Genomic DNA, 67,304 nt, shown 5'->3' with positions numbered 1-67,304 from the left:
TCACAACTGCATTGCAAGAAGTCAGAAGAAGGTGTTTATCGAGTCGTGACTGCATTCCAAGAAGTCAAAAGAAAATTGATGTACGAGGTTGAGATCATGCGGTGGCTTCTTGCCATGTTTGCGATGGGCATCTCTCTGGTCACAACAGAATGTCGGACTTGGTCAACCTTCGACAAGGTGTTAAGCTATTCTAGACTTCCAATCCGCACTTTAATCATAACTAAGGTAGTCTATTTTGATAACAGACTTCAAAATCAGTACTTTAACTTTTGTTAAGTTACTCTTCTTTGATAGCACGCTTCCAAAATTAGCGATAACCATCGTTAAGTTACATTGTTTTTAGGACAACCAAATCAGCAAAGAACACCAACAAGAAATATGTTGCAATTCCTTGGGGAACTAATCAAATGACAAGGAAAATAGCTTTGACCAGCCTGTAATCTAGGGATAAAAAAATGAGTAGAACAGCCTAAGTCGAATGAGATGAGAAACAGATTCATACATAGTAACATACTGCACTAATAGTCTCCGTTATTTATTTATATGCCCTCTAACCTACTCAACTAACATAAGATTCATACATAGTAACATACTGCACTATTAGTCTCCATTATTTATTTATATGCCCTCTAACCTCCTCAACTAACCTAATTACCATTCTAACTTTATCACTATTTACCATTGTACCATAATACATAATAGTAAAACAATTTTGTTAATATCTTTAATTACAAATCAATAACAATTGTATATAAACCTACATTTTAGGAAAAGATAGAAATAGCAACACGGTTAGGATGCCATACAGAAATCCACAATTTACATAAATGAGAAAATACACTAAGGAAGTTCACAAAGATAGATGAGCACAAAATAATAATACCTCCACTTCCTTTGAAGTAAACCCTGGATCCAAATTGAAAAGCATGACTAGTGTTCCAGTCTCATGTGCTTCCTTCATTCTATCTAACCAAGACTGAATTACAAAAATATAAAACATATTACCATATCAAACTACTCGAAGTGTTCATAATCTTAACATTGGCATACAAACTCCCCTAACGTACATGATAAACCTTATTCGACTGCAGATCATGGATTTTGAGCGATTTAAATGATACTGAAACGTTTCATTTTGCATGTGAAGAATAACCATAAGTAGTAATAAACAAATAACAAAAACTTGAACAAAACTAACAGTTATGGAGAACAATCTTTGCGAAAAAATGTGGTACCCACTAAAACATCTATAGGATATGTCAAATAGATTATTACCTACTAAGTGGAATGCGAAAATTTAAACATGACCTAAACTTTCACTAAGCTATAACAATAATATGCCCTTCACATTGTGGAAGGACCAAAAAAATGCAAAATTGTTTACCTATCACACTTATTTACTAGAAAGAATCCACCACACCTAAGCAATCCATCATTAACCCATGGCTTAAATGAAAATAGGGTTCCTTAAATGTGCATATTTACTAAAAAAGCCTGCATAAGCTTCTTATTTTCATAAAATGATATGATATCCTGCATAAGCTTCTTATGTTGGTGAAAAGAACACAACATGCAGCTCCAACAAAGAAATGTACAGATAACTAGAAATTTTTTATTGAACACCCAATAGTATTTCAAAATTTTGTGACAGAAGAAGGATAATGGAAAACCATATCATAGGGAAGTCAAACATAATTAAGCAAGTTATAATACAAAGCTACATACAAGAACATGAAAAGATAAAGGAAGAATTTACATACCTCTGGTTCATAGTGAAACCAATTTCTTCTCTCCTGCAATCAAGTTCAAATAAAAATGAAAGAGGGAAAATAAGTTAAACTTGTTAACTAAAGGTATATAACAAAAATGTATTTTTCCACAAAATTCACAAAGAGCTGAAGAAATTCTAGAAATTAAGATACCAATGTCACTCTTCTACCGACAGAACCCGTGGCAGGCATGAAGGGGTTTGACACACCAACAGAGTCTGGTTGATTAGTTGCTTTATCTTCGTTTAACAATTTAGACCAACCTTCATCCCTCGCCTTTTTGGAAGGCCTAACATCCATAGCACCAAAGTCTCCATCCAATTTTACCTCTTTATCTGCAACAGTTATAGGTGTGACTAGCTTACCTTTTCTATCAACATCTTGCCTTGAAGGTTGTCTTTTGGACATTGTCTTACTATTAGCAATGGTGATACCCGTTTCACTAGGATCCTTTTCGGATACAGAACTCATTTTAGTTGGTGATCCACTTATTCCTACATTTTCATCAAATGATTAGGCGGTTTATTCTCACCTCATCAGATAACTTTGAACAAAAATATGCAATTATCTCAGTACCTGCAAGAGTATCCTCCTTTTTTAAATTTATTTTAACACTATCACTATCATTGTTGTTTCTATTGAAAATAAATTCCACTGTGACAAAACAAGAAAACAATAAGCATATAAGGAATCCAATCAAAAAACAAAACTTGCTATGTAAAAATAATCAAGCTAAAGTTGTGAAGTGGATATTAATTTGTGTAAGCATATGTTCTCTACTCATTTTTAGGTCAGAAAGAAGATACAACCTGCAAGTTCAGAGACCTTGTCACCCATATCATTTGATATTTTATAGTTACCAACATCAAAAGTTCGATCAAATACATGGTCAGCAAATTTAAGTTCATCTTCAGTAGGTTGACGGTTTCTTTTGTCTTTTGAAATGCAAAGAAGATTACATTTCCCACAAATAGATTCCTGAGAAGAAGAAGGTGAAAACAATCCAATTTTAGTTTCATTCTTCCCAAAGAAGTATTAACAACACTAATTTCATCCGTCTATACAAAAAAAATAGTCATCTATAGATCATGTAATGCTTAGATATTCCTTTTCACATTGACTAGAACATTTTACAACAAACAAATTACTACTCTAGGATGATGTGGTAACATTCAAAAGAAAGGCATTCTTACCACGCAAAAACTGAAAACAATTCACAGTTTTTCAGTCTACAGAAAACAAGTTTTATCTTTCAGGTAGTTACAGCGATCAAGATATGAGCAGAAGACAACTATGTCAAGGTCCCAATAAAAAAATTGAAACAAAAGCTTGTCAGACATTCACCAAAATTAGCATATTAATTTTCCACCAAAATAAAATAGAAAACAGAGTAAAAGAATTATGGAGTACCATTGAGAAATTAGTAAGGAAAATAAAAGAAATGGACTATAAATCACATGTTAAGAGGAAGACTACACAACATATAACATGGATAATTGCATATGTATTCTCACTACCCCAAAATTGCCCCTACAGACAGTTGAATGCAACCCACATGCTGCATCCAAACAACATAAAACATACATGTTCAAAACACATAACAAAAATTGTTATTTAAAATTGAATTCAACGAGCATGAACCAAAAAACATTCTACATCAATGTACAATGATTTGCAATTGCTGAATGCGTGAAAGACCATGAAATAATGGGTGAGCAAGCATGCATAGAACTAGCACCAGAAGATAAACATTCGCATTAGCCTATCATTTATTCATATAAACATACAACAAATATATCACAAGATAATGCCCATCCAAAATAGATATGTGACAAAATAAAACAATGACTTGATGACAAAAATCATTAGTCAAAAAGATGAAATACATCAATCAAGTGCACGAAAGGAATCATAAACATGAACAACGGTATAATTAAATACATAGAGAACCTCAACTAAATGCAAAGATGGAGATTGTTACCAGGGTGCAAATATCAGTCACTCCAACACCTTTTCCCGATGCCAAGAAGATCTCATTTTGACGTACCTCTTCATCTCCAAGGTAGTGGCTAAATTCACAAGGGCGAAAGAACCAATGAACCTTCACCCTCTTTGACTTATCTGGTAACTCCCATATCTTAACAAGCTTGCCAATATATGGCTCAATATCTTCCTTGTCTTGTAGATATACACAATCATATCGAGAATAATCAATACCGTCATACGTAAACGATTCATAGAAACTAATCCCTTTACCACTCTTTCCAAATGATGTTCTTTTACCCCACTTGAAGTCAAGATGCTCAATTTTCTGGGTCACTTCTATTTGGGACATAGCTTCTCCACTATGGAAAATACTTTGAAGTTTTTAGTTTGGGACCTGAAATTTACAATGTAGTAATAGCTCATTACAAAATAAATCAATAAATAAAAAATAAGCAGGATCCTGAAACATGGTTATGATGTATGCATCATTCAACCTCGTTTGATTAACATCGCAGTTCTGAAGCAGTAATACCTTCAAGAACCAGCACTGTCCCAATTGAATCGAAGAGCTCTTCCGAAACCAGAAGAAGCAGACGTCGGAATTGCTGCAGACGAAGACGAAATCGAAGTTAATGGAGGTCAGGTTGCCACCGCATTCGCCGTCGCCCGTGTCGCTGGAGCTCTTACCAGAGAATAAAGAAGCAAGGAATTTCCTAGAGGCCGACAAGGAAGAAGAAAACCCCCCTCAACTCTTTTGAGTAAAGAACCCTAATTAAGGATTTTAATTATTTATAGATCATTAGAATTTTCTCGATGTTTATAAATAATTAAGTATGCATGGACCTAACCTTCTAAATAATAAAAATATTAATTCAACATTTCACATAAATTCCATCGAACTCGGGGAAATCAAACTTTCGTGAAATCATAGGTGGAACGTTTTCTTGGTTGTGCACGGATTGACCCGAATAGTTTGGCATCTCATTACTATATAAATTTTGTAGTTGTTTTTCAATTGAACTCACCTTGGTCTTTATCTATTTTCGAACTTCTTATAAAGATGTCTCGTCATCGCGAGGAACGGCGACTCGGATAACAATTTATACTATCATCATAAGAGATGAGAGGAGAAGAGAAACGTCTCGCCAAAAAAGGCAAAGACAAAACTCACTAAACATAAAAAGAAAATGAGAAAACGGAAAATGAGTTATTTTTCTATCATTCAATATTCATAATAAAAAAATTTGAGTGAAAATAAAAAGTAGGGTTGGCAATTTAGGTAAGTATCAGGTTAGCAGGTTCGGGTTTACAAGTTAACGGGTTTAACAATTTTAACCTAAATCTGACATGTTTAATAATTCGGGTAAAAAATCTCTAACATAAACCTGACATGTTTATTTGTGTTTGACCTGAACCTGACCCTTTCGACTTGTTTGACCCGATTTACCTAACTCAACTCGAACCAAACTTGATGTAATTAATTCATATCTCTTTATTTCAAATTAAAATGACATCAATACAAAATAAAAATAAAGTTAAATCACAAATTCATTTATACAAAATTTTACAAAAGAAAATGAGTTAGTGACTAAAAAAATAACATAAAACTCAATAAAAGAAACTTGTAAACGGGTTATCGGTCTATTTTGGGTCATGTCAGGTCGACCCGATTTTGACCTGTTTATTAATCAGGTTAAACAGGTCGACCTGATTTTGATCCGATTAAAAAAAATACATGACTCTAACCTATTTTTTTCGTATTCGGGTCGTGTCTAAGACTGTCAACCTATTATAAAGCCTTCAAAGATTTTTAAGTTCACTAAGCTGTAATTTGCAAAAGTTATCCAAATGACCGGGAAAAAAGTTGAGGGACTCAAAGAAATAAAAGTGAAAAAACTGATTTAAAAGGAAAAATAAATTTAAATGAGTGAGTCCTCATCCTTCCAAGAAAAATAATTAAATAAACTGATTTTATATGCTTAGAATCAAATGATAAATCTAGCTTAATTTGTATTTGTAATGAAAACCTCATTCAAAATTACCAATTGAATAGGTTGCCTAAACTTTGTTAATTTTTAGGCAATAATATATTATTGTTTTGACATTAGTATCAAGAAGAACATTGGCAGTAACTTAGAAACCTTTTATAGTGGCTTATGTGAGTAGTTATTAGCTAAGAGTCAAACTTTAATAAATTAATATCACTCACTTAATCACTTTAATAATGAATTTGTGATATTTAAGTAGTATAATTTAACAATATATATATATATATATATAATTTATGACATCACTAATGATTGGTTATTGAGTTGGACATCCATATTAATTTGGATATTAATATCAGTGCAAATGAGTATCGGTAACTAGTTAGTCAATTAAAAAAAGAACGTACTTTGCACGAATTAAGTTAACATGTGCATCAAACAAAACTACAAAATAAAAATGGAAAAAGAGAAACTAAATCTTATACCTTTTTCGTTACAGAAAATAGTGGTTCGAACAAGCATCTCCAAATTTGTTTGTATTTTTAACGACCTAGTTAATATTTACAATATGAAACAATAATAGAAAATCAATTTATTTAATAATAAAAAATTAAAAAATTACCTCTCCAATAAAATTGTCTAAAATTAATGTTTCTCCATATAAAAGTTTAATTTAATATATAAAACATGTTTTAAATTTACATACAACTAACAACATATATATATATCCAAAATATGTGTACCTGTTTAGTAATTAGTGATTGACTTGGATCAAACACTTTTATAACCATGAAGTTGGACGATTTTTTCTTCAAGTTGTAATATATTATTTTAACTTGGAACACAAGTTTTCGTGATGACATGGATAATATCGATAATGGTAAATATTTATCATAATTCAGTTGTAATTGCAACAAATATGAAATAATTTAATTAACCAACTTAGTGACAACTCTATCAAAAAAAAGCACAAACAATGTAGCTCTTGATTCATCACCAACCTCAATCTCTAATTTGTATCTATAACTGGTAAAAATAATTGATGAGAAAGCAAAATATATGTGATAAGATATATCATTATAGTTGATTATTGATCAAATAGACAAAATATAGGTCCTGGGTTCGGACCTCTCAGTCTTTGGTTTGGGATTCTCGGTCCCGAGTTTGGACCTTTCGACCATAAGGTTAGACCTCTCGGTCTTAGAGTTCGGGATTCTTGGTTTCAGACTTGGATTCCTCGGTCCTAGGCTTGGACCTCTCGGTCTTGGATGTAAAAATCATCGGTCGAACCTCTCGGTCCTAGCTCAAGAATATCGGTTGAACCCCTCGGTCCTATTGAAATTCAAGTCTCGGTCCTATTGAAATTCAAGTCTCGGTCCTAGGTTTGAGTTTTCTCGGTCTTGGGCCTCAGCCCGGACCGAGGGTGTTCGGTCGGACCTCTCGTTCCTCAAGAACATTAAAGTTGTAGGTTTTGCAACTTTAATTTGAGCTCGGATTCTTTGATTGGAGGGCTTGGATAGCTTCAAAAAGCTCCTAAGAACAAGTTGATCATCATCTCAAGGTATCAATCGACCTGGATGATGATAAATTTGTTCAAAATAGTTTGTGATCAAAAATTGAGTTTTTGATTTTAAAGATGTTTTGAAGTGCAAGGAACTATCAAATAGGTTCCTTATACTACATATACTTGATTGGTACCAAAACATGAACACTCACTGTTCGTTTTGACCAAATCAATAACTCAAAATTTTCCTTTCTTTTGAAAATTTTGATTTTGATTAAACATGATAAGGATGGATCAAACATGATCCAAACAGTTACCCAACATCATTACAATTATGTTGGGAAGTTTTATGGGTTGTGATTCTACAATAACCCAAAAAACAGCTAACCCGATTTTTGGATTTTAAAAAATTCAAATTTGGGTTTTTGTTTTTAAGACCGATTGATTGGTTCTATCATATTCAGATAGTTTCTAAATGATACTTGAATTAATATTCATTCATAAAACACTATAAACAGCAAGCATACAAGCTTATGCAATTTTAAATATAAAAATTTCAAATTCAAATTGTAAATACGAATTAGAGGGTGATTGGAACTTTACCAGGGATTGGAGAACACTCCTTGATTTTTAAGGAAGCTTATGGGATGCTCAGATCCAAACTTTAAGGCTTCAAACAAAAAATTCAAAATTATTTAGCTTCAAGCTTTAATGACGAATTTTTGATTTTCTTCGATTTGAAGGTGGAGAGTGGGTTCCTTAGCTTCAAAATTATTTAGGGGGAGTATTTATAGTATCCCTAAGTCGGTTGATCCATCATAGTTGATCAAATTAGCCAAAATCTATTCATGACGTTTTGATTGTTCTTGGCTCAAGTGGCCGAAATAAGGATGAATCATCCCTATTCTTGTAGGAGAAATGATCACTATGGTAGGGTGATCATTTCACCTTTCAAATATACCATTTTGGTGGACTAAGTAAATAAGGTAGTTTATTTCTAAGTTCCATTTTTGGAAAATCATCATAGACGATTGTTCTTATCCTTTCGATGTCGCGTCGAGAAAGATGATCGTTAGTTGAAACGGTGCCGTTTTGAGGGAAAACGCGAACGCATAGCGTTCTATTTAGGTGTCGTTGCGTTTGAACGTTTTCGGCTAAAGACGTTGAGACACGCGTTAGTTGATCCCCTGCAGCTTGGTTGCACGCGTCTACGGTTGTAACGGGCTATGCGGGCGCGTCTAGGTCATTGAATGAGATCCCAGCGCTTGTATAATGGCGTAGTTTTTGGATGTAGCTTCTTCTCCCGATTTCAGTTGCACTCGATCGCGATTTTTTATTAAATCCTAAAGGTTTGTTTAAAATTGATTTTTCTTTCACCCTTTTGGGCTTTAATTTTGAATTTTTCAAATACATAAAATATTAAAATAAATATGGCAAACATTTTACCATTTTTTTATATATTTTTAGGGTTAAATAAATAATTGTTTTTACATGAAATAGATACAACAATTCATTCTAAATTATTTATTTTTGTCCCTTAATTTCTCTAAAATTCTTGTAAGATAAAATGAGTACAACATTTATCCCGAATATTTATTTTTGTTTTGGCCTTAACCCTTAATTAATTTTATTAACCAGTACAATAATTAATCTTAATTAATTGCTTTAAATGAGTTTTTGGCTATGAGGTTAATTATTTTGATTTTATTTATTTAAAAATAAATCAAAATAATTATTTTAATATTATAAATTGGAGTGTTGATTTTTAGTGTTGGCCGTCTCAACGCGTGCTAATCTAAAACCTGTACGGGCCAAATGAAAAAGTCTATGCTACAAAACTCTATTTCGGTTCCTCATCTCTAAGATAAGACAACATCCTAAAAAGATAGTATTTCTATCTACTTTTTATAAGATTCGAGAGGAAGATAAATCAAGGAGTTTAATAATATAACATTTGTAGAAAAAAATGTTTCTTAAAATAGTACATGGGTCGAGTTTACCATTCAAATCCTTCGTTGCGTCCCCTCCGTGTGGGGATCATTCAAAAGGATATTAAGACATGAGATCGACCAATTTCAGATCATACGAAAGGCCCTTAAAGATGAGGCATTCGAATGGATAAAAACATGTAATAAGAAAGATCCTTTCATAGAAATGAAAATCATTTTTTCTAAAACAGGGTAGGGACGAGAAAAAATACGTACAAATAAATTTAAGGCTACTCTGACAAATCTTCCCTCCTAGTCAAATGACTTTATTACAAGACAAACATATTACAGATGCGACCCTCATCGACAACGAATGCATCGATTTTACCACTCCATGAAGGGAAGGGGATGCATCTACAAACTGGATATTGAGAAAACTTTTGATCATATTAATTGAGATTTTCTTTTTCTTATCCTTGTAAAGATGGGTTTAGTAGATAAATAAAGGAATTGAATCAAGACTTGTATATCTGAAGATAAGTTCTTTGTTATCGTCAATGGCAAAGTCTACGGCTTCTTCCAAAGATCGAAGGACCTCATGCAGGCTTAAACTTTCTCCCTCTGTTCACTATTGTTATGGTAGCCCTTTACAAACTTTTTGAGAAGATAAGAATTGTAGGACTTTTCATGGGTTTAAACATTGGGACTTCTAGAAGACCTAGTTATTTATCTAAACTCTTTTTTATGATACTCTTTTGACTTTTAGAACTTAATGCAAATAATCTTATGACGCTTATAAAGATTTTGATTATTTTTGAAATTTGTTCCGGACTTAAGATTAATAGGGACAAGTTTGAGTTATTTTTCATTGGTGACATTCCTAACACTCACGCACTTTCTAGTATCATCGGTTTCAAAATCGGCCCCCTTCCTCAAAGTATTCTAGCTTCCCTCTTGGAGCCAAACCGAATTACAAGGACATATGGAATTCCGTTATTAAAAAGATAGAAACTGGGTTGTCTCTATTGAAGAGAAAAATTATGTTTAAGGGCAGCAAATTGGTTCTCATCAAGAACTCTCTTGTTAACATTTACACATATATGATGTCACTCTTTCTCATCCCTATCTCAATGACTAATATAATAGAATCTATTATGAAAAACTTTCTTTGAGATAATTCGAAGAATTCTCACCTAGTTAGATGTGACATTGTGAAGCATATCATCTCTGAGGGTTGCCTTGGAATAAAGGACCTCTTTCTTCAATATCCCCTCTCCTATGTAAATGCTGGTGTTGGTTCATCAATGAAAGTGATAGTGTTTGGAAGAACACACTAATTTCCATGAACGGCCTTTGCGACCATGAGTGGATGCTTCTTTTAGGGAGATTATACCGGGTAATAAGTCTATGAGGACGCATTATCAAATAGTGGGTAACTCTCTATCCCCTTTAAACCTTCTTGGTGGGTAAAGGTAAAAAAGTCAAATTTTGGAACGACCATTGACTCCCAACTAGAAAATTGGTTGTTTCTTCTAGGGATATCTTTGAGCTCACTAACAAAAAAAATTAGAGTAAATTAGAGTGGTGGACTACTTCAGACTCATCTCTAGAAATCTTGATTGAAATATCCTCTTTTAATGCAGACTCTCACACGAAAAAGAAGGAAGATTATCTTGACCTATTGACTCACTTGCACATGTTTGTAACCATTTAAACACGGATAACAAATTTATCCTGAAGGGATCTCCTAATTTTAAGGCTAACATCATCTATCATGCAATTTTTTAGGGTCCCAAAATCGTTTTCCTTGAAAAGATGTGTGGAAAACTAAGACCCCTACTAAGATATTTCATTTTGCTTGGGAAGGACTTCACGAGGGTCCTCACTATTGTTAAGCTTCAAAATAAAGGGATGCACATGGCTAGTAGGTATTGTATTTGTGAGAGGAGTGAGAAAATCATCGATCATATCCTTCTACACTACGTTCTTGCAAGAGACATGTGAACCCTCTTGTAAAGCTTGCTCAACATTCAATGGGATGTGTCTACCAAAGTTTATGAATTTTGGGAGAAATGAATTAGATGGGGAAAGAGAAATAATATTGTAGACGATTGAAAGTCCATCCCCTCATCTGGTTGTAGATGATATGGAAAAAATAAAAGAATATAAGAATTTTCCAAGAGAGGAATTATGGCATCGAAATAATAAAATGGTTTATGTTCCATGCGTTTACCTTCATTCAGAAGAAGGGTTTTTGTACAAGATGGTAATTTTTTGACCTTATTGGCATTTAGCCCCTAGTTTGGTCTTTTGCTTTGTTTTTTGTTTTCTTTTTTTCCATCCCTTATTTGTACAACTATTGAACGTTTTTTGCACTCCTTCTGTTTAATGAAAGTTGACATTAGAAAATTCAAAATAAAACAAAATTTGAACCAAGGGGGTCAAAGTGTGTCTTCTAAGGTTATTCTTCACGATAAAAAAGAATTTGGGATTTTGATTTAAAACAAGAAGCTATTATTGGCAAAAGAAAAATATATATAATCATGATACTGGTACTAACCAATCTATTTCTAAATTGTAGGATTTTGAAACTAATTCTGATAATGATACTTGCACAAACTATTGTGAAAACTGACAAATAAAAGAAAAAACAAGAAAAAGAACACGCCAAAGAATTTGATAACAGAGTTCGATCTAATATTACATATTTCTATGAGAACTAATGTTATCAATTAATAAGGAAGAATATATACAGATATCGGATGCATCAAATCGAAGGGAGAATAGTTTCTTTTATAGACTAAGAAACTTCCCCCACTCCCATTATCATCCGATATGGGATTCTAATTGTGCCAAAAAACAACAAATCTCCACATTAGCACAATATCCAATACAAATTTTCATCATTAAAAAATAGTTATTTAGTGCTTACAATTGGCGCTCTTCAGCCGACTGAAACACGCAAGATATTACTAAATCTGAATAATGTTTAAATTTAGTTTTTCCCATTTCTTTCATTTCGAACTCTTTAATCAATTGAGCTTTCAATTTATCAATTTCATATTTGGCTCGTTTATGCTATCTTCATATCAACAATGTACAAGAGTATATAGATATAAGACTAATCTTGTAATTTGCGCAAATACATAGAGGAATCAAATTTGCTTCTTATGTACTTGTGGTACATCATAAACTTGTCGAATCGTTTGTACCATTGTCTCGGCGATTACTTTGACCTGTACAATTATTTATTCAGCTTGCAAACCCAATTTTATTTATCAGTAAATTTGAATTCATTTGGTTAAGACATGTAGATTTCCTCATTCAAATGACTGTGTAGGAATGCGGTCTTCACATCCAGTTGAGCTAGCTCCAAATTCATCCACGCTATGAAGGCCAACAAAATTCTAATGGAAGAGTGTTTAACAACATGAGTAAATACCTCATTATAATTAACTCCTTCCTCATGTTATGTGCGTATCCTTTAACTACCAATCTTTCCTTGTAACGAACATAAATTATCGTAAAATTCTTCTTTCTTTTCAAAGATCCATTTACAACCAATAGAAATCTTCCTTTTTTATAGATGCGTTAACCTTCATGTTCATTCTTCTGAAGATAATACATCTCATCTTCCATAAAACCTTTCTATTTTCCATTTTTAGTATTTCAAATGGCATCTAAAAATGTGGATGAGACATCATATACAACTGGAAGTGCATAGGTTATCATGTCAACAAACTGAGGTGGTTTTTGAATAACACCTTTGTTATGTTCACAACAATTGATTCACTTTGTTGTGAAGGTTTTTAGGTCGGAACTTCTTCCTCATTTTACTTTTCTTCTATCGTCAAAGAGTCACTTGTAATTAAGTTTTTCTTTATCTATTTAAACTCCACATGTTGTGGAGTACAATTATTCTTGTCTAGTGTTACCTTATTCAACATTGAAGATTCGTCAAAAATAACATCTCTATTGATAATGGTTTTCTTTGCATCCAAACACTAGTGGCAATATCATTTAACTCCGGTATTATATCCCATAAAAAGATCATTATTTGATCATGAATCTAACTTTGATTCAACTACATAATAGTATGTTGTAGGACCAAAAATATGTAATAATCATAATCAGTTACAAGTTTTCCAGACCATGCCTCTAATGGAGTCTTGACACCAAGTACAGATGATGGTAGACAATTTATCGAATGTTGAGTATATGTCAAAGCCTTTTCCAAAAATTTATTGTTTAACCCAGCATTAGACAATATACAACAAACTTTATCCACTAATTTATTGTTCATATATTCCGATAGTTCATTCTACTGTGTTGTTTTTCTGACTCTGAAATGTCGAACTATGCCACAATTTTGACATAACTTCTAGAATGTATCATTTTTGTATTCTCCACCGTTATTAGTTTGGAGAATTTTGATCTTTATTCCCGTCTGCTTTTCAACTTGAGTTTTCCATTGTAAAAAAATCTCAGACACTTTAAATTTTTTCTTCATAGTAAACACTCATAGTCTTCTGGAAAAATCATCAACAAAAGTAAAAAAATAATGTCTACATCCAAGAGATGGGATCTTGGTAGGTCCCTAGACATCTTATTGCACATAGTCCAAAATATTCTTGGTGTTATGGATAGTAGTGTAAAATTTTACTCGCCGTTGTTTTTGAAGTAATTGTGTCCTTTAATTTAATGTGCAATGACTAAACTTGGGGTTAAACCTATAACTATTTAATCCGATTATTTTAGGAGTCGTAGTGCTTTGCTAGAAGCCAACTACGATTAATGGGGTTAAACCTATAACTATTATAATCAGGTCCTATTAGGTCACACACTTAGAGTTGACCGACTAGATAAACGAGAAAGATGGTTAATTATTAATAAATATTAGATATTATTAATAATAAGAAATATTATTTATTTGTGAAATAAAATAATATATAATTAATGGTTAATTATGGAGTTAAGATTGTGAAATAAAATAATATATAATTAATGGTTAATTATGGAGTTAAGATTGTGAAATAAAATAATATATAATTAATACATATTAGATATTATTAATAATAAGAAATATTATTTATTTGTGAAATAAAATAATATATAATTAATGGTTAATTATGGAATTTTATTTAATACAAAAGGATTCACTTATTTGCAAGAAAACGCAAGTGAATAGAGAGAGAATTGTTCCTCTTTTAAAAACGATTTTGCTATATTACGGTGAGAACTCCAAGAGGAAGAAATCATCTTTTAATCTAACAATTGGATTGCTTCCCCTTTGTCTTTTTCGTCCTAGCAGTCGAAAGTAAAGAGATCTAGTCGGGCTCGTGTGGACCAAGTAGAGGAGCAACACGTGGGGCTCTCGACTATTCATTACTACCAGATCTGATCCGGTTCACGCATCAAAGGTATATTTCTATAAACTATGTATCATGATTCTATCAATTATGCATGATCATATGATTAGATGTTTAGATTAGATCTATAAATTATTCCGCTGTGAACATCTAATTAACCAACAGTGGTATCAGAGCGCAAGGTTGCATATATTGAAAGGATCAATAAATTAACTGTTAATTTTGATGCGGATCTATATTGATGATATAATTTTACATAGATTAAGATGTAAAACTATATTTAAGAAAATAAAAGAAATATTTATTTTAATTGGATTATATAAATATTTGGATCAAATAAATATGATATATTTGTTTTCTAAAAGTTAGGAAATCCCACTTATTAAAGATTAATATTTTTCTAGTATGGCCCAGAAATACGATCTGAGCATCGTTATGTTTTCTTATAACACGGTCTACATATCGTTATGTATTTTGTAACTTATTTTGATAATTAGATTATTATAAATAATTATGTAATACAAATAAGAACCATGAAGTTCAAGGATGGAGATCCATGAAGGGTGCAAGCATGGAGACCAAAGAAGTTTAGTTCTTTATATATATATTTTTTTTGCATCTTAGGGGCCATACTAGGATCACAATTTTCATTGCATTGTTTTTATTTATAATAATTTTCATTAATAAATAAAAGACAATCAAAACTTAAGTTCTTAAAGAAAATTGGGGCAATGCCTTTCCGTGTCATGACCCATGAAGTTTATGGTTTTGATTGGATAGGTTTCGCAAAATCGAGGGTGTCTTTCCTCAACCTTAGGCTACTGAGGATGAATCTATACGGGGATTCATAAACCTTGATACGGTTGTACCCAACAAGAGACCAAAAGGCAAAGTTTTGGATCTTGAGGCATGATGATGAATCTTACATTGGATGTGGATCATCAACCAAGAATTATAAGAAGTTATAATTAGTAATTGTTACTTACCTTGAACACACAAGACATAAGGTAGTGCAAAAGTACGTTGGGGATTGTCTGTAATGGGATCTTGGAATCATTTTATTCATAGGGGACTATGAAAACTTGAATAAAATGTGCATTCACTTATTTTAAATTTTCAATTATAAGTATTTTGCAAATTTCAAAAACATAAACTGATTTGTATGTCATTTATATTCTATAGAATATGTCGAACGATAATTTGAAATTCTCTCTACGCTCAATTGTTGAGAAAAACAAGCTCAATGAAATGAACTTCCTTGATTGGGAAAGGAATCTGAGAATTATTCTCAGGTCTAAGGGACGTGAGGACGTCTTAACTACCCCTATCCCTACTGTGACCGGAACATCATCAGATGAGGATAAGACAACATCAACTCGGGTGAAAAATGAAGCATTACCTGTTACTTACCTCATGCTAGCTGCAATGGAGCCTGAATTGCAAAAGAGGTTTTTGCATTCTGATGCTTATACTATCATAACTGAACTGAAAACGTTGTTTCAGGATCAGGCAAGGATAAAGTTGGCCACTGATATTGTTCTTAGATCCTTACATGATGGTTTTGCACCATTTAGAATGTAATACCATATGAATGGTCTAAAGCATGATCTGAATGAGCTCCATAACATGCTTAAAAATGCTGAAGGCAATATTATTGATGACAAGAAGAAGGAAGTTCTAAATGTCAACAATGGGAAGGGGTTTAAGAAGGTGGCTAAGAAAAAGAACAATAACCAAGGGAAAGGCAAGCAAGTTGCCAAACCCAAGGATGGTGAGAAGCCAAAGATGACTGCTGATCATGATTGTTTTTACTGCAAGGCCAAGGGACACTGGAAAAGAAATTGTCCCAAGTACCTAGAAGAAAAGAAGAACGGGACTGTGAGTTCCACTTCATGTATTTATGTTATTGAGATTATGACAACCGATGTTCTCACATTAAATAATGGTCCTACTTGGGTATCAGATACTACATGTGGTGCTCACATTATTTCATATGTGCAGGGACTTAGAAATAAAAGACAAGTGAAGAAATGAGAGATAGACCTGCGCGTTGGAAATGGAGCAAGTGTTGCTGCACTTATCGTAGGAGATTTAAGTCTATCTTTACCTTCTGGTTTAATATTAGAACTGAATAATTGTTATTATGTTCCTTGCATTACTAAGAACCTTGTTTCGGTTGCTGTATTACATTCTGAAGGTTTTGAATTTAACATTAAAAATGGAAATATTTCTATTTTTAAGAATGATATTTTCTATGCGACTGCTCCAATGAGTAATGGACTCTTTGTATTGGATCTCAAATCAGAATTGTATAATATAAATAACAAAAGACAAAAATTAAATAGTTTGAGTTAGGCCTACCTATGACATTGTCGATTGGGTCACATTAGTGCGAATCGCATGAAGAAGATCCACAAAGACGGGCTTCTAAAAAACATAGATTTTGAATCCATTGATACATGTGAATCATGTCTGATGGGCAAGATGACAATGTCACCTTTCAAAGGAACGTTTGAAAGGGCTACTGAACTACTGGGCGTAATACATACTGATGTATGTGGTCCAATGAGCACTGAAGCTAGAGGTGGCTATAGATACTTCATCACATTTACTGATGACATGAGTAGATATGGGTATATTTACCTTATGTCACATAAATCAGAGTCCTTTGAAAAGTTCAAGGAATTTCAAAACGAAGTAGAGACTCAAAGTGGCAAGAAAATAAAAGCACTTCGATCTGATCGTGGTGGTGAGTACTTGAGCCGCGAATTTGATCATCATTTGAAAAACTGTGGGATAGTCACACAATTGTCTACCCCAGGAACACCTCAGCTAAATGGTGTGTCTGAAAGGAGAAACAGGACTTTGTTAGACATGGTCCGATCAATGATGAGTTTTGTTAATCTTCCGGTATCCTTCTGGGGATATGCCCTCACTACCGCTGTACTTACACTAAATTGGACTCCGTCAAGAACTGTAAACAAAACTCCATATGAGATATGGACTGGAAAGGTTCCAAAGTTGTCTTTTCTGAAAATATGGGGATGTGAAGCTTATGTAAAGCGTTTACAAACAGAGAAGCTTGCCCCAAAATCAGATAAATGCTTTTTTATAGGGTATCCAAAAGGAAGTTTTGGATATTACTTCTACAATCCAACTCAACAAAAGGTGTTTGTTGCAAGGGATAGTGTCTTTTTGGAAAGAGAGTTCCTTTCCAACAAGTCAAGTGGGAGAAATATTCATCTTGAAACAGTTCAAGATGATGAAGAGCAACAAACTCAACAACAAAATGACATGGATGATGTCGATGCAAAGATGATTACTTTTGAAGGCTTAGGGCCTCAGAACATCCAAGAACCAGAATAAGAGGATCTACAAACAGTTGTAGATCATGTTCCGGATTTAGTTGTTGAACAAGTTGAACCCACTCGTAGATCGGAAAGGCCAAGGGTACAACCAAGACGTTATGATGATTTCATCTTAAATGTAAGCCTTGATGTTCTTATGCTAGAACATAGTGAGCCTTCGACCTATAAGCAAGCAGTGACGAGTCAAGACTCCAATAAATGGCTTGACGCCATGAGGTCTGAAATGGATTCGATGTTTGAAAATCAAGTATGGGACTTGATAGATTTGCCAGATGGGGTAAAACCCATATGAAGCAAATGGATTTTCAAACTAAAAAATGACAAGGATGGAAATGCACCTGTTTACAAGACAAGACTAGTTGCCAAAGGTTTTAGACAAATTCATGGTATAGACTATGACGAGACATTTTCACCAGTTGTCATGATTAGATCCATTAGGATAATCCTAGCTATTGCTGTATATTATGACTATGAGATATGGCAAATGGATGTCAAAACTACTTTTCTAAATGGTTTTTTAGAAGAGGATGTGTACATGACACAACCTAAAGGTTTTGAAGATCCAAATCATGCTGGGAAGGTATGCAAGCTTAAGAAGTCCATTTATGGACTTAAGCAAGCATCCAGGAGTTGGAACTTTCGATTTGATGAAAAGATCAAAGAGTTTGAATTCATTAGATGCGAAGAGGATCCTTGTGTTTACAAGAAGTTTAGTGGGAGTAAGGCAGCCTTCTTAGTCTTGTATGTGGATGACATACTACTTATTGGGAATGACATTCCGATGCTAAAGTCCGTAAAAGAATGGCTGAAGAAATGTTTCTCAATGAAAGACTTAGGAAAGGCCGAGTACATACTTGGAATTAAGATCTATAGAGATAGATCTAAGAGGCTTCTTGGATTAAGTCAAGGAACTTATATTGATAAGATTCTTAATAGATTCAAGATGCAAGATTCCAAGAAGGAATTTTTACCCATTCAACAAGGTGTATATCTCAGCAAGACGCAGTGTCCTAAAACACCTGCTGAGCTTGAGAAGATGAACAAGATCCCATATGCTTCTGCTATAGGATCTATCATGTATGCCATGGTATGTACACGTCCAGATGTTGCATATGCTTTGAGCATGTGTAGCAGATACCAATCAAGTCCTGGAGAAGCACACTGGAGTGGAGCTAAGAATATCCTGAAGTACTTAAGAAGAACAAAGGATGATTTCTTAGTATATGGGGAGATGAAAAATTGATCGTACAAGGCTATACTGATGCAAGTTTTCAGACTGACCGAGATGGCTTTGAGTCTCAATCGGGTTATGTCTTTATCCTTAACGGAGGAGCTGTGAGCTGGAAGAGCTCCAAGCAAGGTACTATAGCAGATTCTACAACAGAGGCTGAGTACATTGCTGCTAGTGAAACAGCAAAGGAGGCCGTTTGGATGAGGAAGTTCCTAGATGAACTCAGTGTTGTTCCTAGCATTTCAATGCCTATCGACATCTATTGTGACAACAATGGTGGCATAGCTCAAGCAAAGGAACCGAGTTCGAGCTCCAAATCCAGACACGTTATGAGAAAGTATCACCTTATTCGACACATCATCACTATGGGTGATATTAGGATGTGTAAGGTGCATACTGATGACAACATTGCAGATCCATTAACCAAACCTATGCCTAGGCCCAAGCATGAGAGTCACACTAGGGCTAAGGGTCTCAAGCACATTGGAGAATGGCTTTGAGTTTGCTTTTATATTACATTATGTATTTATGAGTGTTAGACACCAGTTTTATGTTTGACTTGATGATTTTATGATATATGATATTTCATCCTTATTTATATTGTTTTTATCAATATTGAATAATATGTCCAAATAATTCATTATTAACAAATGGGATCACCTTAAGTGTTCTGGTGAATGAAACCCCATTAAGTGAAATGAAGTTTTGAATTATTAAAAGTCTATAGTTTGAAATCATCAAATGGACATAGATGATTTTATAAGTTACTATATTGTAAGCTGATTGATAGCGTCAGGTTTCATGGGCTATAAGGACATGGAGATGTCTAGTCAATTACATATATGTGTATGGATGATACATGTAAGACTGACCCACTTTAAGACTCTCCAAAAGAGATTGTAGAGTTTTAAGTTAAACCATGTTTAGTAGATTCCTCAGACATGAGTATGTTATGGCCTCACTTGATGATTGATATTTCTTTGACACTGTTAAACGCTTTCCGTAAAAGGGAGTTATAAAAGCAGTAGTTGGGATTGCTAAAAATTGAGTGGGAGCCATAGTCATACAAGAATGGAGAAGTCCTCCTACTTCATGTATACTGTGATAGATTGAATAGGAATGGTGTCTCGGCCACGTGAAGAGCGAGAACTGAAAATGCATGGCCATGCTCGGATGGATTAATATGAATCATCCGTTTAATTGACAGTTCAAACTCAGAGTTCAAGAAACATATTTGATAGAAAGATATTAATGTTACCATATCATCAAATAAGACATTAAGAGACAAAGGTATCTTATATTGCACATTTGTTTAAGGACAAATGGGAGATTGAAGGAATTGTGTCCTTTAATTTAATGTACAATCACTAAACTTGGATAGAACAAATTAACAAATATAATTTAATCCGATTATTTTAGGAGTCGTAGTGCTTTGATAGAAGCCAACTACGATTAATGGGGTTAAACCTATAACTATTATAATCGGGTCCTATGAGGTCACACACTTAGAGTTGACCGACTAGATAAACGAGAAAGATGGTTAATTATTAATACATATTAGATATTAATAATAATAAGAAATATTATTTATTTGTGAAATAAAATAATATATAATTAATGGTTAATTATGGAGTTAAGATTGTGAAATAAAATAATATATAATTAATGGTTAATTATGGAGTTAAGATTGTGAAATAAAATAATATATAATTAATACATATTAGATATTATTAATAATAAAAAATATTATTTATTTGTGAAATAAAATAATATATAATTAATGGTTAATTATTGAATTTTATTTAATACAAAAGGATTCACTTATTTGCAAGAAAACGCAAGTGAATAGAGAGAGAATTGTTCCTCTTTTAAAAACGGCTTTTGCTATATTACGGTGAGAACTCCAAGAGGAAGAAATCATGTTTTAATTTAGCAATTGGATTTCTTCCCCTTTGTCTTTTTCATCCTAGCAGTCGAAAGTAAAGAGATCTAGTCGGGCTCGTGTGGACCAAGTAGAGGAGCAACACGTGGGGCTCTCGACTATTCATTACTACCAGATCTGATCCGGTTCACGCATCAAAGGTATATTTCTATAAACTATGTATCATGATTCTATCAATTATGCATGATCATATGATTAGATGTTTAGATTAGATCTATAAATTATTCTGCTGCGAATATCTAATTAACCAACAGTTTTCCCATAACACATTGTTTACAAAAATCTAATTTAGAAACTTTTGTACCTTTCAACAATCCTTGTTTGACAAAAGTTTTCATAGATTTCTCACTGGCATGTCCCAATCGCATATGACATAGTTTTGTTGCCTCTAACTCCTTACTACTATCAGAAGTTGATACAAATGATGTTGTCCCATTAACTATACTACATTGATAGTAATACAAATTATTTCTTTTCTGATGCTTTCAACATCATTAGTGCTCTAAAGATTATTTTAAGAATTTCATTTTTCATTCTCACATATAGGCATTTTGACTCCAAATCCCCCCAAAGAAATGAGATTCTTTTTTATATTCGGTATGTACCGAACAACTCTAATAATTCTGCTGGATCCATCATTATTTCTCATCTTGATTGAACATATCCCTTTTATTTTAAATGTATTAAAATTTCTCATGCAAACAACTCCACCATCTAGAGTAAAGTCAAATAACCACTCTAGAATTGGTGACATTATGCGTTAGGATTTGATATTGCGTGTGACATCAATAAAGAAAATTCTGAATCTACATTACTTTTGTTTTTTATAACATTTGTATCTTCATATTTTTCTGTTTTCTCTTCAATTTTGGGCAGTTATTCTTCCAATGTCATTTTTTCATGATAAAAAGTACATTCATCTTTGACAATTCTATTTTTTGATATTCTTTCTCTCCCTTTTGAATTATTTTGTTGAAGATCCCTTGCCACCAATGCTTCATCTGTTATAACTATTTGTTTTTCCTTTTGTCATGTTTTCTCAATTCGTGACTATATAAAGTAGAATTTACAACATCAAGCGATACATCTCCCTTCCCATGAAGTAACATTGTTTCTAAATGTTCAAATTCATCAGGATTGGACGTTAACAACATCAAAGCCAAATCTTCATCCTTAAATTTACATCAAGATTTAAAAGATTTACTACTAATTGATTAAACTTAGTGATGTGTTTATTCATGGTGGTATGTGACTCATAATCAAACCAAAACAAACTTTTTTTCATAAGGAACTTAATTTGACCACTCTTCTTCATAAATTTGTCCTCCAATGCTTGTCATAATTTCTATGGAAAAGTTTTGTTCTTCACGGCATACATATTCTCTCTAAACAGGCACAATCAGTTTTTTCTGTAGGCCAATCGATTCATAATACTCCATTCTTTTTCTATATAATTTGGCATTTTGACTTCAATATCAACATCTAGACTCTATTGGAAAAGAATTCTAGAACATTACCTTACTACATGCCAAAATGTCTAGTACCGTCAAATATTTTCACCGCAAATTTTAAATTCGACATTGGGGTTCCTCATCCAGGATGACGAAGAAGTTGATGGTCCTTTTGAAGACTCAGTCGCCATGTCAAGGACAAACATTTGACTCTGATACCACTTGTTGTGGAAAACTGACAAATAAAAGAAAAACAAAAAGAAAGAACACGCTAAAGAATTTAATAACAGAGTTTGACCGAATATTATTTAGTCTTCGAGCACTAAGGCTATTAATTAATAAGGAAGAATAAATACAAGTATTGGGTGCATTAAATCAAAGAGAGAATAGTTTCTTTTATAGACTAAAAGACTTTCTCCACTCCCATCGTCTTCCGATGTGGGATTTTAATTATGACGAAAGTTTTTTTATTAACTAAGAAACTTCTCAACTTCCATCATCATTCGGTATGGGATTTTAATTGTGCTAAAAACAACACATACAACACTCTAGAAGAATCACAAATAGAAAATCAAAACATTTTTGAACCTTAGAGTGAAAACACACATTCTCAATAATAGAATGAGAATACTCAAACTTCTTTTTCACAAGATGAAAAATCATTTTTCACAAGATGAAACTTTTTTTTCACAAGATGAACAACTAAAAGTGTGAATAAAAAAAAACTACAAGCATGGTTTAATGACAATATAATAAGTTCAAATATTGATTCATCTATAAAGAATAAAAAACTATATACTCCTAACACTTTCTTTACACATTCAAATGCAAAAAAAAAATTTAACTAGAATTTTTAAGTAATGTTTTTACTATTAAAGAGCCTCAAACATACATAGAGGCTTCAAAACTTAATTATTGTTAACAAGTCATGAAATAGGAGTTAACCACTCTTTAATAAAATAAAATTGGATTTTAACTTCTCTTTTAGAGGGAAAAAAAGTCAACTAGATGCAGGTGGGTATTCAAACTGGAACCAGATAGGTCAGTAGCAAAGTATAAAGCTCGATTGGTGGTGAAAGGATACAACTAAAATAATGGAGTTGACTTTCATGATAGTTTTTCTCTGGTAGCCAAAATGATAATTGATTGTTTATTTCTTGTTTTAAGTGCGGCTAACAAATGGTTCTTATAACAATTTGATTGATTCAAATAACGTATTTTTCCACCAGTAACCTTAAAGAGGATGTTTGTATGATTCTTCTAGAAGGTTATACCGAACCTAAAATAGGTCAAATATGTAAGCTTAAAAAGAGTCTATGTGGTTTAAAACAAGCATCTATGAAGTGGAATTTAGAATTTTCAAATTGTCTTACAGATTATGGTTTCTTATAATCTGATCATGATAATTGCTTGTTCATAATTAAAATCAATGATTTTTTAGCTATGTTGGCGATATTATGATTGTAGAAGACAATTTATATCAAATTATTTGTGTGAAACATTAATACTTGACAAAATGTTCACAATTAAGGACCTATGAAATGCTAAGTATTTATTAGAATTATAAATATATCATATTGATGTTGGAATATATGTTAATCAACTGAAATATATTTTGGATATTTTGTTGATACATGATTAATAAGTTGTAAACCTATAGTAATTCCTATGACAAAAAGTTAAATTGAATGAGAAAAATAGTAGTGTGTTATCTGAACCCAAGACGACGTGTTGGGCTTTTGATTTATCTCAATTTTACACAATCTGACATTGATTTAGCATACAACAGCTAAGCCAATACATGAATCAACCCTTATAAATTCACTAGCATGCAGTCTTTTAGGTTCCGCGATACCTGAAAGGCACTCCCAATTTGGGGTTATTTTATCCTTGTGTATCTAACATTTTATTTGAGAGTTTTTCATACGTGGATTGGGATACATGTATTAATAGTCGACGATCAGTCACATGTTATATTATCAAATATGGTGATGCACTAATATCTTAAAAGATAAATAAACAATGAAATATCTCTCGATCCTCGACTGAAGTAGAATACTAAAGTATGGCCATAACAATTTGTGAGCTTAAATGAATTTCATTTTTACTACAAGACATTAACATCTTACTTACGTTACCAATTTCGTTGTGGTGTGATAATAAAGCGGTGATACATATTGCTGAAAATCTATTTTTTCATGAACATACAAAGAATCTACACATATACTATCATCTTGTACGTGCCATTTCAAACAAAATTTTATTCTTCCTCAACATGTGTATTTAAAGGTATAATAGGCTGATATTTTCACAAAACCAATGGATTTTGACAACTTTTATTTACTTTGAGACAAGATAAATCTTAGATATTTATATCTTAAGTAAGGATATCAAAATTATGTTAACTAAAATTATAAATTATATGTAAATTGGGAATGCCCAAATATATTGAGTTTGTAATTAGTTGTAAGTATGTTTACTAACTTTAGAGTTAAATGTAGGGGTGTTCACCGGTCTAGTTTTCGTATTATTCGAGTTCCTCGGTTCGGTTTCTTCGAATTATTTATTTTTTAGTCAATTTAAAAACCGAACCGAATTCGAATTTGATATTCGGTTCGAATTTCGAATAATTCGAAACGAGATTGCTTTTCTTTTTTTCTTTTATGGTTAAATATTTAATTCAAATTATTTTAATTCAAAACAAAATTTAAATTAAGATGTTGAACGACAAAGATAGATCTTGATTTCGAAATAGGTGTTAAATGACACATAGATAAATAAAGATTTAAGAGTTTTGACAAAGAAGAAGCGAAGAGATCGTGAGATTATATCGAACGAAGCTCAAAAATGTAGTTGAAGACTCTTTCATATGAGAATGAAGAATATATGCAGTTGAAGCTTGAAGGCTCTTTCATATGAGAATAAAGATGAAAGAGATAGGTGACAACTATGGAGATGAAAGAGAGAGGTGACGACATATAGAGAATATATATATGAGGTGGGCTGCTGAGAAATTAGGTTTAGAGAATAAAGATGAGGTGGGCGGTGGATAAGGAGGCTAGAGAGATTATTTAATTAGGTTAGAAAATAAAAATGGATTAGATTTAGAGAATATATATATATGAGGTGGGCGGCTGAGAAATTAGGTTTAAAGAATAAAGATTAGGTGGACTCTGAGAAATTAGGTTTAGAGAATGAATGAGAATTATTATATATAATGAATTATATAATATATAATAAAATAAATAAACTATTATATATTATATATAATAGATAATTATATATTATAATAAATTGTACATTATATATAATAAATAATAAAAAATGAATTCGGTTTGATTTTCAAGTTGAAACCCCAACTCGAAAACCAATTCAAAAACCGTATTTGAATTTGAATTGGTTTGAAATTTAATTCAAAAACCGAAAATGAAATTTAAATTTGGTTGGATATTCGGTTCAGACCAAATATTGAATATTCCTAGTTAAATGATATTTTTTTTAAGAATCTAAACACTATTTTAATAGTTAGTTAATAATATAAATATATATATATATATATATATATATATATATATATATATATATATATATATATATATATATATATATATATATATATATATATATATAGGTGGTACTCTAGGAGCCATCACTTTTTCTTTAATAGATTTCTCAACTCTATAAACCTAATCTTCAAACTTCTTTTAGATTTCTTGACTTTCAATCTTCTATAAGATTTCTTACCCTTACCCTTTTATAGATAAGAGTTCATTTTTTAAAATATAAAAACGACAAATATTGAATAAGATAAATAAAAGGGTGTTAAAACAAAGACATCCAACATTTTCCAAGGACTCAATATTCTCAACCATGATATATTTGTTTTGCTGAATTATTCAACTTGGTTTAAGTATTCTAAAAAGGGGAAATTTGAGCAAATGACCCTAAAAAATGCCTTAAATGCACCGGTGGTCAACACATAATTTTAATTGCGTTGGTGACCACTTTATATTTTTTTAAGGACAATACCCCCATCGCGTTACGTGATGGGTCTTCTCGTCACGCGATGGAAAAATGTTCTTTATATAAATACTCAATTTTTTTTAATTTCGTTATTTTCCTTTTTCTCTCTTCTCTCTCTACTCTGCACTCTCTCTTAGACGGCGACGACGACAACGACAGAACCCTAAACGAACACAACACATCATACCGATGGACGACCAAAACTCATTCTAATATCATGTGTTCCTCTTATTATTCATCATACGGATCGATTTATGTTCTTATTTCTATTATGTTCATCTTCAAACCTTAAACCATGAGGTTGTTCATCTTGTTCATATTGGTTGTTCATCTTGCCGATGATGATATTTGTAGATGATATTGGTTGTTCATCGGTTCCATTTTAGGGAAGATTCGTGTTCACGATGGGAATTCACGTCTAGCGAAGGGACTTCACATCTAGCGAAGAGACTTCATGTCTCGCGATGGGACTTCACGTCCGGACTTAGAATCTCTACTCGTTTCTTCATCACTATCTGCTAAGTTCACGTCTTTTTCTCCTACTTCTTTGTCTACTTTCACTTCACGAAAACTCGTTATGTATTCTAAGCCCGACTATTGTTTGTGCGATGGTCTCAAAGAGAAACTTCACATTGCTTTCACTCTATTATCACTTAATCCACTCCACGACGTTGATTTACAGGTCACCAAATCCTCCTCCTCTTTCATTTCGTAGGTTTATTTGTGTCTGCATCTCTGTTAAACTGTAAATTGATGATCTTTTCTCGTATGATGCTCTAGTTTATTGAATAGTTATGTGAATATTTGATCTAATTTCTTCTGGAAAAGTTTTATGATGTTGTTGACTAGTATTTGTTGAACATTTTTTCAGATTAAAGATATTACTTCTAATGTTGAGTAGGAGAAAGCTTACCAATATGAGATATCAGTATGATATCGAAGATGTTCAAGAGCATTGTAATAATCTATGTGAGCCCATCTTTACAGATTCTGAATTGATTGCATTCGATCTAATTTCTAATTTATGTTTTAATTTGTTCAATAACAGTTACCCAACAAAAATTGTTTCCTTGTACAAGAGATTTTGTCAACTTGATCGCAACGCCAAAAGATTTATATCTATAGATGAGTTCTTATCAGTTCTAGAATTCGCAATGAACCCATTTTCTCAGGTATGATCTATGTTGCACGGATACTCCAAAAAAAATGGAGTATCGGATATGCATACGATACAGATACGAATACGATACGGCGATACGCGTATCGGATACGGCAAAACACGTATCGTTGACTTTAGATAGGGGTGACCAATCCGATACAGTTTGGATACGGATCCGATACGTGTATCGGATACGTTTTGGGTAAAAGTTTAACAAAAAAAGTTGAAGTATAAAACTGAATAAAAAAAGAATTGAAGGGTATCAATATTAATCTTTTTTATCTCTTCTCTTCTCAGCCGCATCCTAAGTAAAACCTTAAGGGATAATATTTTATTATACCTCTCCACCTCCATTACTATTCTGCCTCCGTCAATCTATAACCGCCGCCTGCCACAGACGGGCGAGATCCGCCATCTTTGGTCAGGATCAAAGTCGTCTTCGATTGCCTAATCATCTTCTCATCTGTAAGGTACTTCCGTAATCTCTATCTATCTTCATTTAATACATATATTATATCAAATGTTGTAGATAGCTGTAATATATATATATATATATAATATGAATGATACCGTTGTAATCCTGTAATATATATATATATATATATATATATAATATGAATCATGAATACAACTGTGATACACTTGCTGAGTTGTTGTAGAGGGCAGATATTATATATTATTATAAATGACTATGTGTTTTGTTTTTGAATTGTAATGGATATTTATGAAAAATGAATATGAGTTTCTCTTTTTATTTATTTTAATATTAAATTTATATAAATATTATATATATATAAATTTTCGTATCCTAAACGTATTGCATCCTATATTTTCAAAAAAATTTGTTTCGCTGTATCCGTATCGTATCCAATACGATACCCGTACCCGTATCCGTGCAACATAGGGTATGATGCAGTAGCCCATGAATTTGATTTACATACATACTTTTTGATGATATTATTATATACAGAGGCTATGTTGCACGGATACTTAAAAAAATAGAGTATCGGATACGGATACGGATACGATACGGTGATACGCGTATCGAATACGGCAAAACACGTATTGTTAACTTTAAGTAGGGTTGACCAATCCGATACGGTTTGGATACGGCTCCGATACGTGTATCAGATACGTTTTGGGTAAAAGTTTAACAAAAAAAAGTTGAAGTATAAACTGAATAAAAAATAATAATTGAAGGGTATAAATATTAATCTTTTTTACCTCTTCTCTTCTCAGTCGCATCCTAAGTAAAACCTTAAGGGATAATATTTTATTTTAGCTCTCCACCTCCATTACTCTTCTGCCTTCGCCAATCTATAACCGTCGCCCGCCGCAGACGAACGAGATCCGCCATTTTCGATCAGGATCGAAGTCGTCTCGGATCGCCTAATCCTCTTCTCATATGTCGGGTACTTCCCTAATCCCTATCTATCTATCTTCATTTAGTGTATATATATATATATTATATCAAATGTTGTAGATAGCTGTAATATATATATATATATAATATGAATGATACAGTTGTAATCCTATAATATATATATATATATATAATACGAATCATGAATACAGCTGTGATACACTTACTGAATTGATGTAGAGGGTAGATATTATATATTATTATAAATGACTATGTGTTTTGTTTTTAAATTGTAATGTATATTTATGAAAAATGAATATGAGTTTCTCTTTTTATTTATTTCAATATTAAATTTATATAAATATTATATATTTAAATTGTCGTATCATAAACGTATCGTATCCTATATTTTCAAAATTTACCGTATCGTCGTATTCGTATCGTATCCGATACGATACCCATACCCGTATCCGTGCAACATAGTACAGAGGTTGTTAAAAATGGTGGATGGTTTGAATTTCAAAGATTTCATTGCTTTTTTGTTTGACTTTAGTGCTAAGGCTACTATTCATCAGAGAATTGAATGTATGTTTTATTTGAAATTTAAATCAAAATATAATACTTAATTCTTTTTGATTGGTTAATTAATCATGTTGTTATTGTGGTGTCAATTATCTTCAAGGTGTATGATTCAAACTGTAATGAAAAGTTGAGCTTTAATGACATTTTACAAGTTCCTCGTGATTTTAGTGGACCTTTTATGTCTGATAAATAGAGAGAGGTTAATTGCTTTTTTTGTAAATAAATGAATAAATACTGATAAAAATATGAGATTATTATGATTGATTAGCAGGAAGTGTTGAAGCAAGTTATAGAGAAAGCTGGTTATACAAAGGAATCTATACTCATGTTGAATGACTTTATTAAGGTATCTATAATAAAAGATTCTATTATCCTTTTACAAAGTGTTACAAGATCTTCATTTTATTCTTTGAAAGAAGCTAGCACGACTCTCTTTTCAATCATGGTTCCCCACTTAAGGGTTTTAGTGGAAATCGAACATGAAATTTTGCATTTTTTTTCGGACGCGTGCAATAAAATACCGAACTGTAAAATATCGGACGCGTGCTTTGATATAAAACCGATTTAAAAAAATATCGGATGCGTTCCTTTACTTAAACCGATCTTACAGAATACCGATTTCATATAATACCGGATACGCCTTAATATAAAACCGAACTTGCAAAGTACCGATTTCATATAATACCGGATACACCTTAATATAAAACCGAACTTGCAAAGTACCAATTTCATATAATACCGGATACGTCTTTGTAAAGTACCAAAGTGTAAAATATCGGATGGTTCAATATAGAATCGGTCTTGTATAATACCGATTTGGAGATAAAATCGGAAACGCCTCTTTTATAAAACCGAAGTTTGATCAAATGTCGGGTTTGATCAAATGTCGGATTTGATCAACTACCGGATAACTTTTATTTTCTGGTTTTCTTCAATCTGCACACAATTGATTTAACACTATTCAGTTCTTTATTTGTACACTTATATTTAATACTTTTATTTAACAAATTCTCCATTTTTAATTATTTAGAATACATATTCAAACCATGGTGATTTTACAATCATTGGCTAATTATCCTAAGTTAATTAGTTATTTTGATCTAACAATTTCTCCCTCTTTAATTGTTTAAAATAAATTATCAAAGTCAGTGCTATATATATTTTTAGCAATTTCTCTCTTTTTGATTATTTAAACTAAATTATCAAAACTAGGAGAGTTTATAATTAAATCAATTTAGGCATTATCGTAATCTAACAATTATAAAATATTTCTAATGTAAAAAACTTAGACTCGAGAAGTGGCTTCGTGAGGATGTTAGTCACTTCATGCTTGTTGCCTTCATATGCTATGTTTGTCAGCAGTCGACTGTCTAGATGTCATACTTTATCTGCATTCCTATACAATAACAAATCTTCTGCAGTCCTATTTTATCTGCGTTCATATACAATAACAAATCTGGTATCCATTTTTCTTTGGGTCCGTGGCTTATTAGTCCCTTAGGGAATCCATATTTTGATTATTTTGATGAATTTCTTTTTATGTGTGTATAGTGTATTTGGCATATTGTTCTCTGCTTGTTGATGATTTCTTAACTTTAAAATATGAAGTTTGGTAAAAACTTCTTGACTTTTTGTCAAATTTTTCTTTTTCATACCAGCTGATTGTCCTTCTCTCAGGATTCAGTCAGCTTGAAGTTGGCTTTACATAAATCATCTCATCCTTTGAAGTCAAATCATCACAGCTTGGATTAGTTCCTTTATTAGTTAAACTACCCATGACAAAACTTATTGTCTTAAGCTTGTCTTTCGTCGGATTTAACTTTTCACAAGACTTGTCTGGGCTGTCATTGTCAAATCATAAACCGGATTTGCATCCGGCAGGCCTCAGCATACTTATATGTTGTCTAACTACATCTCCATACCTCGTCCAGGAACTAAACACATAAGTCAAACGTTGGTTTTCAGACGAAAGTGTTTGAATCTTTTCCTTGAGCTTCTCATTCTCAAATGAGAGCTCAACCATTTTGTTTTCAACAACTTTTGGTTTAGAAATTTGAGATGAAGAAGAGTTATCAGTTTCATATTTTAATTTTATCTCATTGAAAAAGTTTGACAACTTCTTGTACTCAATGACCATATCATTAAGTGCAACAGTTAAGTCATCTCTTGTAAATTCTTCAGAAGAGAAGTCAAATATCTCAGATTCTTCTTCTTCTGCCATGAAACATGTAACAAATTCATCATCACTTTCATTGGATGAAGAGTCGTCCGAATCGCTTTCGGCCCATTTTCCCTTGCGTTCAGCATCCATAAGAGCCTTCTGCTCTTTCTAGTTCTCCTTTATTTGGTCGTTGCCCTCACACAGTTGGATTAGTTTCTCCCAAATTTCTTTAGCAGAGGATCACAACTTGATCTTACTAAGCATATTCTTTTCTAACGCTTGAGAATGGAAACAAGTTGTTCTGATACTACTTGTTAGGATTGGGATCAACGATAGAGACGAGGGTCTGACTATGTTGAACGCTTACATACTTCATTTGATATTAATTTTGTTAGAAGTTAATATCGGTTTCTATCTTCATAAGTCGTCACAAACTCTTGAACGGAGTCAAGTACGGAAGTGTTTGTTTCGACTTGAAGCGACAGATAAAGGGTTGGAAGATACAGAAAGTAAAGAATAAAAGACACAAGGTTTGTTTATGGATGTTCGAAGCAAACTCTCCTACGTCACCCCCTTCTTCTCAACCTTGAGAAGGATTCCACTAGAATATTTGATTTGAATAGCACCTCTACACAAACACTGCATGTTTTCGAACTCCTAGCACACACAACACTTGTTGATAGACACTCTATCAACTTACAAAGAACTCACAATATAAAAAAGTGATACAATGATTTTCAGTATAAACAATCTCTCAGAGAAATATGCTAAGGCAAAAACTTGAATATATATTTGTAGAGAGAGAGTATTTTATTTTAAGGAGAATACCGAAAGCCAAACTCTGTGTCTGTTTTTCTTTGAATCTTCTTATATCTCCAAAGTACAACAACGGTCATATCTTCTTCAATGCACACTTGTCCTCCTTCCGTTGGATGAGTGTCAGGATTGTACATCAGAGAAGATCCTCTTCGATCTTGTTTATACTTGGATAATAGTAAGCCAAATTGTCATTAATGAGATTACGATGTACGATGAACGTACATCTCAAAAAGTTTATTTTTTGTTCAACCAGTCTTTTCCAACCAACTTTCTAAACAACCTTCGTGCATCGATCAACCGTTTTACAAGAAAAACATCGATCTTTCACACTACTCTCACAAGCTCTAAAAGTCCTAAAAGCTTTCAAGTTTGCTAGAGTGTTAAAATTATATTACATACTGTTGATTCTGTGTGAGTTATCATTGGTGTAAGTTTATAGAATTCGTTTATGTTCAACATAGTGTGTGCTAGGAGTTCGGAAACAGGCAGTGTCTAAGTCCTGGTTGTCCGACTAGGTTTGTACAAGTGTTGTATTCAAACCAAATCTTCTAGTGAATATCCTTCTCAAGGTTGAGAAGAAGGGGTGACGTAGGAGAGTTTTCTCTGAACATCCATAAACAAACCTTGTGTCTTGTGTTCTTTACTTTATGTATTTTTCAACCCTTTATCTGTCGCTTCAAGTCGAAACAAATACTTCCGCACTTGACTCCGTTCAAGAGTTTGTGATGACTTGTGAAGAATAGAAACCAATATTAACTTCTAACAGAGTTAATATCCAACGAAGTGTGTAAGCGTTCAACATAGTCAGACCCCCGTCTCTATCGTTGATCCCGATCCTAACAGAATCTTCATAAAATTCTACTAAAAAATCTAACTAACATCTCTATCAACAAATCTTTTAAAAATGGTCTGAAAAGAATTGAACATGATGGATTAATTGATGTTTTTCATCAATTCCTTTTATAGGGTGGTTGATTTTTGTCGTCGTCACCATCATCACTTGGGCCATCATGATCATGGATTTCAGACTCGTCATCAGAGTCTTCCTCATCTTCATACGTATCATCATCTTCATCATCCTCATCCTCATCATCTTCATCCTCCTCATCATCATCGTCTTCATCATCCTCGATTTCTTCATCTTTGATGTCACACTATCAAGCTCATCAATAGCAATACTGTGATGAAAAACAATATTAGTATTCCCTAATTTTCTGACAAACCAAAATGAACCAATGGTTTTACATTGAAGGTTATCTTCAAGTCTGAAGTGCAGGCATGGAAGGATACTCAATTTAGAATCCTTCCATACTACACTTTCAGCCTTGAAGTTTTACTTGAAAATATCTTTCAATTCTTTGGTATGTTTTAAATGTAAAGTTCATTTTCATTTCTTCGCTAAAGAAAACATAGGCTATCAATTTGCGAGAATGGACTTCCCATCGCGTCGATAAAGGACTTCCCATCGCGAGACGTGAAGTTCCATCGCGAGATGTGAAGTCTCTTCGCTAGACGTGAATTCCCATCGTGAACATGAATCTGTCTTGAAACGAAACCGATGAACAACCAATATCATCTACAAATATCATCATCGACAAAATGAACAACCAATATGAACAATATGAACAATAAGATAAATAATAAGAACAATCTCATGGTTTAGGGTTTGAAGATGAACATAATGGAAATAAGAACATAAATCGATCCATATGATGAACAATAAGATGAACACATAATATTGGAACGGGTTTTGATCGTCGATCTATATAATATATTATGTTCGTTTAGGGTTTCGTTGCCGTCTAAGAGAGAACGCGGAATAGAGAGAGAAGAAAGAGAATGGAAAATAACGAAATGAAAAAAAAAATTGAATATTTATGTAAAGAACATTTTCCCAAAAAAAACTTATCAGGTAACGCAGTGGTGGTATTTTTGTAAAAAAAAATATATAACGCTAAAAGGACGTAGTGACCACATGCACATTTAAGACTTTTTTTAGGATCATTTGCTCAAATTTCCCCTGAAAAGCATTCTAACTAATCATCGAAATATAAATACTTTAAATAAATTAACTATTCATATTTCTAAATAGATTAAAATTTTTAATTATTATTCATGCACAAATTAAATATAAATAATAGCATTAAAAATATTATATATTATATATTTCAAATACATATTAATAATAGTAAAAATAAATATCAATAATTGATCCATAGTTTAAATTAAAATGATATTATTGAAACAATTGTCGATTTACCCAACACAAAACAAGCAATTTCAAACATCCATAAAAAAAAAACAATTCATTGAAGTCAATGTCATTAGTTAGAACATATCATTCTTCTAATTGGGAAATGATACTGGAGAATACTTGGTAACCTTGGCACATATCGGTAAGAAGGCAGTATTCGTTCTTCGCATGATAAGTGGCCATTAAACCTGCAACATTCACAAAATAAGGCATGAGAGAGGCGAATGAGTAAATGTTACAGAGATTGTAGATCAAGTTATCAAACCATAGCCTGAAGTTTGAACATCAAAACCTTCATCCTGCAACACAAGACCTCAAAAGATAAGATGAAAAACAAAAACTGGAAATGTAAGAAGGAAGAAGATAAGAGAAAGTGAAAGTGAAAGGTGAACCTGCAATTCTCGAATGAGTGGCAAGCTTCCAGTTATAGAGTAAGGTTTTACAAAGCCAACAGCTTCTTCAGTAGCTTTACATAATACTTTGAAGCCACGAGAATCAAGATTACAGGCAACTCCAGACAAAGCCTCGTCAAAACTGATTGTAATTCTGAGGATAATATCAACCAAAACATTTTTAGCAAAAACATGCAATATTAGATGGAGATGTCAAGAAATAAAAATGGCGATTCATAGAGAAAATAAGAAAAAGGAGAAATTGCAATAACACCTCGAAGGACTTAGAATAGAAACAATAAACAAACAAACAAACATGCATAATAGTCATCACTAAGCTCTGCAATCACAACCAAAAACCCAAAGGATAGCCGTCATTCCAAAAGCTAAACCAAAAACACCAAACCAAAGACCAACCCAACAAAATATCAGTATCCCAAGCCCTTTCCACAAAAAGGGGACAAAAATATAAAATGTAACATATTGGGCTTCTTTTGAAAATTAACTGAGTGAAAAGTTAGGCATTCGATATGAAAATTGTGATTGATTTAGATAAAACTTGACTAGGTGAAAAGTGAATTAAAAAAAATATCAAAATGAATGTTTGTCAAATTTGTAGATCATGCTACAAAAAAAATTCATAAATGATAATTTTTCTTGAATTTTTGCCACTTTGACAAAAAAATAGATACCAAAAAGGATTATATTCAAGACTTTATGCCATATCAACCATATTAATTACTTCTTAGCAAAAAAATAAACATATTCATTAATCATTACCATTGGCCATCATTTTTTGGGATTGGCAAAAGTTCGTCATGATAATAGTGTTGACGCAAATTCCAAACAAAACATTCTTGAACATGATAATAGACACCATGTACTGTATGTAATGCATGCTATTACATAACAATATCATTTCAGAACAAACTTCACTATAAATTTCCCTAAATTGTTAACACCATTTTGGGACTTTTAAGCATGCCAGAACTAGGATAAAGGAGACTATTCTTGTGAAAGAAGTACAATTAACTGATATACGTAACAAAAATAGAAAAATAAAATAAGACATATCAACAGCCAGGACACAGGGGACTGACTGTAGTTAGGCCTTTCATGTTTGCAACATAGTGAAAAGGTGCAAAATTCTAGACGGAGTAAGAAAAAGAAGAAAGTGAGCAGATTTTAACTAACCTTCCCCTAAGATTTTCATCAGATAGGACATACTTCGAAACGGGTCCCCTTGAATCTATCACTTCTATGTTTGCATTCAGATCATCTACGTATTCCTGCAGTTTCTTCAAAACATCTTTAACACTGCAGAATGACAAATCATGTATTTTTATACCAATAATCACATACCATTGTATTATACAAGGAAAAATTAAGCTACTTACTCGTAGAAAGGAGTCAACCTGCAGTAAAAAAGATAAGAAAAAATAGTTGTTAAAACGATTTAAAATATCCACCACAAGTAATATGTAGATAGCTGCAAACTTAATAATTAAACCTGACATCTCCTGAAATTGTACATTCTCCTGGAATTTGATTGATCCCGCCACCAGGATCTGAATAGTATTGGGAGAACATCAATTGGAAACAATCATTTATTTATATTTAAGGGTAAATTTGAAGTATTGCAGAACTTACAGAACCACTGAGTTGGTTTCATTGTGGATGGTGTTGCGAATCCATACACTTCTTCTTTAGGATGTGGAGGAAAATCACGATAGAACCGTGATTGGATCTCTTTAATCACTTCCATAGCGAGCTCCAAAGGATTTATCGCCTACAAATTGTTTTTTCAATTTCAAATGAAAACAAAGAAAAAGATATCCAGAAAAGGAAAAGCTTCCTCCCCGTAACCTGGACCAAAATTCCTTCTTAATAAACAAAAAATTTGGAATCAGTTTGAGCCCTATTGTGCAGGTAATGAGGTTATTTAAACTCCTCTATATATTTACATTCCTATTAATAATCACATTCTACGCACATGGGGGTGGGACACCACAAAGGCCAACTATGCTGAATCAGGAGAAGAGGAAGAGATGTTATTAATGACAAAAGAAAGTGAAGATTGATACCTTGATTCAAGGTTACTCAAATCATGTGTGTGTGGGAACAAGTCACAGTCTGAGCAACTTAACAAGAATATCAATGGCACGGTCAAATTACGAAACAATACAAAGTCAACCATTGCAAGCAAGGGGTGTTTAAGACTCCAAATTGGAGAGATCAGGAAAGTAGTCTCTGAAAGTATATTTTGTTCCAAAATTGAGGAGCAATCTGCTGAATACTGGACAATTACAAGAGAAGGGTTTTGACATATTGTTTAAAGGAGGAATGTGTAAAGTGTTACATCCTCAAAGGGACCGACTGATCATGAGATTCATGACAACAAAAAGGACCAGGAATAGGATGTTTATTCTGACAGCCACAGTTCTGTTGGAAACCAAAAACTAAACTATCCTCTGAGACCTGTCTTCAATCAGTATCTGGAGATAGTCATATCAACTACACAAGCATGCAAAAGATGCATCCTCCAATACTTGTAAAAGGTTTTCCTAACATGACAGGTCCAGAGAAGATTTGTGAGCATCACAGATCCAGGAAAGTTAGTTTATTTTACTAAATAAAGACTTAGTTATTTGTGCTAAATCATGATTTAGTGAGTAAGTTTATTTTCAGCATTATTTAACTATTCCTTTTTTGTTAAACCCTCATTGTTAGTCACTAGATTAAAGGAGTTAATGGGTTATACCCTCAATGTTAGTGGAACTTCCCTATTGTTAGTGACCAGATTATAGAAGTTAGTGAGTTGTTTGTTAAGAGCCTTTAAAAGGCTAACCTCATGTTAATAATACTATGTGTTTTGGTTTTAGATACTCTTATTTCCAACAATCAAAAAAATTCCAATGCAGTAGTAATACTTTGTGTGCTAAACCACTATGAAACATTTTTCCAGTTGCATGAAGCTTCCACGGGATCATGCCACCAGTACCGATACATGGTTGTTTATCTGCTGTATCTATCCAGAATCTGTACATGATAAACACACCAAGAAAAAAGAAAATGAAAAAAATAATGTTTTAATCAAGGTGCTGAAAATCAATATAATTTATGTGAATGAGCACAACAAACAAAGGGGCAACAACTCATCTTCTATCTAACTTTCACTTACAGAGGACCTTGCTTTAGCTTATCAAGTAATCCATCTTTGACAAGTGCATCAACTCCAACACCTGGAATAGATGAATTCTCTTCACTAGCTATGAAAACAGCAACCACAGTGGATTTCAACTTTGGCTTAGTTTCTCCTAGTCTCTTCATGAGTTCAGCTATAAGAGCAACGTGTCCTAAACAATCAGTAGTTCCACGCCCACGAAGCTTATCACCATCAATACTAAGAGAAAATGGATCAAAATCCTGCGACAGTAAAACCAAAAATGATGCCTTGACAGATTACAGATAGTAAAGTTCATTCATTATTCTTGGCGAAAACGATTCAATTATCAACAAATTTGATAAACTTAAAAACCCACCACGACCCAAAAGACAAGATCCCTAATTTAGCATATCCAGTAAACAACAAGATAAAAACAGATCAAATCGACGACAATTGAACAAAGCAAGAAGTACCCAATCGGCGGGATTAGCTGTGACAACATCCATGTGCATTCCAACAAAAGACAATATTTGTTTAGGATCTGTGCCAGGATATTCGACAATAAGATTGCCTCTTTTAGGATGGTAAGTGACATGGTTAAGGATCAAAGGACCACCGCCGGTTGTGGTACTGTAAGGGAGGAGAACATCGAGGACATGATTAACGATCCTGTCTTCCTCCGGTATGAGGTCCGGCGGGTTGTTCTGAACGTATTTGGATTCTCCGATGAGTTTGCTAAGTAAAGATACAAAAGATTCTCCATTAAGGTCACCTATTGCTTCTTTCACTGATGCAGCAGCCATATCTCGTGAGGAAAAAGTGTTTAATGGGGAAGACAAGATGAGAGTTGAGAGCAAGAAATACATATATTAAACTATTTTTAACTTTTTATTAAAATAAAAACTTATTTTTGAACAAATTTAAAATATTATTTATTTATTTGTAACATGAATAAATTCAGTATAAGAAAAATTCAAAGGTTATGCACTTCTCCTCATATTTTTTATTTGTTTTGTAAAATAATATTTATAATTTTGTTTAAGTGATCAAAATATACATAACTTTTTATATTTTTTTACTCTATATAAACATATTGTTTTAACTTTTTTTATTTCTTTTTTAATCAGACAAATAAAATAACATTTCCAAAAATTATAATTAATTTATAAATTTATATTTAAATAATTATATTTTTAATTAAAATATGTATATATAATTAAAATCAAAACATTACAATAAAATAAATTTTAATTTAAATATTTTTTAAAATAAATTTAGAGTTACCTATAAAAATTTAATTAATAAATAATATTAAATAAAACTTAAAAATTCAATACAAACATTTGATAATATGAATATTAAATTGTAATAAACGTATATAAAATTTAAATTTGCAAACGAATTCATTCGAGTTCTTAAACGATGATGTTGAAATAAAGCAAGCTGAATAAAACGATAAAATGGTATAGAAAAAATCTTTACTAAATATTCTAAATGAGAGCTGAAATTAATATTAATCGAGGGTCGGTAAATAACGCCGAAAAATGTTTTGACAAATAATAATTGAATATATATATATATATATATATAATAAGAAATTTGTACAAATAATGAGAAATAATGTAAGAATTCTATCTGGAAAGGACCTCGTATACGTCTAACTAATCTTATCAACTGAAAAGAAGGAGGATTCCTTGGCCTTGCGGGTTATTATCGCCGCTTCGCTTCGTGAAGGATTTTGGACAGATAAGCAAGAGAGAAGTTACCATTAAGGGTTTCCCGCAGGTAGGGTTGTAAATGAATCAAATACTTTTGATTCGATTCGGTATTCGTATTCGAATTTTGATATTCGTGTTCGTAATTTTGTGATTCGAATTCGAATAAAAATATTCGATTCGATTTAACTAATAAACGAATACGAATACAAAATCAAGATATTCGATTATGTATTCGCTAATATTCCATTAAATATTCGATTATAAATATATATACCGTTTTATTAATTTTAATTTTATAAATATTATTTATTCTACAACCCTAGTACATATTATATAAAATATGTTTTAAAAAAAATCAAACTGAATACTCGAATCGGATCGAATAATACGAATATCAATTTCAAATCGAATACGAATCACATTAATTATTCGAAAAAATTTCGAATACGAATATTCGAATAGTTTCACGAATACGAATCGAATACAGTAATATTCGTTTCGATTCGATTCGATTCGATTCGTTTACAACCCTACCCGCAGGCATTAGAATTAGACTTTACCGACAGAACGAATATCGCCAGGTTTTTCCAAAGTGCTCTTAACCCGAAGAAGATATAGGAAGAAGGGGATGCTAAGGGTCTACATATTAAATATTAAAAATCAAATCAAATAACTCATTATTAAAAATATGAAAAATAATTCTAGATTCAATAATTTCGTCTTCTCTACTGCTAAAACAGAGACTGACACATACTTGAGAGAGCATCCCAACACAATCGGAGGATATGAGCAACAAACAACCCACCGAAATTTGAAAGTATTATTCAGATCACAAAAATTCGAAAAAAAAAGAAACAAGATAATAAATTTGATAAAAAGACATTCATTTAACTTTTTTCTCATTAGTTTATTGATTTTACCCTCATTTCTCGGTCAACAAAAAATATCATTTCTTATATAATAGACACCTCATTATGAGGTTACGAGATTAGTAATATGAGGTCCTCATATTACTAATCTCGTAACCTCATTTTTGCACCCAACGATCTCAACGGTACCAACATCTTTTAATTTCAATTTTGACAAACCAACAATCTTATCATATTATTAACTTATTTACGTTAACTTCTTCGGTGATTAACAATCTCATTCATATATTTAAGGGAACAAACTCACTTAGACATATCTATATATATATCTAATGATGTTTAATAAATAAAATGTATAGTGATGTTCATGCTTTCACCACATTTCACATAGACTTATTATATTTTATAATTGTTTCTCTCTCGACATAATTATCTATTCATAATTACTAATTTATCTTTCGTACCATAATTATTAATTTATCTTTTCTAATTAATTTTTATTTTTTTTATTTTTCTTATTTTTCTTATTTTTCTTTCCTAATTATATATATTATTTTTCTTTATTAATTTTATATAAACTTATATTTAATATTATTTATATATATATTTATAATATATATAATAATACTGTATATAATATATAATAACGCTTTAAAAGGTTTATTAAACTTAAAATAAAATTACAAATTTTTAATTAATTTTTATTTTTTTAATTTTTCTAATTTTTCTTTCCTAATTATATATATTATTTTTCTTTATTAATTTTATATAAACTTATATTTAATATTATTTATATATATATTTATAATATATATAATAATACTGTATATAATATATAATAACGCTTTAAAAGATTTATTAAACTTAAGATAAAATTACAAATTTCTCTTTTATATTATTTCTTTCTCATATTTATATTATATCTTTCCTAATTAATTTCTGTTTTGTAACACTAATAATTAATTTATTTTTTTTTTCTTTTTCTTCATATATATATATATATAATTTTTATATTTTTTTAATAAAATAAAAATTATAAATATTTTAATTTATTTAAAAATTAATATTAAACGTTTCTCTCCTAAAATTTATAATATAGTATATTTTATCATTAATTTTATATAAATATATTTTTTTTCTTATATGGTTAAAGTGTTCACATTTCATATTAGAGACCAAAGTTTGAGTCTAAATTTATGCGAATTTATAAATGATTGTGCATGTGGGTATGAGTGGGTGAATTTGTGGTCGATGTGGATGGCATGTGTGAGCCCCTACGTAAATGCCTATGTGAATTTGTGATTGATGGGGAAGGCCAAAAGTAAGGTTAAAATGGCATGTGTGAATTTGTGATTGATGGGAAATGCCAAAAGTTAAAGTAAGGGTAATATATGTACTAATTGCTCGAACGGAGAAAATATATATAATGATGTTTAAAACTAAAAATTTAGGGTGATATCTACCAAATTTTTACACATTTTATATAAATTTCTCATCAAATTCTTGTGGTACAATTGTCTCTCTTTTCTCCTTAAGCCTAAGTCTTTCTTCAATCAACTCTCATTTCTCCTTAGTTATAGTTAACACGAGAATAGGAGGTGGACGTCGACAACGGAAGAGAGACCAGAGGAAAATATTCAATCTTGATTTGAAGAAAAACGGGAAGCAAATGAATACGAGGATTTGAAATTAAAAGGAAGCCGATGATTCTCTACCTCCGTGAATTTTGAAAAGTTTTTTTTAGTTTAAAATTAATTCATTTTTTATTTTTACACATTTTATATGAATTTTTAATCAAATTATCGCGTTACATTCGTTTCTCCTTTCTCCTTAAGTTTAAGTCTTTCTTAAATCGACACTCCTTTCTTTTTAGGTATAGGTAGCACGAGAAAAGGAGGAGGGTGACGCCGACGTGACGAAGAAGGGCGACGATGACGCAACGGAAGAGGGCGGCGACGACGCAAGAGAGATATAGAGGAAAATATTCGATCTTGATTTAAAAAAAATGCCAAGTGAATGAAGAAGAGGATTCGAAATCAAGAGGAAGACAAGTAATCTCTGTCTCCGTAAATTTAGAAAAGAAAATAATTGTTTTTTTATTTTTACACATTTTATATGAATTTCTCATCAAATTCGTCTCTCCTTTTTTTCTTAGGTCTAGATCTTTCTTAAATTGACTCTCATTTCTCCTTAAGTATAAGTAGCACGAGAAGAGAAGGTGGGCGACGACGACGCGACGAAGGAGGGCGACGACAATGACGACGTAAGAGAGACCTAGAGTAAAAAAATTGATCTTGACTTGAAGAAAAATGGGAAGCAAAAGAATACGATGATTTAAAATCAAGAGGAACCAGATAATTCTCTGCTTCCAATGATTTAATTTTTTTTATTATTATTAAATTTTTTTATAACAAAATCTAATAAGATATTTTATAATAAAACTATAAATAAAATTGTATTTGAATGAATAATATTAATATTTTAATTATTTATATATATATAATACAAAAATATAATAAATAGATTATATATATATATATAAATAATACAAAATATATTTAACTCTATATTTTGATATGTTTTAAATAATTGATAAATATTTATTAATTTAATTTATAATATTATTATAAATATATATATATTTTTATACAAAATATTATAAAATTGAATTATTATTTTTCTAATAAAAATAATAATTAATGTTATTCTTTAACCAAAATAAAATTATATATATAATAACATTTAAGTATAAATATTTTTTATGGTTCAATATTATTTTTTAATAGACATTTTACATATATTTTAATTAATATTTTGACTTTTAATGTATAATAAACTGTTTTCGAAATTTTTGAAAGGATATAGTAGAAGCCGAAATAATTATTTATAAAAGAAAAAAAATACAAACATATTTTTCTCAAATATTATTTTCGCCAATTTAAGATAGTGTGATAATTCACGTTAAAAAAAAGGAAAATTTAAATTAAATTAATAGAACGAAAAAACTAAAATTTTGAATAAATGACCATATTTGTATTATTTTATTTTAGTTGTATTTAAAAAAAATTCTAATAAATTTGAGATTAGATAACTTCACAAAATATTAATAAAAATAGAAATGTGAAAGAATATATACACAATATTAAAATTTCTCAAACTTATATATTTAATATATATAATGTCTAACAATTAATACTATAAAATTAATGTCAAGCACAATTTAATGGTAAAATATATGTAATAAAATTTAAATAATTTTTAATTTTTTATAATTCAAATGTAAAGATGTAAATAAAAAAAAATGAAATTTAAATGTGTCAATTTTTATATAACAAAATTTAATTAAAGTGAAAATTTATGTTTATTGTATTTGATTAAATATTTTTAAACTATTGAATATAACAACCGTTAATATATTATATAGTGTGTTTCAATTTTTTTTTATAAAATTTTGATTTTTTTATATATTTGTCCGTTTGCATCGCACGAAAATATGCTAGTAAACTAATAAAATATCATTTAAACCTAGGTTCTATCAAAATAACTTATTAGTCTATAAATAATCAAAGTTAATTTTTAATTTTTAACTTTTTAATTCATTAATTAAATATTAATATATTTTCTCTCTCTTTTTTTCCATTAATTAAACCATTTAAATTTGTCTCATTCTTAAATTTTATATTAGTTTCTCTTTTTTTATTTTATCTTCCTTTTTATCTGTTTATATTTCTCTTAATTAGAGGTGTCAATTCAGGTGGGTCGGGTGGGTTCGAGTCGGATTGAAGGAGGTGCATTATAACAAAATTTTCAACCTGAACCCGACCCGAACCTGAACCAACCTGAAAACAACAAACTCGAACCCGAACCAAGACCAACCCGATCAACCCGACTAACCCGACTAACCCGAAATAAGTTTTTTGCTTAATAATAATACTTTAATTTAAATACAAAATAATAAAATTGGCATAAACATAATAATTATGTTTAGAAAATTCAAAAATTTCACAAAATAAATATTACACAACGAAATCATGATATCATTATAAAAAAATGTCTTCAATCATCACAAAAGTATTTAAAGTTCAAACTCCACTTCTTCGTCGTTGTACACCTTTTTCGAAACAATTTTCAAAAGCCAAGATTTTATAAAATAGAAACCGTTTTTAAAACGGGTACAGAGGATGAAGTGCGAAAGTTCTTTCCCAAGTATCACCAAACTACGAACCAAACGAAACTCTAGAAAAAAAATATGTTTGTATACATATACCTTTTATTGATTTACAAAAATCAATTGGCGACTTTGTTTCAAATAAACTATCTTTTAAATTAATTTAAATGCAGATTTCAAAAAATCAAATTTTAATTTGATTATTTCAAATATAAAAGATTATATAAACTTGAACCCAAATTAATTATTTCTATAATTAATTTCAAATTATCATAATATATTTCAAATCTTTTAAAATAATGTTTTATTTTAAAAAGATTTCTGACACGCAAATTGATGTTAAAATTTCTCGAACTTCGAGTTTTTCCGAAACAAAGGTTTTTCGGGGTTATAAAAGTGATATTGAGAGAATTCTTAAAAAATTAGATAAGATTTAAAAATGAATCAAAAAAACCTAATATATCAAACAAGCACTAATATTAAATTCTGAAAATTAATCCAAGACTTAAAAGATTGTCCCAATTCCCAAAGATTAAAAATTTATATATGTAAAACTTGTTTTTTTGAATGTTATTATCACAAATGAAAATTGTTGTAAGCCAAAAAAATCTTAATTCCTGATTTTACTAACTCTATTAGAGAGTTAATCGCCTTTTCTTTGTGCCCAAATATATCGTAATAATATTTCTAGATACTTTGACTCCTAGTCATCCTTGAATCAAACCACCTTACTCCACCATGATTATATTTTTTTCAAACTTGTGTTGGTTTATTTGGAAACTTAAATACAAGAAACTATTTAGTAATAAATTGAATCTCTACTATACTTTATCACTCTAATACTTCTAAATTGGAACTTTTAAGTGCATGAAAGAACATGAATAAGGTCTAAATCGGTATAACAATTCAGTTTAGAAGGTGGGATTGAACACCAGATTGTATAATTAAGGCCAACATCTATGTCGACTTCAACTAATTAACGAAACCGACTAACATGAGCTTCATCATTTGCAGTCATTTAGATAAATCAGTTTCGATCCGATCATCCAAAATGACAGCTCTCCCGGTGGCACATGTGGAAATCAAAGCCATTTGAAAAGCATTTAAAATCATAATCAACAACTTATGGACATATGTTCTCTTTAAATCATTCAGAAAAGATAAGTAGCAAAGAACTTGTTGTTGATTAAGAAGGTATTTTCAGTGTATGAATATAATTACAAGAGTATGAACTTATACAAAAAAAAAATGGAAACTAAAGACTTAAAATATACAAATACTTTAAATACACTTAATAGCTAGAAGATGAAAACTAAGAGACTTAAGTGTGTTTATCTTTGTTTTTAAATATAGATTCTTTAATACATTCCCTCAAACGAAACGGGGAGGCACACATTGTGAGTTTGTTACGTAATAAAGCAAATCGGTTTAATATAAGTCCTTTGGTGAGGATGTTGATAATTTGATCATTAGTAGGTATGTATCGGATGAAAAGAGATTTCTGAGCAACACGTTCACGAACGAAGTGAAAATCAATCTTTATATGTTTCGTACGAGCATGAAAATTTGGATTGGCCAAGAGAATGCAACACCAATGTTGTCACACCATAGAGTGGGAGGTTGAGGTGGGGAGATGCAAAGTTCACGTAATAAAGATTAGAGCAAGATAAGTTTAGTAGTGGCATGAGCTAGAGTTCGATACTCAGACTCAGTACTAGACCAAGCAACGACATGTTATTTCTTTGAATTCCAAGAGATAAGATTGTTGCCAGGAAATATGTAGTAACTATTGTGGAGCGATGATCATCCGGACAACCATCCCAATCAGAGTTAAAAAAGGCAGATAAATCGAGAGAAGATGATGGACGAATGAGAAGTCAATGATGAGGAGCATGGCAAAAATAACAGAGTATTCTTTTTACTGCAGACCAATGAGTGGTGGTAAGACACTGATGAATTGACAAACACGATTGACAACAAATGCTAGTTCATGTCGAGTATGCGTCAAATATTATAGAGCACCAACAATGCTACAATACAAAAATGACTTAGGAAGAGTGTCACCATCATGTTGAGATAAAGATGACCCAAAAGAGATTGAAGTATTAAGAGTTTTTAAGTCACCCATATTGGCTCAGATAAGAATGTCATGGATATATTTTGATTAAGAGAAAAAAATTTCGGAGGTAGATCGATGAACTTCAATCCCGAGAAAATAGTGTAGTGGACCTAAATATGTTAGGGGGAAATGTGGTTGATTGAGATATGATTGAGGAGATGTGAGATGAAGAATTATTATTAGTGAATATAATATCATCCACGTATACAAGAAATAACGATGTAATTTGTGGAGAGTGATACATGAATAAAGAATAATCGTTTTTGGATTCTTGAAAACTAATGGAAAGAAAAATGGATTTTAAGGTAGTCTACATTCATGGGGAGCTTGCTTGAGTCCATAGAATGCTTTGTGAAATTTTCACACATGATTAAGATACTCAAGATGAGTGAACCTAGGGGGTTGAGACATAAAAACTTCCTCGTATAGAGTTCTATGTAGAAAGGCATTGCTAACATCGAGTTGATGAATATTCCATTGACGAGTGACTGCAAGTGAGATGATGGTTCAGATGGTAGTATATTTTATGACTGGACTGAGTGTTTCAAGAGAATCAAAGTCTTATTGTTGTTGAAATCCTTTAGTATCTCAACTCACTATCATGGTACAAAAACTATTAAAACGGACGACGGTAACCCTCTTTCTATTTCTAATATTGGACAATCATTCATTCCATGTTCTAATAAAAATCTTCATCTACATAATATATTACATGTCTCATTAATCACCAAATTTTTTTTAAGTGTTTCCAAATTTTCTGCCGATAATAATATCTTTTTTGAATTCCATCCAAATACATTGTCAAAGATCATGTCACGAAGAGGGAACTCCTTCGCGACACACTTAAAATGAGTTATATTGCCTAAACTCAATTGTCAACCCTCTACCCACTCATCTAGCTTTTATTGGAAATTGACATCATTGTCTTAGACACCTTTCATCTCAACATCAACTTTTATTATGTCTTCTTTTTATTTACCTATTATTGACAACAACAAATTAAATTTTTGTGAATTTTGTCAGTATGAAAAAACATGAAAAATTCATTTTCTTGTTTCTCAATCTCGTTGTAAGTCTCCATTAGAGTTAATATATTATGATGATTGGGGTTCCGCTCCTCTTTTTCTTTAACGGTTTTCGATATTCTGTTCATTTATCTGATGCAAAATTGTAGGCGATGTAAGCTATTTTACTAATGCCAATATTCATCTAAAACTTAACTATGTTTTGTTTATACTTTTCAATTCAAAATCTATTTTAGTCACGACAAACTAATTATATCCAATAAATCAATTAATTGTGAGTCTTATCAACTCCTAATTTTCAGGCTAATTTCTGAATTTTATTAGTAATGATTAGAGTTGGGCATCGTACATAAACATTCGTATTCGACTCGGGCAATTCGTGTTAGACTCTTAATCGTGTCGTATTGTGTCGTGTCTCAATCTTATCTGTGTCATATCGTGTCTTGACCCACTCAAAATATTATGATTCACGGATCATGTTATTCGTGTCGTGTTAACTCGCATTTAATTTCGTATTTTGTGTTATTCCGACTAGATTTTGTCATCGTGTTAGTACAATCGTGTCTTGACACTCTCATGTTAATTATTTATTTATATATATATTAAATTATATTGTTAGTAAAATTTATAAAATATGATTATTAATTTATTTTATTTTAAAAATTTTGAATTAATTTAATAAGTTAAATATATTAAATTTATTTAAAAAGTTATTTAGTAGGTAAAATGTGTAAATATAAAATTTAACATGTAGTTTCATAAATAATAATTTGAATATCAATTAGTTAAATTTGTTGTTATAAAGTTATTAATTTATTTTATAATATATATATATTAAGTTAGTTAAATACGATAAATGTGAAATTTTATAATTTTTAAAATATTAGATAAGAATTTATACTTAATTATTTAATTAGGTATATGATATTTATTATTATATATAATTAAAAGTAGTGTACACTTTTTATGATAAAATAAAGTTTTTTTTAAATATTTTATTAACTTTTAAAATTTTAGAGTGATTTAAGATTTTTTTAGATGATTTAGTGATATACAAATATTAATTAATTATTAGTGCAAGCAAGTAGTTAATACATTTTTAGGAAAAAATTATTAGAATTGATATATTATTAATTTTTTTATTTAATTTAATTAAAAGTAGTTTGAAGTTTTTTATGTTAAAATATATTTCTATAACTATCACTATTGCATTTTTTTAATTAATATTAATTTTATAAATTAGATTTTTATTTAATTAATAAAATTAATTTAATATTTTTATTTTATAATTTTTTTTGTTAACTAAAGTTTCTTATTAATTTATAAAATTTTGGAGTGATTTAAGATTTTTAAATAATATGTGATCAATTACTGGGAGAGACATAATAATTTGATAATATTAATGTAAATATGGGTAGTTTGAGTAAGAAAGTGGGAAAGAAAGTGAGAAAGAAAGTGAGAAAGAAAATGGAAAAGGTGGGTAGAAATTATAAATATATATTATTATATTATTAAAATTAAAATTATTATCATATATTTATTATTAATGTATTAACAATAATAAAAATTATAAATAATTAAAAAATCAAAAAATTAATAAGTAATTAATAAAAGTAATATCAAATAGAAATATTAATAGACTTACATTTCTATTCATATAATTTATTTATTTATATTATATTTTATATTATTTAAATTAATATTTTTAATATTTTATTTTAGTATGTTTAATTTAATTATAAATATTACATTTATAAAATTAAATAATTTATTAATTGAATAAAAATGTAATAGATTTAGAGAATGTTAATGTGAGTAGATTTGGTGACTAATTGTGTTTATGTCGTGTCGTGTGTATACTCGTGCTCGTGCTCGTGTCGTGTCTATACTCGTGTAGTGTGTGTGCCGACACAAGAATGTTATGATTGTATAAACTCATAATTGTGTCGTGATCGTATCGTCTCGTTCTTGTATTGTGTCAACCCAAGACCCGAGTGAGATAATATTGCATCATGTCGTTTTGTACAAGTATCGTGTTGAATCGTGTCGGTTTGTATCTATCTAACCCATGCATTACCTAGCTTTAGACTCATGATGACCGGGAGAGTCTTCTAGTTGACTCTTTTGAGAAAACATAACAATTGCAAATGACTCGATGATGGGATCATCATCGAGTCTATCAGACTGTGGAGGGAGAATTTCAGTGTTGTGTAAATAAGAATTATAGATTTGAAGGGAGAAATAAGCAAAAAGGAGAGGGAGAAAAACACCCCACCACAACACAAATGATGAGGAGTGGATGGTTGTCTCCGACAAACCCGCTTGAATTTGTAAAATTCAAAGAAGGTGTTGCCGCCATGAAAAGGTAATCTGTGAGCTTTTCCAATTTGACATGCTTCACAAACATTAATATCTTGTTTCCTAACATAGATAACTAAAAATGAAAAATAACATAAGATATGATGGCAGCACATGGGTGTCCAAAACGATGATTCCTAGACGTTGAAGCTCGAGAGGCCATAAAAGTGTGTTTAGGGAATAGATTAAATCCAATCAAAAAAAGGAAACTTGAAAACTTTTGATCACGGATCATGATACAAATAATATGGAAGCATACCAACAACTAGAGAACACTCCCAGGGTGTGCTGGAATCTATCCCAAGGCTTGGATCGAGGCTTGGATCGTCGGAACATGTTTTCAAAAAAATCAGTTCGCCGAAATCTTCAAACCTTTAATTCATGTGATGATATTGGGTAGAGATGGACATCGTGCATAAACGTTCGTATTCGACTCATGCAAGTCGTGTTAGACTCTTAATCGTGTCGTGTTGTGTCATGTCTCAATCTTATCTGTGTCGTATCATGTCTTGACCCACTCAAAATATTATGATTCACGGACTCTTTCGTGTCGTGTTATTCGTGTCGTGTTATTCGTGTCGTGCTAACTCGTCTTTAATTTCGTATTTCGTGTTATTCCGACTAGATTTTGTCATTGTGTCAATACAATCGTGTCTTGACACATTCATGTTAATTATTTATTTATATATATTAAATTATATTATTAGTAAAAATTATAAAATATGATTATTAATTTATTTTAGTTTAGAAAATTTAAATTAATTTAATAAATTAAATATATTAAATTTATTTTAAAAGTTATTTAGTATGTAAAATGTGTAAATATAAATTTTAACCTGTAGTTTCATAAATAAATTTGAATGTCAAATATTTAAAATTTATTTTAGAATGATCCAAATAAAATTAGTTAAATTTGTTATTATAAAGTTCTTAATTTATTTAAATATATATATATATATATATATATATATATTAAGTTGGTTAAATACGATAGATATATGTGCAATTTTATAATTTTTAAAATATTAGATAAGAATTTATATTTAATTATTTAATTAGGTATATGATATTTATTATTATATATAATTAAAAATAGTGTAAACCTTTTATGATAAAATAAAGTTTTTTTAAATGTTTTATTAACTTTTTAAATTTTAGAGTGATTTATGATTTTTTAAAAATAATTTAGTGATATACAAATATTAATTAAGGAAAAAATTATTAGAATTGATATATTATTAATTTTTTATTTAATATATTTAAAAGTAGTTTGAGATTTGTTATGTTAAAATATATTTCTATAACTATTCACTATTATTGCATTTTTTGAATTAATATTAATTTTATAAATTAGATTTTTATTTAATTAATAAAATTAATTTAATATTTTTATTTTATAATTTTTTTGTTAAGTAAAATTTTTTATTAACTTGTAAAATTTTGAAGTGATTTAAAATTTTTAAAAATATCTGATTATAAAAAATTAAATATGTGATTAATTACTGGGCAAAATGTAATAATTTGATAATATTAATGTAAATGTGGATAGTTTGAATAAGAAAATGGGAAAGAAAGTGAAAAGTGTGGGTAAAAATTATAAATATATATTATTAAAATTATAAATAATTAAAAAAATAAAAAATTAATAAGTAATTAATAAAAGTAATATTGAAAAGAATTATTAATAGACTCACATTTCTATTCATATAATTTATTTTTTTATTTATTTTTTTATTTATATTTTTTAAATTAATGATTTTAATATTTTATTTTAATATGTTTAATTTTAATTATAAATATTACATTTATGAAATTAAATAATTTATTAATTGAATAAAAATATAATAGATTTAGAGAATGTTAATGTGAGTAACTTAGGTGACTAATTTTGTTTATGTCGTTTCGTGTGTATATTCGTGCTCGTGTCGTGTCTATATTTGTGTTGTGTTTGTTTCGACTCGTAATCATGTTACGATTGTATAAACTCATAATCGTGTCGTCTCGTGCTTGTATCGTGTCAATCCAAGACCTAAGTGAGATAATATTGTATCATGTTGTTCTGTATAAATATCGTGTTGGATCGTGTCGGTTCGTATTTATCCAACCCATTGCCTATAACGCTTAATTTGAAATGTTGAGGGTGTACTTCAAGCTCTCTCCAAAATAATTCTCATATCACAAGGTATTTTTCATATTTCTCTCTCTTCATTTATGAATTTAATATTTTACATATACACATTAAACCAAATATTTATCTATATTAATTGAGTTTAGCATTAAATACTAATTATAAAACATTAAAACCTGTAATAAAATCAAGAATTTCAAATATATATTATATTAATTATAAAATGTAACTTTCAGTTATTCCATTATATTAATTATAAAATAAAAAAAAAGTTATCATGTTTAACATTAAATACTAACTACAAAATATTAAAACCTACAATAAAATTAATAATTTCAATTATATATTATATTAATTATAAAATTTAACTTTCAGTTATCATATTATATTAATTATAATATAAAACTTAACCTGAAATAAAATCAAGAATTTCAAATATATATTATATTAATTATAAAATGTAATTTTCCGTTATCCCATTATATTAATTATAAAATAGAAAAAAAATGTAGTTATCATGTTTAGCATTCAATACTAATTATAAAAACATTAAAACCTACAATAAAATTAAGAATTTCAATTATATATTATATTAATTATAAAATTTAACTTTCAGTTATTATATTATATTAATTATAATATAAAACTTAACTTTCAGTTATCATATTATAATAATTATAAAATTTAATACAAAAACAATAATTATGAAAAATATAAACAGTGTAATTGCAATTAAATCAATATAATAAATCAACCCATTCATCTTATTTTCCATTTAAATATTTGTTTTACTATAAATAATTTTACATCAACAAGGTTCAATTTAAGAGAGAAGAGTGATATTTTGTCTATTCGGTCTCCTTTTGCGGCTTTCACTGTTTTGCTTTTTTTTTCTCAGGAATTTTATTATTTTAGGCAACTACAACAACATTCTATCTTTTGAATTCCATCTTGGTTAAAGTGAGTAATAATTAAATTATATTAACATCAATTTCTCTATCAACATCATTATTTCATTCAATAATTAAATTGGTAATATGTTATGTTTCACCAATCTATTGTTCATTGTTTTTTTTCCAGGAATTTGATCATTTCAGGCCGCTGTAACAACGTCCTATCTTTTGAATTCCATCTTGGTTAAAATGAGTAATAATTAAATTATATTAACATCAATTTCTCTATCAACATCATTATTTCATTCAATAATTAAATTGGTAATATGTTATGTTTCACCAATCTATTGTTCATTGTTTTTTTTCCAGGAATTTGATCATTTCAGGTCGCTGCAACAACGTCCTATCTTTTGATTAAATTTTATGACTAATTAATAAAATAAAAAATTAAATACATATAATCTCTTTATTCTTAGCATAATATTTTTTTTTCTATTCTCCAATTTTTTTTAAATATTATTATTACTTATTATAACGTTTAATTAATTAATTTATTATTCATATTATTTTATAATATTTGTTATATTTACTATATTTATATTATATTAATAATCTTTTTATTATTATTCAATCTAAATATTTTTAAATTTACTTTAGTTGAAGTTATCCAATATAATATTTATCATTCTTTTGAGTCAAAGTAGGAGTAATGACTATATTTTATGATTTAATAATATAAAATTAATTTTTTAGGTTAAATATATTTAATTTTTTTAAATACATATAGTTTTATTAGTTGAAAAAAGATGATCTCTATCTTTTGAGTATAAGATTTTTTTTTTCTATTACAAACAATTTCACATGATAAAGTTTAATGTATTTAATAATATTTATTTTTAATCACAAAAGAAATAAATAATTTTTTTTGAAATATTATTATAACATTCAATTATTTATTTATTATTTCCCATTATTTTTCAATATTTATCTTTATTCTCATTTTTAATATATTCATATTATATTAATAATTTATTATTATTATTAACATATGATATATAAATACTTTTTTTTTATAATAAATGTATTTGTTATGTCCATAACATCTAATTTTTAAATATTTGGTCATTTTTTCACATATATTTTCGTTAATTATAACAATCCAATTATTCACTTAAATATTCTTAATGTTTTTATATAAAAAATGTTTTGCATAATATATTAAATTTTCATAAAAATAAATATTTTTACAGAAGATGGTGAATCTATTAAAAACTAATACACGATATTTATTTTTAATCATAAAAGAATTTTTTTAAATATATTATATTTATTATTTCTCATTATTTTATAATATTTGTCTTTATTCTCATATTTAATATATTATATTATTTAATTTTTTTATTATTATTCAATCTATATTTACATATAAATATTTTTAAAGTTTTTTTATTTTTACTTTTTTTTTTATTTTAAATTTTATTTTTATGTTTATATTTTATACTAACTATTATAATGTCAATTCATATCAAAATATCAGAAAATGGACACACAAGCCTCCATTGGATTGGAATTCTAGATTTGACTACGGATGGCAACTACAAACATTTAGTTGCAAGAGTTATGCACATGTGGGATGCAATAAATACTAAAAAAAATAATGAATTGCTAAGTGTTGATTTCTTATTAATAGAGGTAAGTGTGTTTAATATTTTGTTATATATTAATGTATGTTACTGCAAACTAACATGTAATTTATAGGGTGCGGTTATTCACGTCAGCATCTATCGTCAATTTGTTCCAAGACATCGAAACTTATTAAAGGAGGGTAACATGAACATATTTCAAAATTTTCGAGTTGTCAAGTCAAACGCTCAGTACAAACCAGTTCCAAACTCTTTGAAAATTTTGTTTAGCTACTTTCTGAGATTCTAAATATTTCGAGATATAAATTTAATTTTTTTGATTACAAGGAGGTTATTTCTAGAAGTGACAATTGCTCACAACTAACAGGTAGTGTTTTGATTAACTATTGTCTTTCATTTAATTTTTAACTTACATTTTCCTTTCTTATGTTATAGTTATTATAGCTCGTCTTATCAGTTTGGGCTCTAAGACTTTTAGCAAAACTGGATATAACAAAGTTGCAAAACGTGGTTTAAACCTTCAATTTGATAGGTTGGTCATTTATAAATCTATAAGTTAAATGAGTTCTTTTGTTTTTTTACTCTATTAAATATTTTAATTTATTAAATATTTTAATTTATTAAATATTTTAATTTTTACCTTTTCTATGTGTTATTTTATAGTGGAGAAGATATTAATCTAACTTTATGGGGAAACATAGCCGAAAAATTTGAATTTGTTGAAGGATCTAACAACCAAGATCCTATCATAATAGTTGTGACCGGCTTTCTTGTCAAGTTATACCAAGGTATGAATTGTAAAAAAAATATGTTTATGTCTTAATATGTTTGTGTTAACCATTTTTATGTGCTTTCAATAGGTCATCATGTCCTTTCTTCAACAATGGCCACACAAGTTTTTCAAAATCTAATGATTCCAGAGGTGGTGACTATGCGAGAAAGGTTGATATTGTCTTTCTTTAAACAATACTCTTTGTTTAAATATTTGTTGTTTTAATGACTATTATTTTTGTGCCACCTTTACTCAACTAATTGTAGATTTGTTGTCCATCCATCTCAAGTATGTTTGTTGGATGATACTGTTGAAAGTTCGATGTCTTTACAAGATGAGATGATGAAAGATCGACACACAATTGAGGAATTATACAACCTATTGTCAAATGAGGAAAGCAAGGTTGGTAAAATTGGTATTTCAATATTTTTATAGTTATCTTACTGGTTTATTGGTTAACAGGAATGTATACGTACCGTTGAAGCGACAATCAATAATGTATGCAACTACAATGGTTGGTTTTACTACTCTTGTGATGATTGTCGCAGAAAAGTAACGCTCGAGGGCTATGTTTTTTTTTGCAACTCATGTGTTAAAGTTACAAAAAATCCTACTCCAAGGTGTTTATTTTTGTCTCTTTGATCATTAACAAACTATATTCATATATTTAATTATAACTATTTTGTTTTTTCATTAATTATTTTGTATCAATTTTAGATATAAATTAGAGATTGAGGTTGGTGACGAGTCAGGAGCTGCACTATTTGTGCTTTTTGATAGAGTTGTAAATAAGTTAGTTAATCTAACTGTTTCAGATTTGTTACAATTACATCCGAGTTGTGACAAAGATTTACCATTGCCGTTATCATCAATGTCATCGCGAAAACTTGTGTTCCAAGTTAAAATTACTGATTACAACCTCAAGAAAAAATCACACAATTTTACAATTATAAAAGTGTTTGATCCAAGTCAATCACTCATTACTCAACAGGTAAACATATTTTGGATATCTTTATGCTTAACTTTGAAACGTGTTTTATATATTAAATTAAATTTTGTTAAGGGAGGAGCATCAATTTGACAAAATTGTTAAAGAGGTACTTTTTCAATTTTTTTATCAAATAAATTGTTTTTTTAATCTATTTTAATGTCTTATTTAGATATTTGAAAAGTTTATATATATTTGATTAAATTTTATTAGGGAGAATCATCAATTTCAAACAAAGCTGTTAAAGAGGTACTTTTTCAATTTTTTGTGATCAAATAAATTGTTTTTTTATTATCTATTATAATGTCTTATTTAAGTTTTTGAAATGTGTTTTATATGTTAATTAAATTTTATTAGGGAGGAGCAACAGACAAAGTTGTTGAAGACAAAAAAGACAAAAAAAATTACTTTTTACTTTTTATTTTACAAATTTTTAATTTCATTTTATGGAAGTTGTTTTTTATTAGTATACATTATTAACTATTATTATAATATAGGATATCTTAAATTATACTAGAGTTATACATTTATTTTTTTTTATGAATGTTGGTTTAATATTGTGTTAACTTAAATTTTTATTTTGTTTTCAATAGTTTAAATTAAATCAACTCTTTTGGTTTGTATATTATTATTATTATTATTATTATTTTCAGTTTTAATCAATCATTCTTTTTTCTCACATCATGTATATATTTCATAATTAATTTTATATAAATATATTTTTCCTTACATAATTTTTCCACAATTATTTATATATTATTTGTTTATTATTTATTTTTATACAATTTACTTATATTATGAAACAATTAATAATAATTATTTTTTCTCTAATTATATATATATATATATTATATATTTTCTCTTCATATAAATATATTTTTTTTTATTAAATTAAATATTTTATAAAAATTTCGTTTATATTTTCCCGTAAAACGTAGGGTTTCATACTAGTTGTAATTTAATTTATAAATTGTTTTGATTTTGGATATTTTTTTTAAAGGATTTTATGTATTTTTGTGAGAGAATTATTCTATGATAAAAAAAATATGTTAACGAGATTTGTTTAAAATAAATTATTAAAATATTTTTTTATTTTTATTTTATTAAATAAAATATATTTTGATATTTTAATTAATGATTAAAATAAAAATATACAACCTAACAAGACTAAACCAAGCCGCCCAAATTCCCGATGGAAGCCCCCAAAAATTTGAAGAGAATAGATTAGAGTGAAAAATACCACGCTCTACTTACAAGGGGGCGTCGGCCGGCGATTCCAGCTGTGGTGGAGCTCCGGTGTTCCTGTTCGATTAAGCAAGAATTTCGGTGACCTTCTTTGCGTCACTGGCAATAAGAATGATATTTACCAGAAGACGAATGACCCAATCATCTACAGCTACAGTCTCTGCAGTAAAGATTTGTTAACATCGACGTTGTCCGTAGGTTGTTTCTCTCGTTATTTCACTGCCAGAAGCTCACAAAGAGTCAATTTTCGGAGGTAGTGAAGATGAAATAGTTTATTGATTTAACTACACAACCCACAAATCCACTTGTCTTGGTGAACTGGATAACTAATCCATAGTAGCCATGTTTAAGTTCTTTGGTTACATTGTAAATGTATAATAGAATTGTGGGTCTAAATTTCCTATCTGTTGTGTGATATTTATAGATCTTCGGGAGTTCACTAACGTTCCTATACCTTTTCTGCTTTTATCTGCACTAGAATCGAAGTTTAAAGAGGATATATATGGCTGATACAATGAAGAATTCACTTATGAAAGTTGGAACAGCACATACAACACCACTATGCAGACCATGGGATCGGGAAGATCTTATGAGGAGATTGACTACATTCAAGTCTATGACATGGTTTGGGAAACCAAAGGTAAAATGAAGATTCATAACCAGGTGTTTAACTTGGCATTATGCTCTGTGCCTCAAACTCCTCTCATTAATACTGTTTGAAAACACATAAACATGTCTACTTTAAAGGGGGTCATGCTAGCCAACCCCGGAAATAAACTCGAGTCACAAAAAAAGAAAAAAAAATCGAGTAAAGAAAGCATGACATATTGACAAAACTTGTCTTCTAACGCTTCATTGGCATCATAGCTAACCCTTGTTTGGAATTTTTTTTCTTTCTAATTTCCAAATAGATTCCGTATTTCAATTTCTTCAGTTTGATTGATCAGAATACTTACATGGAGATATTGAAAATATATGCTTTGAAGTTCCTAACATTGTGTGTTTTTGTCAGGTAGTGAGTGCAGTGAATTGTGCAAGGAGAGGATGGGTTAATGTAGATGCAGACACTATTGCTTGTGAGTCGTGTGGATCACGTATCTTCTTTTCTACTCCAGTAACATGGACACATCATCAAGGCATGCCATCCTTCTCCTTATGCTTTTTCGTTTGTTCTGTTGAAGTCTTAATGTATTGATCTAGTTGCAAGATGTGGCTACACGAGCATTTAAATATTTTGTTTCTCTAACTCTATTTTTTTCCTTTCACAGTTGAAAAGGCAGCGTCAGTGTTTAGCTTAAAATTGGATAATGGACACAAGTTGCTTTGCCCATGGATAGATAATGTGTGTGAGGAATCATTAGCTCAGTTTCCACCCAAGCCCGCTCATACACTGGTCAATGATTATAAAAAGCGATTATCCACCCTCATGAATCTTTCAGCTCTTCCAGTGATATCATCTTCAGCCATTTCTTATTTGGGATGCTCTCAGCTAGAGGCTTTTCTAAAGGCATCTCCAGTTGAAGGAAGTTGCAACGGGTCTTCTGACACTTCTCCAGAAGAACTGCCTGAAAATGAGCTTGAATTTGGCTTGTATTATCAGGTGAGATGGTGAATGTACGAAAGGGATAGTCAATTCTAGTTTTGATTCTATACAGTTTGTGTTAGCATTACATCTTATATTTTGTTATCATTCTCAAATGACCTAAAAAGGCTTTCAAGTTTGAGATTTATTGAATAGCTAAAACTTTCTACATGCATGTTTCTCCCTCTTTTCAACTTATCTAAAAGAATGTGAAACTAGCTGCCTTCTCACTTGTGTGTTAGTGTTAGGTTGTTACATTTGGTGATTCATAAGCTTATATGTTGTACTAGTATTAGTTTCTTATGCCAGTAAGATAGTTTCATTGTTCATTTCTTTCAGAATATCAGCACTATTTTTTCTGCTTCATAGCATATATTATACATAGATACCTCTGTCCTCATTTATGTGAATTCATTGTCTCGCAGTACCATCATTCCATTTGGATTATGTCTCTGTTATGTGACAACTTCCAGTTTTGATGGTTTGTGTAAATTCCTGATTCTATGTATTACATTTTATGAATCTTCAGGCACTAAAGCTGATTAGCTTATGTGGGTGGGAGCTGCGTCCCCTACCTTACACAGTTGACTGCAAAAACCTTCAGCTTGAGTCCTCTAAAAATGTCAGTGTCTCAGGTACATCTCTTTTGGTTTCTACTGCACACAGTTCAAATTCTATTTTTTCTGCTTCTCATGGAAGTGAGAATAAAGAAGAAAATGAAGCCATGGTGGCTTCTGGAGGAGAACAGTGTCACCCCAATTCTTCTGTTCTCGAGTGCAAATTGTGCGGAGCAAGTGTTGGATTGTGGGCTTTCTCCACAGTTTTGCGCCCTTTGGAATTGCTAAGGGTGGTTGGAGATACTGATGTCAGTTTTCAACAAATTTCTTCTCATACTGGTACTGTTAGTGGAACCCATTCTTTAGGGATCATTACCAATGCGAAAGGTAGTCAGTATGCAATGAATATTGCATCTACTAGTGCCTCCAGTGAAAGACTTCCAATTTCAAAATCAACTATTGCTGGGGGTCCTCCACCTGCAGAACAAAAGTTTAAAGCTATGATATCTCTTCCGATTGTTGGACGGAGCTTGAGAGCTCGTATTTCATCTGACTTGGAATATACAAGTGTTAAGAAGTCTAGTGAGGGAGATAAAGATCCAGGGTCTATCACTCTTACAGAACAATGTGTCCAGCCACAAGTGTCACATGACAAAGGACATGATGATGCTACAAGAAATTATCTACCCTCATCTTCAAATAATGATATCAATGGGCAAGGTACCAAAACCAACCAACTTGAGTTTTATGAAAGTAATTAATTGGGCTATGTGATACAAAACTTGATTGACTAAGATGATAATTAGATAGCATCATGGTGTTTGATAACATAACTATCACTTAACCTAAATAATGAAGTGCTTATTTTGATTAAGTTCATTCGATAACTAATATTTAAAATCAAGATTCTGCTCAAATTAAGCTAAAAAAATATGGCTTAATTCGGTATGCTATGAATGTCTTAAATCGGTAATGTAGTAAGTGCGTATGAAAGACAACTTTAGCCTTTGCAATTAATCTAATTACACCAATATAATGGTAAAATAGTCTTTAAGTATTTTCTCTCAAATTAGTTTCACATTTTGTTAAATCAACTTACATATCAAGTACTTTTCATTTGGCTGGTTGAACATTTATTTTTCAGTCAATTTACTAATTTGGCACTTAATTCAGTATTCAATATTCAACATCTAATTTTCAGTTCTATCAAACACACTGAGTCTATACTGAATTTAAAAAAATGCAGAACTTGTAGGAAGTAAGGAACAAGAATCTACTGTCAGCACTAGTTTTCAAATGGGAGATTTGTCTCCATCAACTAGAGATGTTGATATCTCTGGTAAAAATGGGGAAGCCATTGAAAATGATGCATTAGTTGCTTCCGAAACTATCAGTCAAGAAAAATGCTTCTTAACTTCATCAAACTGCAGCAGACAAGTTTGTGACATGACAGGTGTGGGTGCTGAAGTGCAGCCTATTACTACTGATGCCCTACAACAGAAAGGTAATGAAAACATTTTGAGTAATTTTGTGTTCTTTGCTTTAGTCTTGCACACAACCAATTTACATCAAATGGTTCCTCTACTTTTCATATATCGTTTCCTCATATTTTACTCATATCCCATTTAGTGTGTACAGTTTGTTCATAGGTCAAGTAATTCACTTCCACCTTGTAAAAGAAAACTATCCATTGAATACTTTTTTTTTTGTCCACTTTGCAAAGGTGTTGGTCAACTTCTAAGATTTTTTGTCCTAAAAAATTGTCTAACACTAATTGCACTAATGTATGTAGAGTTGAATGCAACTTGTGTTCTAGAAACTATGCAAGTAGAAAACGGATTTTTAAAAGGATTAAAGATCTCGATATGTGTGTAACTTGAAGCATGATGCAAAAGCATGTGAAATTAAATACCAAAGAATTTAATATTTGATTTTAGACTAGTAGTAGCATAATGATTAACCAATTTACAAAAACAGGTTTAGTAATCATGTAACAATGGAAGCATTTCAGATGTAATTTATGATGGAGTTGCTTTGTTAGGATATTTTATCCACTTGTTCAATAAGGGTGAATCAAGAGATGCAACACTTCTGCATAGGCGATCCGCGATAAATGATTTAGACCTTCAAATATGTACTGCTTTTATATAATAGTTTCTTCTTAAGTGTTGTAATTCAAAAGAAATGAATTCTATTTCATTGAGTAATTTGTACCACACACACAAACAAATCTTATTAAATTAGGAATATGAAATCTCCTAATATTCTAATATATTTAATGAGAAAAATCATCTCCTAATTAATTAGGATACAATATAAAATATAGCCTATGAAGCCTAGGTTGATTTCTACACTCTACGGGGGCATATATGTTTTACAAACCAAGGATTGCTAGTTTTGTTAAGTTAACTCAGGGCAAAGCTTTGATTAGGGATCTTCTGATTTCAAGGCCAGCACCATCTATCATGCAACTCTTCCAGGGGGCCCAACTCTCTTCCCTTGGAAAGATGTGTGGAAAACTAAATCCCCAACCCCTTCTAGGATATCTCATTTTGCTTGGGAAGCAATTCATGGGGGTTCTCACTACTGTTAAGCTTCAAAAGAAAGGGATGCACCTGGACAGTAGGTGTTGTATTTGCGAGAGTGAGGAAACCATCGATCACATCCTTCTCCACTGTGTTCTTGCAAGAGACATGTGGGCCCTCTTGCAGAACTTGCTCAACATTCAATGGGATGTGCCTCCCAATGTTTCTGACTTTTGGGAGAAATAATAGATCAGCTGGGGTAAGAGCAATAATATTGCGGACGACTGGAAGTCCATCTCCTCATCTGGTGGTGGACGATTTGGAAAGAAAGGAACAAGAGAATTTTCCAAGAGAGGAGTTATGGCACCGAAAGAATTAAAGGTTTATGCTCCATGCATTTGCCTATATTCCGAAGAGTTTTTATTTTTGTACAGGATGAGAGTTTTTTGCCTATCGGCATCTAGCTCCTAGTTTTGTCTTTTGTTTTCTGATTTATTTTTTCCCTCCCCATTTGTAACCATTGAACGCTTCTTGCGCTCTTTTTTTCTATGAAAGTTGACCTTTTCCAAAAAAGATGGTTGAGGGTGATAGGCTTCTTTTTAATTTTCTCACTAATAAATTGTGTTTAAATCTTGACATGTTTAGTTTGATCGTGATAGCATGTCTTTTAGCAAGCAATGACTGACTAATTGTCCGATAGATTTTAGATAGATTCAACTGTTCATATTTTGAGTTCAGTTAGGAACCTTTTTACCAAATCCCCTTAAAGATGCCCAAAGTTATTGTTCGAAACTTAGCTTTTGCACTAATATGGGAAACCGCAGTTTGATTTTTGCTGTACCAAGGCACTAAATTCTCTCAAATGAATGAGGAATGTCTAAAGGTTGATCTTCGGTCTAGGAGAAACTACCCAATCAACATTAGTATTGACTTCTAGAATAATGAACCTTCCTATTTTGCTTCCTAGAACCAAGGATTGTGCGTCACATAGGCAACTGAATGAATGAGGTTGCAAAAGACCTAAGTTATAAAACGGACATCCTAAAATAATGAACCTTCCTATTTTGATTTATCAATTAAATTTAAGTATTTTCTAAAATATTATATTAAATGAGATTGATTGCTTCAATCTCGGCAATTAACTAGGAATAAGCTATTATATGTTTGAGAAAGCCGCTATGATGAAATTGGTAGACACGCTTCTCAGGAAGCAGTGATGGAGCATCTCGGTTAGAATCCGAGTAGCGGTTCCCAGGAGAGGTGTTATTTTTTGAAATGAGGTCCTCAGTAACGTGACACAAGTTTGTAAGTAATGAATATTTGTGGGTTACCTAAAAGGCAAAATTATTTAACTGGTTTTCTGATTTAGTCCCTCTTTGCTCATTTTAATAATGCCTGCTGTGGGTTTACTGATTCTATATATTATATATATCATGGTTGTAATACGCTATGAATTAGAATAAGGAATTCTACCTCGTAGAAGAGTGATAGAGTATGAGTTGAGATAGAAGAATCAACAATTGCATGATGATCTACAATTGAAGATGAAGAGAGAATATTAGAATACAAATAAGTAAGGAGATATTGCATGATATGAGATAAGTTAGATTAAACCTTGTGAGAAAAATAATGTTCATTGATCTGATGATATTCTTGCCTTCCTTTCTGAAATATGGCTGTAACTGTCTTATTATTGTGGCTTGACCGCCAAGTAATTATTAAAATAAATAGATATTATTTGACTTGACCGCCTAGTAATTATTAACAGAAAATAAATGTTTGCTGTTGGAATAGCTTATTCCAGTGCTGACTCAGCTAAAAAGCTATGTTAGCCTCTATTAGGGTTAGAACCCTAGCCATGAGAACCTTTCATATCAGTTGCTTCTCTAGCTTATTGTTTTTTGATATCTCAATTGTTTCTTCCTCCACCAACAGTAACAACCCAATAATTAATGACAAGTTCTCTTTACTTTCCAGAGAAGAATGTGCAGAAGTTACCATTATACAACTCAATGGAGTTTGACCCAATTAGACAACACAAATGTTTTTGTCCATGGATGGCATCGAGTGGAACTGCAGTACCTGGATGGCGACAAACACTTTCTGTTTTAGAACGGCTGAAAAGTCCGGGTGCTCAATCTACAAAATCAACATCACATTCGATAATCGAGGTAATTTACACTCCTTATATTATAGTGAGGAAAATTAGTCGAGCTTGTGCTGATAATGAAGTGACCATTTGTAACACTTTTTGCATTTGAATACGTTTATGTATCTTCATCCATATCCAAATTTAGAAACATAAATATATTTTTAATTTCCAAACATTTTTTTATAAATAGATCCAGATCTACAAATAAAAATAAAGTGTATTGAGTTTGAATAGAGGTCCTAAAATGAACTAACTTCGAAGAACATGGGTTTGAACATTGTTTACTCCTGCTGCAACTGCTATGATTGTGTAGAAACTGTACCTATACTTGAAATCACTTGAATGTTATGATTACTTAAATGCCATTGGTCTCCTTCCATTTTCTTGGATTGTTGAGTCATTTCTTCAAGCCATGTCATTCACAGGTAACATTTTCAAAACGGGAGTAATACTATCCCTAAAATATGTTTAGGACCCCAATTTAAAAACTTTGAAGGATAATTTATTTTATGGTTTAAGTGATTATATTTGTGCAGGTTGATGATCCTGTTACATCAGTCAGAAAGTTATTTAATTCTCCATCGCCAAAGCGAATGAAGTTGGCTCATGATTCTTCTTCAAGTTGAACCACCTCGAGATTGGAATTATTCGGTTATAAGAAATTTCTCACTTGTTTGAAAAGGTGTTTAATGTGTTTTTATACTATTGTGTTCTTTGATGATAGTATAAATCTTTTTGTTAATGTTGTTGTGGTGACCTTATGGAAGGTTTTCTTTGAGCTTCCAATTCTAGTGTTGAGATATGCTTAAACTTTGAGCTATTAGTTTTAATTTGGTGCTCTTTACTTCTAAGACATTATGACAATACGATTTTGTAATTGACTTTTTTCCGAAAAATAGCTTCATTTGGAAAATACCATTTATGCAATATTACTTATAATGAATCACATTTTCAAATAATGGAGTGTATGAAATTAGTGAAATTGAGATTTTACTTAACTTTTTTATCTGCATTTTAAATTTAAAATAATAGTTGTTATACGTATATAATTAAGTATAAAATTGATTTAAAAAGTAATAATAAACAAATAGTATTAACATGAAATCATAATTGCATATTTTTCTGTTTTATAATTGTAAAATTGAAATATATTATAAAATGTACTATTTTAAAATTCTTAAATTATAATCATAATAATTTAACTAATTTAAGAATTATCTAAACTAAAAGGATTATTCTCTTTGAGAATTACAAAATTGCAAGAGTTAGATTGAAATTTTAAATATATTATTTAAATTCTTTTATATATGTAGATAAGAAGCATGATAGACTTGAATTTCTTTGTCTCATACTAAGTTTGAGACTTAACTATTTAGTTGTTTTTAGATATTTGGGTGGGGAATTTGACATATGTTTATCTTGGTAAAATAGAAGATTATGATGTTTTGTCCTATTGATAAAGTACATTTGGAAAAGATAAGGTTTTTGGTATCTCACATTATAGAGTTAGGCTTTGTTCTCTTTAGGTTATTTAAAAAACCCACAAAAAATCCATTTTCCAATCAATTACTTCTCATCCATCACATCACTCGTATCATTAACCAAAATACAAAAATATCCTCTATTTTAAATTATTATTTTATATTTTATTTATAAATATCAATACTCTTTAAGTCTTTTTATCAAAAATAATCATTACTTTCTCAAAATCATCACCTATCATCTAAATTTTCTCTCTCTTGGTTTTTTAAAAAACCCAGAACCGAACAAGGCCTTAGGTTAGATTGAATTGAGATTTTTTTTTTTTAAATATAATTATTTAAAAATATAATAATTAATGATGATTTTGAAAAAATAATAATAATTAATTAAAGATGCAAATAACAAAGGTAAAGCTGTTATCTTTTTTTCTGTGCTCAATCAAATAAAGATTTACCCATTGAAAATCCATAACCCATTAAACCCCAAAATTAAAATGGAAAATGTTTAGTCTAGCTATTGTAGTTCATATTCCTCATCTTTATGCACAAACCATTATTGTGTTTGAATTATTAAAATAACAATAACTTCAAATAACAAATAAAAGGGTACATAGAAACCTCTAGTC

General features: G+C 30.4%; 3 protein-coding genes and 1 pseudogene across 5 annotated transcripts in view; 2 read left to right on the top strand and 2 right to left on the bottom strand.

Moving 5' to 3' along the window:
- Positions 1 to 4,508, bottom strand: part of LOC124927446 (protein ANTI-SILENCING 1) — an 11,339-nt gene extending 6,831 nt beyond the window's left edge. The window contains exons 1-7 of one of the 2 annotated variants that reach the window (XM_047467852.1): positions 4,250 to 4,508; positions 3,751 to 4,149; positions 2,579 to 2,747; positions 2,346 to 2,423; positions 1,923 to 2,263; positions 1,761 to 1,793; positions 884 to 976 (exon numbers count right to left, since the gene is read on the bottom strand). In XM_047467852.1, the coding sequence (XP_047323808.1) occupies positions 884 to 976; positions 1,761 to 1,793; positions 1,923 to 2,263; positions 2,346 to 2,423; positions 2,579 to 2,747; positions 3,751 to 4,104 (1,068 nt within the window). In that variant the 5' untranslated portion in view covers positions 4,105 to 4,149; positions 4,250 to 4,508. The remainder of the gene's footprint in view (positions 1 to 883; positions 977 to 1,760; positions 1,794 to 1,922; positions 2,264 to 2,345; positions 2,424 to 2,578; positions 2,748 to 3,750; positions 4,150 to 4,249) is intronic. The other variant, XM_047467851.1, reaches the window with a different exon arrangement.
- A 22,505-nt stretch (positions 4,509 to 27,013) lies between these two features.
- LOC124924466 lies at positions 27,014 to 31,037 on the top strand (annotated as a pseudogene).
- Positions 31,038 to 34,846: 3,809 nt separating this feature from the next.
- On the bottom strand, positions 34,847 to 39,301 carry LOC124926686 (acetylornithine deacetylase). The gene is made up of 10 exons (XM_047466962.1): positions 38,929 to 39,301; positions 38,471 to 38,715; positions 38,220 to 38,328; positions 36,940 to 37,078; positions 36,800 to 36,857; positions 36,687 to 36,704; positions 36,484 to 36,606; positions 35,290 to 35,443; positions 35,163 to 35,196; positions 34,847 to 35,085 (listed from the first exon to the last, which is right to left on the bottom strand). The coding sequence occupies exons 1-10, from the start codon at positions 39,256 to 39,258 to the stop codon at positions 34,982 to 34,984; spliced, it is 1,314 nt and encodes a 437-aa protein (XP_047322918.1). The 5' UTR covers positions 39,259 to 39,301; the 3' UTR covers positions 34,847 to 34,981.
- A 19,028-nt stretch (positions 39,302 to 58,329) lies between these two features.
- Positions 58,330 to 65,984, top strand: LOC124925782. Of its 2 annotated transcripts, XM_047465877.1 has the most exons (8): positions 58,330 to 58,634; positions 58,860 to 59,021; positions 59,394 to 59,517; positions 59,650 to 59,981; positions 60,493 to 61,240; positions 61,767 to 62,024; positions 65,023 to 65,216; positions 65,734 to 65,984. In XM_047465877.1, the coding sequence occupies exons 2-8, from the start codon at positions 58,884 to 58,886 to the stop codon at positions 65,821 to 65,823; spliced, it is 1,884 nt and encodes a 627-aa protein (XP_047321833.1). In that variant the 5' UTR covers positions 58,330 to 58,634; positions 58,860 to 58,883; the 3' UTR covers positions 65,824 to 65,984. The 2 variants fall into 2 exon arrangements, with proteins under 2 accessions (XP_047321833.1, XP_047321832.1); XM_047465876.1 differs by lacking the exon at positions 58,330 to 58,634 and having other exon boundaries at positions 58,799 to 59,021.
- The last annotated feature ends 1,320 nt before the right edge of the window (positions 65,985 to 67,304 follow it).

This window comes from Impatiens glandulifera, chromosome 2 (genome assembly GCF_907164915.1).
Source record: "Impatiens glandulifera chromosome 2, dImpGla2.1, whole genome shotgun sequence".
In the NCBI taxonomy this organism is placed as follows: Eukaryota; Viridiplantae; Streptophyta; class Magnoliopsida; order Ericales; family Balsaminaceae; genus Impatiens; species Impatiens glandulifera.
Note: the sequence above shows the minus strand (reverse complement) of the source record. Positions and strands in the feature narration are given on the sequence as shown.

Excerpts from the sequence above, each read along its gene's own strand:
- LOC124925782 (XM_047465877.1), top strand. The coding sequence starts at position 58,884 with ATGGCTGATACAATGAAGAATTCACTTATGAAAGTTGGAACAGCACAT. Across the intron at positions 59,022-59,393 it reads CATGGTTTGGGAAACCAAAG|GTAGTGAGTGCAGTGAATTG; the intron begins GTAAAATGAAGA and ends TGTTTTTGTCAG. Across the intron at positions 59,518-59,649 it reads AACATGGACACATCATCAAG|TTGAAAAGGCAGCGTCAGTG; the intron begins GCATGCCATCCT and ends TTCCTTTCACAG.
- LOC124926686 (XM_047466962.1), bottom strand. The coding sequence starts at position 39,258 with ATGGCTGCTGCATCAGTGAAAGAAGCAATAGGTGACCTTAATGGAGAA. Across the intron at positions 35,444-36,483 it reads GATGAAAATCTTAGGGGAAG|AATTACAATCAGTTTTGACG; the intron begins GTTAGTTAAAAT and ends TATTATCCTCAG. Across the intron at positions 35,086-35,162 it reads TGTTCAAACTTCAGGCTATG|GTTTAATGGCCACTTATCAT; the intron begins GTTTGATAACTT and ends TGAATGTTGCAG.